At 36.0% G+C, this 72,089-nt stretch overlaps 2 protein-coding genes across 3 annotated transcripts; both read right to left on the bottom strand.

Annotated features, from left to right (window-relative positions):
• Positions 1 to 16,272: 16,272 nt before the first annotated feature.
• On the bottom strand, positions 16,273 to 19,896 carry LOC131047312 (protein neprosin-like). Of its 2 annotated transcripts, none has more exons than XM_057981178.2 (7): positions 19,729 to 19,896; positions 19,563 to 19,649; positions 18,939 to 19,136; positions 17,986 to 18,150; positions 17,787 to 17,840; positions 17,540 to 17,689; positions 16,273 to 16,749 (listed from the first exon to the last, which is right to left on the bottom strand). In XM_057981178.2, the coding sequence occupies exons 1-7, from the start codon at positions 19,870 to 19,872 to the stop codon at positions 16,351 to 16,353; spliced, it is 1,197 nt and encodes a 398-aa protein (XP_057837161.2). In that variant the 5' UTR covers positions 19,873 to 19,896; the 3' UTR covers positions 16,273 to 16,350. The 2 variants fall into 2 exon arrangements, with proteins under 2 accessions (XP_057837161.2, XP_059065176.1); XM_059209193.1 differs by having other exon boundaries at positions 18,939 to 19,133.
• Positions 19,897 to 30,535: 10,639 nt separating this feature from the next.
• Positions 30,536 to 65,464, bottom strand: LOC131047304 (protein neprosin). Its single transcript, XM_059208612.1, has 5 exons — positions 65,374 to 65,464; positions 32,629 to 32,717; positions 32,421 to 32,474; positions 32,174 to 32,323; positions 30,536 to 30,946 (listed from the first exon to the last, which is right to left on the bottom strand). Exons 1-5 carry the CDS (start codon positions 65,462 to 65,464, stop codon positions 30,548 to 30,550), a joined length of 783 nt encoding a protein of 260 aa, XP_059064595.1. The 3' UTR covers positions 30,536 to 30,547.
• Positions 65,465 to 72,089: the final 6,625 nt, after the last annotated feature.

The raw sequence follows: 72,089 nt of genomic DNA, 5'->3' as shown, positions 1-72,089 counted from the left end.
GATAATGCCATTGATGATAATGCACAGAAGGAGAAAAGAAAAGCCATATCAAAAAAGGGTGAAGGACAATCAAAAAAGGATCGGGAGTGGGATATGTCAGTGAGGAATTTTCAAATTAATTGGGCATCAAAGTATCCATTCATTGAACTAGTGGAGAATCCAATTGAAGGCAAGCCTCCAATAGAATGCAGGTGTAAGATTTGCCCTTGGAAACATTACAAGGAAATTAGGTTGTAGCTAAAATTTGACACCATAGAAAAGCATATGGGTAAAGTTTATGAAAAACAAATGATAGACAGGGTTGAAAAATCAGTGATAAGATGGAGAACAAAGGAGGAATGTAAGCATGTGAGGAATGTTGAAGAGTATTATTTTCATAAGAAAATACAGAGGAAGCCTACTAAAGTTAAAGGTTCTATTGAAGTTGTTTTTGGAAAAGCAATGCAAATAGAACAACTAGGAAAAGTTGTTCAGTTAAGCGTTGTTTTTTATATTTTGAGCAGAGGGCATGCTATGACAGATTTCCCATCAATTAGTGGTTTATTACACTTTTTGAAACTTCCTAACTATCCTAATAGACACTGGTCAGTAAATAGTGGATGGGAATGGGCAAGTTGTCTTGTTGAGGTTGAAAAAGAAGATGTAAAGGAAAAAATAAGAGAGTCAAACTTTATTACATTTTCTTTAGAAAAAGTTATGGCAGTAGACAATACTTCATGGGTATGCATGCATGTTTATACTATCGAGAATCATACCCACCAACCTCATCTACTATCTATTGCTAAAATGACGGAGAGTGCGACAACGGAAAACTTACTTCAACTAGTAAAGAGAAGTTTAATTGAATATGGAGGTATGGATGACATGACGGTAGCTAAAAAATTGGTTTGTGTTGGAGCAGATGGAGCTTCAGTAATGCAAGGTCATAGGAACAGTCTTTGTATAAAGATTGAAACTTCATTTGCATCATACATTACTACAATTCATTGCATGGCTCACAGAATGAATCTAGCTTTTGGAATAATGAGCAAGTTTGCTTCGGTTAAAAAAATTGAAATTTTAATCAGAGAGCTCTACTCACACTTTTGTCGAAGTCCCAAGCGATTTATGGAATTTCAAAACTTTGCTGATGGAATAACTGATGGGAACAAGCTTCTCAAGGATAATGATACCAAATGGATCTCTTTGGATGGTCCAGTGCATCAAGTGTTTTTAGAATATCCATCCTTGATTGGACTATTTCACACAACAAGCGACAAATCAGATCAACCAAAATTTCTTGAACTTCTTCGCAGGTTAAGTAATTTAGAGACACTCTTAACTTTAGCAACTCTTCTGCCCATGTTAGAGGAAATGAGGAATATTATGAAAGATGCCCAAAAATGAGCTCTGTATATTGCAGAATATGCTTCATTGTGTAAGATGACATGCATGACCCTCGACAATCTCTATCCAAATCAACCAACACTATCTGATGAAAAAATTGTTAAGTGGCGAACACTCACAGATTTGAACAATCCTGATAACTTTTTACAAATCGGTGCAGATGGGGAGGTATGTGCCAATGTACAGGGAGTTGAGATACCAATGCACTTCTATGCCATGGTCGACCCCGACGAACTAGAAAAGCGCCCCATGAAGCAACTAGCAAGAGTTACAAGGGAAGATTTCAACAAGATTGTTGAAACTGTAACTAATTCTGTGAAGAAAATTGCATATGATCTTTCCTCACAAATTAGAAGCAGATTCCCTCCTGAAAACCTTCTCTAAGCCATGTCTATCATGTTTCCTCATTATTGGAGACTCAACAATGCAGTCGATTTTTGAAGTAAGCTACTAACTTTGATAAAACATTTTTTCATATCTAGAGAATTGAATGCAGTAACTATAAATGGAATATTAGATGAAACTCATCTTCAAGAGAAATCATCTTATTTTGCATACACTATGAGAGAACAATATGCCAAAATGGAGAACCTCCATGAAGAGGGATCAGTAGCAAGGCTTTGGAAAAGTATAGCTGAGAACAAAATGTTGTGTGATTCAATACCAGAATATGTGAAGCTTATTGATTTATGTCTTACCATGATATTGGGTTTGGTGGAAGATGAGAGAGTTTTTAGTGCTTTGGGGTTCCTAAAATCAAAGCTAAGAAACAAACTAGACAAAAATTTGAAAAATTCCTTGAGGCTCTATACATCTAGGTATGATGTCCACACTTTTCCTTACGATAGGGCACTGCAAATCTGGAGGTCCAAATGTGAAAGAAGAGGTTTGGGAAACACTTCAAACCAAAGTGCCAATGGGACTATTGCCCCATGTACTAGACCTACTGGTAGCATTGAGATGCAGTTCGGTGAAGGTATGCAGACTCAGAGTGAAGAAACTCAAACCACAGACAAGAATCAAGAAAGCTCTAAATTTGATGAGGATGAATGGAAACTGTAAGAGATTGGTATTTATTAATCTTATTACTGTATCTCACCATTCATATTACAAAATAATATTACTTTTTTGCAATTAGAATTTTAATATTGATTTGTAATTGTATTTTTCAACTTTCTATTTCCAAACTTAAAATAGCATAACAAAAAAAAACCATAATGTGTTGATTGATACAAAGATGTTTATTGTTTATTTATACATGTTTGAGTCTCAAATATGTGTAATACATTCTAGAACCATATGATACAATTCATCCAATAGTAATACAAATGTCAAGAACTTAGATTTTCATTAATTCTTTCAAAATATAGCCATATGATACAATTCATTCAATAGTAATACACCAATCTATGTGATTCTCTATGCAAATTGCAAAAGTGAATACAAAGTTTTAGAACCCTTTGCAAATGACCCTGAATTTCCTTTTATAGAAACAAGAGAGCAACAACAGCTCCTGTGTAATTCTCCAATGTCCATGTAAAAGTGAATACAAAGTTTCAGAACCCTTTGCAAATGACCCTGAATTCCCTTTTATAAAAACAAGGGAGCAACAACAGCTTCAGGTCGAATTGCAAGTTCGCAACATGTGAAGACTGAACATCAAAATCACAAACTCAGCACAAATTTATATGGCCATCATAGGCCATATTAGTAATTTAACATCTGCTACAAAGTTGATGTCTCTTGTTCAAAAAATGAAGCTCAAAATTAAATATTAATTCACACCATGACAAATGAAACATAGATAATAGCAGTGCCTAAAACCTAATAATCAGAAATAGAGAAATGCATAAATGTTAAAGCAAGGGAGAATTTGAGAATACAAATTTACTAGCTAAAGTTTTGCACTATGCATCATACTTCATAGATTCATAGGCTAGATTAGCAAAATAGCAATAGCGAGTGCTGGTTTTTTCCTATTCATAAAATAGATTCATAGGCTAGATTAGCAAAATAGCAATAGTGAGTTCATCATAGATTCATAGGCTAGATTAGCAAAATAGCAAACAGAAAAAACATAAAACCTTGAAATTAGGAGTAAAAGTAGAAAATTGTGCAATACATACTATGATTCTTAAGATGTTTGTGCCAGTTTTTGTAGGGTGCTCCACTCTTCATCTGATGGAAGGTCAATATTCTATAAACTATGGAAAGTAAACTCCAACTTCATCAACATTCCATATTTAGAAGATTTACTTGACATCACTGTTTCATCCAATACCAAATTTAGAGTTGTAAATGGTTGGATGAGTTCCAGAAAGCTTTGGGGAGTTGTGTCCTTTGGAAGCAAGTCTAAATCAAACTTCTTTTTTATCTCCATTCTTTTTTTGTAAGCTTATTCTCCAATGAATTTATTTGATGGGTCAACGGTCTTAGGCAAACCAAGTTTAATCAAATTATTTTTCTTTTCTTGCAGCTTGAAGATCTTTTTTCCACAATTTTCCATAACTTCTGATGTTTCCCTTAGCTTCTGGCATTTTTGAATGATAGATAATGTCTTAACTATGGCATCAATGTGGCTCTTAATTCCCTTGGATGCCAAGTAGCTGTCACTGGAACTGTAGACTACTTTCAGAATCTTTTTTGCCATATCCTCTTTTGAATAAACATGTGTGCTCTTCTCATAGTGCGCTTTGATTTTCAAAAAAATTCATCTCAGACTTTCAATCAATTGAAACCATTCCCACAACTTGTCACTCCTCTGCATTATTTGTTGCCAAATTTTTTCTTGTATATACTTCGTTGTATTTTTCATATTATCTTTCAATCTATCCTCCAAAGTTTTTATTTTATCATTTGCATTGTGCAGGTCTTCTTTCATTTGTGCACATTTTTTTCTTTCTTCCTCTACTTCCTCTTGCAAATGTTTTTCTTTTTTCTTCCCATGATCCAATAGGTCCTATAATTTTCTCATTTCAGAAGCAACAGACTCGTAACTTTTGTATAATTTTTGAAAACTGGCTCTTTCCTCATTATATTTTTAACTAATTTTAGCTAGTTTTACTATCAAGTCCTTCAATTCTGCATCCATCTTCTCCTGCTCTGCCATTTCTACTGCAGAGCCTGAATTTTTAATCCTTTTCTGTAAATCATTGCACTTGCTATCTGCTGCTTTCCTCCTTTATTTTTTCATTCTGTGAGTCTGCCTGTAACTTTTCTATTTGTTTCTCTAGTTTATTTTTTTCTCTCCACCTTTAGCAGTGAAGTGTAGACCACTTCGTTACTCCTTTTTGAGACACTAATTTTGTCCACATTATGTACTTTGGAAAAATCCATTTGGAGGGTGCTAATTTGAAATTCAGAGGGATCTATCTGACTCTGTGGTGTATTTTTATCTTTAGTTGGGGCCAGGGGTATAACAACCATGAACTCCATCATATTTATTTGTGGGTCATATGTTGGAAATACCCTATTCCTTGTAGGTTGTTCGTTTAGAACTTCAGTCATGGAAACCCTATGAAATGCTTTCTTTTTCTCTTTATTTTCTTTTGTTGTGTGTTCATATTTTTCATAGTAATCACGAAACTGAAAATCTAGGCTTGTTGAAGCAATTGAATGTTTGAAAGGTGACATAGGAATACCATAGGCTCCTGTTCCACTTATTCCTGTGGTTTTAACTAATGCTTGACTAGGACTACCAACAACAATTCCTAATCCTATCCCACTCCCATTGACACTTTCATGTGTAGTTTTCATAATCTTTTGAGGTGTGTGATCTGAAGCTGCAAATGATTGATTTGTAGTGTCAGTGGCACTTGATATAGGATTCTCAATAGTATGAGATTGAGTATCTACCACTAGTTGCCTCTTGCAAGAGATATTTTGTTGTTGCCCTTGTCCAACACCAAGACAACTAGTATTAGTAGTAGTACCAATGCCAACCCCACCAATCATAGCGGCACTTGACTGAACAATAATAGGAATATTATCCCCAGATTCCCCACCAATGCCAATGGCACTTGATTCACCACCAATGGGAATACCATGACGTGGTGGTGGTTGTGGATTTGAACCTGAAACAAATGTAGGTGGATTCTGAGGGTAATGAGTAGTACCTATCAGTGATGAATCTGAAGAATCAAGTCTAATGACTGGTTTATAAGGGCCTTTTTATTTTGACCCTGATGGAATTTGTACTTGAAGTGGATACCAAATGCCCTCTCCTCTGGGACCTAGACCACCACCTTCAAATCCCATTTTTTCCATAATGCTTGCCCCTTTGCTATATTTGTCTTTCATTGCCTCATGGACTGCACCTAATATTTTAGGGATTGTAGTAGTTGTTTGAGTGGGCTCAACCTCAGGCTCATACTGATCAACATCTTCACTCCTGTCATGTGATGTTGTGGGATGCTCCATATTCCACAATTTGCTAAACTCTACATCCTCGTCGATGCTCTCAAATTCTGCACTTGTCTTTGGTTCACCAAGAATCCTCCTCATAGTCCAAAAATCATTTATTTTGGTTTGAGTCCAATAATTCTCTTTACATTCATGTAGAATTGATTTGGGAATAGTTTTCTTAGATGGATTAGTAGATTTTAGGTAGAAATTGTAGGACCTCCTATTTTGGATGCCCTGGCCCTCCTCTATTGTCCTCTATGTGTGCAATGCCATAATTTGTGATGAAATTTCTTCTGTTGAAATGTTATTGTTAGCTGCAATTTTCTCCATCTCTTTTTTAACCTCATCCCAGGAGTCCATGTTTCTAAGCTTTTCTAGCAATGGTTTACTTTCATGTTGACATAACGCTGAAGAGTTCCCATTTTTCTTAAGCCTTGCTTGAACTACACTGATTGGATCATACTGCCAGAGACCCTCATCACCAAAGTTAAAAACTGTCAAAAAATCATCTACCACATTGAATGCTTTTCTCTCAAATGTGAACACTCCACATGACAAAGTCAAGGAAGGAAATATTGTCTTCTTTTGTTGACCATGGAAGTGCCTATCTGTGCTCTCCAATTGTTGTACATACTCTAATGTAAATACCCTCTCTGTCACATGTATTGGAAGTGTGTATGGTTTTACTGTCGATCTGAAAAACCTTAACACAGTGAATTCTTCCATGAAGAACCAGTCAGCCAATTCTATTTGACTTCCGAGTTGAATGCAATCTCTACAAGACATGGGCAACCTAGGCATTGGAGTTCTTGTAATTTCATTATACATTGGTGCCAAAAAGAAGTCTACAAAATGGTTGTAGTCCTTTCTATTATCATGCATCCTTATCTTTGGTGTCCAATCATATATTGGACACTATGTTCTCTTCCCAGTCTTCTCATCAATATTATAGCTCACAATTTGAAGCTTGTTGGTCTCGAATATTGCACGTTACTTGGATAGAAGGAGATAGCACAAGTAGGATGAGAACCTAAATGTCTTACAAGAACCTTTTTTGATCATTAGTAATTGTTTTTGCATGGATTTTACAATGTACTTAATAAAATTATATCTTACTGGCTGACCAGCACAATGGATATTATAAATCATTTCAAGAAGGCTTGCACCCACTTCCTTATCATTTCCCAATCCCAGGCAAAATGATAGCAAGGAAATAGTATCCCCAACCCATGGAACAAAAATGTTAGAATCATAAGGAGGCTTATGGTTCTGATCCAACACAATACCAGTACCACTCTTTATTAGAGCTTTGATAAATGAATCTCTGCGACTTGGATCGAGACTCTCATACTTCCTTGCCAACTTTTCAAGGTCAATTTGGACGTTTGAGTTTTGGGCTTCAAATCCTAGGTTCAACAAACAAGCAAATTCTCCCTCGTTTATGGATAGAATTTCCTCTTTTGTATTTTTATTGACAATTGCTTTTTTATCTTCATCATAATATTTGGCGCAAACCATGACAAAATCAAGGCAAGGGAATACTTCAAGTAACACCATGCTTCCCAATCCAACATCCCACGATGCGATTTTATTTGTTTTTTGTTTTAACATTGGGTTGAAAATAGTAAATTTTTCCCTAGATGCATCTATCACCTTACTAGACAATGTATATCTAATATCTATGATATGTTTTTCACCATGGATAGCAGGGTCATAAATATCATGGTATTCATCAGTGAAACCTGGTATTTTAACTAGTTCGGTTAGGTACATTTTGTTTTTCACTTGGCTTCTTGTTGATCTACTACTTCCCATTTTTCCCATCACTATTATTGTTAATAATTCAAAATAATGCTAGATAAAAACCTAAAAATGCTAACCCTCAAATTGGACCATGAGATTACCTAAAGCAAAAAAGGCGGGATGTAGGTGTTCTAGATTCTGCCCAGAAATTGGAATTTCTATTTCACTAGATTGGCGCAGACAATCTCTATTGAAACTTGCATTCCTCAATCTAGTAGTTGTTTTTGAATCTCCCTCGATTTATAGGTTTGTCCATGAAATGAAAGACGATTGTGATTTACGAGTCTCTTATTTTGAAAACTCTGAAAAGTAGAAAAGTAAAACCTAAAGGGCAAAATATCTAGATTCATGTCGTAATTTTATTAATTACTATTAATATAAATTCAGTATAAATTCCGAGGACATTAAGAATCATGTTGTAATTTTATTAATTATTATTAATAACTATTCGATGCCGAAGGACAAGACATTCACTACTTCAATATAAATTCTGGGGACATTAAATGTAATACATTCAATTCCGAGTGAAGTTCTCCCAAATTTGTTCCCTTCCCACATTCGGGCCGAAATCCACCCTAAGTTGTTGATCTTTGCTCATCCAACACACGAGGGACCAAGGTACCTATTGTGACTTTACGGGTCTGTTTTTTAAGTCTGTTTAATAATTTTAAACTTCTGCCTGAAAAAGTGCTTTATAGACTAAATTATATTTAATTAAATTTAAAACGTTTCAATTCTGGGTGAAGTTCTCCCAAATGTGTTCACTTCCCACATTCAGGCCAAAATCCACCCTACGTCGTTGATCTTTGCTCATCCAATGGATGATGGTACCTATTGTCAATTGTCGTGGGTCCCATGACTTCTGTCATTTTTCGGGCATGTCACCATACTCATGTCACTTTCTGAGCAAAGTTCTTAGAAAGTTGTTCACTTCCCACATTCACCCCGAAATCCACCCTAAGTCATTGATCTTTGTTCATCCAACGGTCGATGGTACCTATTTTTAGATGTAGTGGGTCCCACGACTTCTGCCATTTTTCTAGCATGTCACCATACTCGTGTCACTTTTCGGGTTTAATTTTTAAGTCAATTTAATCATTTTAAACCTCTGCCCGAAAAAAAGCTTTATAGACTTAATTATATTTAATTAAATTTAAAATATCCAATTCCGGACGAAGTTCTCAGAAAGGTGTTCACTTCCCACATTCGGGCTGAAATCCACCCTAAGCCATTGATCTTTGTTCATCCAACGGTAGATGGTACCTATTTTTGGATGAAGTTGGTCCCACAAATTCTACCATTTTTCTGGCACATCACCATACTTGTGTCACTAAATAAAAATATAAATTTTAATATACAATTTGAAAGGTAAAAGTTTAATATAAAAAAGAAAACATTCAATATTAAATCTAAAATATTAATTTAAAGTTTAACAAAATTCTTTGAAAATATGCTTACGATATATAATTTTAAAAAATAGTTTTAAAATATATATAAAAGTTCAACATAAATTTAGTGTATTAATTTAAAAAAATGTGTAGTCCTCAACCTATTAAGGCAAGAAAATTTGGAAAGTATAAATGCCAAGGTGGCAATTAATTGTTGCAGAAGGAGTTGTCTGTGGCATGTCGCACGAATGGAGGAAGGGGAGGATGGCAGGAAATCTTTTTCTTGATCTCATGGCATTAATACCTTATCATGCACATTCATTACCTGGCCTATAAGATGGAGGCAGAATTTATTACCTTTTAATCTGTGTACCAGTTTTTGCTTTGAAGCAGAACAAATCTATAGTTCGTATAATCGTAGCTTCTGTAAGACATTTTTTGTAGGAAGTGTTTTTGAAATTGTAGGTGACCATGGAGGCCAATTCCACACTTCGAATAGACAAGAAGTTGGTGCCCTTTTTGGGCAAAGTATCTCATAAACGAATGCAAGGACTATTCAGATTTAAGGAGGAGAAGTTGTGGGCGACAGCTCCACTGATGCTTGCGGAGGAGGTGGCACATATCAGTCACTGGTATTGAACTAACATGGAGGTTTACTCTTTGATTCTAGCATGGGCCTGTGAATTTGAACTAGAGGTGGAAAAGGTAAAACTCACATTGGTCAAATTGATTGATGGGGATTTTGTGATTAACCTGGATTCAATCTTGGAGTGGGTGGTGCTGGGAGTTGGCATTTGAATTAAGGAAGGGGATGACCAGGATGAATTACTTCCTTTTATTCATGGCCCAGAGGATGAAATCAAATACCATTGTCGTGAACGTGCCCGAGTGGGGTGGGAAGCGATGAAACTCTTTGTGAATTTAACCAAGGTGGATGAAGTCCTGAAGACTTTACATGTGGTGGCAAGGATGGAGGTTGGTAGGGAATTGAGAGATAGGGCTGAAGAAGGAAGGGCCATACAGTTGTTAGCATTTCAATAGAAAGGAGATTGTTGACATTTCAATAAGGATATTGAGAAGGTTGTTGGAGATTATTGATATAACTGAAGAAGGATGATTATTGTCTTAATAATATTATTTTGTCATTGATGTCAAGAAATTGATTTTCTGATTCAGTATGATATTGCCATATCTTAAAGAAGTATGTTTTGATGAGTATTAAGATGTCGATAAGTGACACAGAAAGAATGTGAGAATGAAGGGGAATAATAAGTTATTCAATGGGAAACTATTACCGAATTAGACAATGATGAGATCATGTTGTTTTGATTGATTTGATATCCTATATTTGAGTTAAGGTTTTAACCTGTTCTATGTTACCGAGCAAAGAACCTAGTCGATAAACCCTAAGGTTATTGATATTAGTTAAAGAAGGCAGAATGTCTACCAAGTGAAGTTCAGTATTAACCGAGTTACAGATGAGCAATAATAGATCGCATTGGATGAATAAAAGCATTATTAAATGAAGGATGCCAATGAGCTGAAGATGAATAGATGATTGGTATGTTGTGCAAGAAGTTTGTTGGTGATCTACGGCAATGGAAAATCAAGAGGAAGATCTACAACACAGATTGAACCGTAATAACCTAGCACAAGTACCAAAGAAAGAATACAAGTTCCAAGGCGAGATAAAACATTTTTTAGATCGAAGGATACAATGAACCTAGTCAAGTTTGATGATCTAATGGCTAAGATTAATCATGGGAAATATGATTAAGGAGATTAAGCGGTTAGGAATTGTTTATAAATAAGGAATTATTGATGAACAATGTATGCGAGCAAATGTATTCACAGTGATGCTACAGAGGTGATTACCGAGCACAGAAGCTTGAAGATCTGATTGAAGAATAGATTGAGAAGCCAAGCAAAGAGGATAGATATGTCTTATGACAAGATTATTTTGAGCACATAGAATCTGCTTTAGCATTTCAGATGTGAAGTTGCAGATATATTTTATTACTGTTATTTTATTTTGTAAGTGATAGAAAATCTCTTAACCGAGTGGACCTAATAGTCTTATTTGTAAATCCTCTAGCAAGGTAGCATTCTAGTTGAGTGTTTGAAATCCTTTGACAAGGTCACTTCTAAAAAACTGCAAGATTCTAACAGATCTGAGGGAAATCCCTTAACCGGGTCACATCTAGCAATGTGTTTGTAATCTTTAACAGGATTGGCTTTTAACCGAGCATACTCTAGAAGGGTATATTTCTTAGTGGGTCCAAAATCCCATAGTGGTTTTTCCCTATTTGGGTTTCCACGTTAAATCTGGTGTTATATGTATTGTGATGATTTTAAAGTTATATGTTTATGAGTTTGCATGTTTTACAGTTTTGGTTATATACTGAAGTAAAGGCTACCGAGGTTGACTCTATCCCCTCTCTCATCTTATTAACAATAGCTACTAGCAAGCTTGGAGGTCAACCCCAACTTTGGGTGCCTAAACTGCATTCCAAAAATGAAAGTTGAAGCAGCAAAAGGGAAAGCATCAAATTCTGAGGAGGGAAGGGACTGGGAGGAGGTGACCCAAGGGGATAGTGAGTGAGCAGCCTATCATATCGGCTAGTGTTTTTTAATTTGCTTCCAAATGATTTATTACTGTTGGAACATTTGTTAGGGATATCCAGCAATGAACTAGTTTTTTTGTTTGCTCTCTATAAGTTGTAGGTAGTATGGTTTTCTCTTTGTCTATGTTTATGCATGAATGGCTGCAAATTATGTATCTTGAAACTTTTGAATTAATAGAATGAAAAAACCTTTACCGATAAACTTTTGTATCTTGAAACTTTTGAAATTTTGTATTTTGAATGACTATATATTTATAAAATTATAATTAATAATTAATGGAACGAACTGAATTTTTTTTTTATAGCATTACATAAAAAAGATCACAGTATTAAATTTATTTCCATTGTTTAACAAATAATTGAAATAACGTAGCTCATATACAAAAAGCATTTGAAAAAAATTAATTAATAAAAATTAAATAGAATTATAGAAAGCATTTTTATATCCATAAGACTCTAAGAGGCAAATTGAAACAAACTGGAATTTGAAAAATTATCATTAATATTTATGCTTTGGAAATTTATAATTTTTTCGTCTCAAGTCTGAGACCCTCAAAAACTTAAAAGCCAAACTGAGTGAGCCACTGAGCCTGTTAGGTTTCGAGGACATAGGAAAAAAAAACTACTAGGGGCCCAGGGGGGCGGGGCTAGGGCACAGGTAGTGGATGGTTTACAATTTTGACCTAAAAATATGGCCCTCCTTCCATGTAGGATTCTTCAGACAGCATAAGCTAAGAGAATTCTTCAAGCCACATGTAGTTTGGAAAGTCATCCGGGAGCAACCATTTCCGGAGGAAGTCCCTGCCAATCTGTGCCCATTTCCTGTGACGCATCAACTGCTCCGCATTCAGGTTCAGGAGAAACGGTTGCCTAGCCACTGGCACTGTTTGGTCAGGGAGGAGAAGCTTGGATAATTCACTTGCCCAAGAGATCCCCACCCCTACTTTTTCAAGGATGACAACAATAATGTCATCTCCAAGGAAGTCTTCCTTAAAAACCTTCCTCAATAGCATCAGGATATCCACCTTGTCTCCACCTAGGTCCAGAAGAGATGCTAAGAAATGAGATGTAATGTCTGTGTTAACATGGTACCTATTTTCATTTTATAAAAACTCTTTGCCTAGCACCATCCGCAAATCCTCATTAGTGAATGACCCAACCTCCTTGTAGACTGATTGGAGGGTTGGGTCTCTAACGGAGCCTAGAAAGGCCCTCCGGTCCTCTACAGAAGTGCTTCTCAAGCAGACGGGAGTGTCCATCTTGAGAAAACAGATTGACCTAAACCAGAGGAAGAATTTAAAGACAGCTCTGATGATTTATCTACCAAATGGCAAAGGCTAATTGAAGATGAAAGAAGCAGAGATCTTATATAAATAGTTGAAGATCTCAATTGTAATAATTACTTCTTTAACTGTATTAATTGCTTTAATTTTTTTAAAATCTTTCTTATCTCTGCAAATCTTTCCCATTAATGCACTTTTGTGTGAAAATGGAAACAGCTATAAACCAGTACCAAGTTGGCAAGTATTACATTGGAAGTCATGGGGACATAGTGGATTGCAATTACTGAAAAGATATTTATTAAATAAATGAAATTATCGATCATGATTCATGACATTTGATACGTGTCTATTAAATCCAATTCCATTCCGAGCACTTTCTGGTGAGCTATGTTCTCTTTAGAAAATTGGGCCAAAATAAAACTTCAGCCATTGATCTATGATCATCGAATGGTTTAAAATCATTGATAGATTTTAGGTATGTGTCACCCTTCACGTGTCAAAGAGGCCGCGATTATTGATACATCGTGCAGAGTCCAGACTCAATGTATTAGTGGCAATTTATGTGATCTGATGTACTAATCTGATGTGATGTGCCTTGTCTATTAATAGCAAAGAATTCATGAAATCGCCAATAAATTATATATTTTTCCATAAATAACAAAATATTCACCAAAACAAATTCAATAATTTTCAAGTGGTGGATAAAAATCGCCAATACATTTAAATAATTTTTCCTTCGGAGTAAAAATTTTCTCTCATACAATTATATATTTGTTCCTTTTAACAAAAAATATTTTTCAAATAGAACAAGGTATTATTCACCAAAAATTTCTGGAATTTTCGTACCCTAGAAAAAAATCACCAATACGAAATAATTTTTTTCCCTATTTTAAAAAAAAAATCACCATCAATTATGAAAATTCCCCTCCGAAAATAATGTCCGATTCACTAGGATTTTACATAGTTACCCGGGGGGTGGTTTCTTAAAGTTATCCCTGCCTGCAACTCTTGGTGAGTGATCTTAGTGTTTCGAGCTAAGAAGCTAAGTTTCATTTTTGTGAGACTTGAGAGAAAGTTTGAGTGAAAAAAGAACTGACATGGTAGGAAGATCTCAAGGTTGATATGAAACTTAGACCAGGAAAGACATCAAAGAAACAGTACCTAAACAAGTGACAAAACCTTCAACAATTACCTTTGAGGGAACTTGCAAGCCAAATTGATTGCAAACACACAAATTGAGCCAATTCCTGAGTATCTCCCTATCAATACCCCTTTGTTTACCTATCATAGATTTGTAGTAATACATAAGTTTAAGTTTTCAAAAGAGGTAGAATAGGAAAAATTATAAAGAGTCAAATTTGAAATAACAATTTATTTATGATCACATAGAAATATAACACATTAACAAAGTTAAAAGAGAAGATTTAAAAGATGGAACTTTAATGTTTTCATGTTTCATTTTTTGCAATAACATAGGATGGTCAAAATAAGTTGAAAGAGATTAATTTTGTACAATAGCATTATACCTTGTCTTTTTGTGATAAAATGCATGGCAACTTGCTTGTATTTGTAGCAATCCATATTGAGGCTCATAACAGTCCTCTGAAACATTAGCCCATACAACAGCCCATTAGATTAATAGTTTCTCCTTTATAATGCTTGAAAGAAACAAAAGAGTACGACAGACAAATGCCTTGCATAAGCCATCCTAGCCAGTCTTTCAAAAAATTCATCTACCTCTAATTCACTTCAAATGTTAAAAAATGCAAATTTAAGACCTATTTATCGAGGGCAGCGGCCATCCAACATGCTGCTTATTTGTGGCTAAAATACCTTTGATCCTAGAAACTCAGCCAAGTCTCCTGGACATTATTAAAAGTCTTTATTTTTTAAATTTTATTTCTATTTTGTGGGCTATTAGAACTGGTGTGCAGCCTCAATTATGTCCACTTCGTCAATTCAGTAGCTTCTCTTTGAATTAAAACTATGACTGTCACAAGGTTATCCTGCATAATGGGTTTCATATGTTTAGCTCTTTAAATACAATAAATTTTATTTATGCATAAAAATGCTAATTTCTCTAGAGAAATGGAAAGGAATTAGTATAATAATCCCTTTGACTATATTTAGAATGATTTTTATATGGGAATGTCCTCAGTCTTTATTTTGCTATTTAGAATAATATTTTGTTGGGATTATAATCCAAACTACAGTTATCCATTATTCGTATTTTATTTTATTGAATTGAACTATTCTTTAACCAAATAAGATAAGTCATCAAATATCATCATTCATACAAAATAATTAGATTGTTTGAATTGATTAAATCATCAAATAATATTATCTAAATAAATTAGCAAATTATTCAAAGAGGGATATGTTTAGGACGTAAACTATTAGTTCCAAGTTACTACAAAAGGTGTCATGTTCACAAAATCTCCCCTAACGATAGATTTCTCGTGGTTTCAACCCCATAATTATTTGTTTCCAAAAATCCCATGAACAAACTCTAGATATATTGCATTTCTACAATAGATGATTCAATTAAGTCATTGGGATGATACATCACCCCCAATTTCAACCTATCTTTTCCATCTCCATGCTTCATCTACTTGACATGATCACATTTTAAAAAAATTCTATGAAAAGAAAACTAAAAGAATATGTATATAAAATGATAACCATAGTTTAATGATAGACACATAGGATAATATCTAACATGGTAAGATCTTACCTTAAAAAAAGTCAGTTCTTCTATCAAAAAAATTTAAAAGATGAAAAACATTTCTATAATATTTCGGCCAAAAAAATGTGTTTCTTTATTCTTCTAATAAAAAACAAAAATCACTAAATATTAGAAATTATGCAAAGTAATTAGATTATTTGAATCAATAAAATCATCAAATAATGTAATCAAATAATATTTTAAATAGTTAACAACATAAATTAAAAACATTAAATTGTATTCAAACCTTAAACCAAACCCTTACCTTGATAGAACTATAACCCTAATTGAACACTAGTTAGTGTTAGGAATAATATTACGGTTGGGGTTGAAATACACATGTCAAAGTTCAATTAGGGCTATGGTTCAATTAAGATTACGATTAAATACAAGATTAATATAATTTTGGAACACTATTAAACTTTTATATTATATAAGTTTTTTCAATTTTCTTGATTTTTAACTTTATAATTCATCATTTAGTATTAAATTGGTACATAATTTTACTAATAAATTATAATTTTATTTTCAATTGAACCTCAATAAGTCAAAACAACCAATTCATAAATGAATTGTTGTTTAAAAATATAAGCTACTAGCAAAACACTAAATATTCATATTAATTTAATAATATATTCATAATAAAATATCACATATAATTGAAAATTTATCTCAAATAGTTTACATGATAAAAGCATAGATGCATAAATGATATGTACCTTTCCAATAACTAATAATTAATTGAGACAACTAGGATTATCTCCCCCAGGGCCTCCAAAAAACATGTAGTGACCCCATTCAGAATTGGTATTGTCAATGCCAAGAGTTAGATTATAGCAAAGTGGTTTCCCAACTATAATTATTTCTTGAGGATACACAAGAGCATTATTAGAGTTGTGCATTTGGATGTCCCTAATATAAGCTGCCTTTGGGAAGCCCTCTTGAGAAAAATGACCACTGCCCATATGTGTTTTTGAGAATGGGGTTCCTATATCATTAGTAGAATGCAAAACTTCCCCTCCATATTGCACTACATTGGTTGATTCAGCCAATGAACTAAATAAGGATCCAGGCCAATAACCCACAACATTGTCTTCTATATATAAAGACCATATTGCTTCACCTTGCAAAATTTCCTGCATATTAAATGCATTGTTGTTAGTTTATTGAAAACAATAGTCAATTGTGATAGAAGGAAAAATAAGTCCTACCATGCCACTTAGATCCCTTTAACATACAAGATCTAAACTATCCCTCTAATAATATTCAAAATTATCATTTAAATAAATTAGGATTTTCTATCACTGTAATCTATAAAATTACAATTTTCGATTTAATATATTATTTTTTATAAAAACTAAATTTATCTAGTAATAAATGTATATATTTTATAATATAAATTATAAATTACAAATAACTATGTTATATACATAAATTTTATTTTTATTATATAAGCAAGGAAAAGGTTTTGAAGCCATAAGCTCAATATACAAAGTGCTTACGATAGTAAAATTAAGAAATAGTAAGTAGGCAAATTGAAAATAGCACCAATATGTAAAAATAGCTTAACATGTATATTTATAAGATTCTTATAATAAAGAATATATGTTTAAATCTATGAAAATATTTTTTTTATACAAATTATCTTCACTATTGATAATAATAATTTTGTAAGGAAAATTTAATATTAGATTTTAAATATAAAAAAATACTATATGTACTTTTGGAAAGTATTGTTCATCACTACTTACATATTCTTTTTCTTTATTTCTCACATAGATTTTAAGAAAATTCTAAATAAAAACATGGTATTAGGGTTAGACTAATACTCCACCATAGAATCAATATGTAGGAGATGAGGATAAGTGCTCTCTATTGACAATCAATAATGAAATATATTTTAACACTATTAAAACTATCACTTACTCTTTTTATGCTTATCAATTTGTCAATTTGATCTTTTCCATCCTCAGATACTTGATCTATGGGTTGGCCAAGATAGTTTTGTGCACCATTGGACAACACAAATCCTGGACAGTCCACATTCCTACAACCTGTGGACTTGTAATCATCATTCTGCATCAAGATGACAACATATGTTTATGAACAAACTTTATATATCTTAAACTTGGATACAAAGACAAATATCATTATAGTCAAATTGCATTGTTACCGTCCAATATACAAACAATCTTGGTCGAGAATCACCATAATGAGCTGGGTAGACCTGAAATTACATTATAACATCATATATCTCAATATAAGATTTTTGTGTTGTGATTTTTTTTGCTTTTAGCAATTTACATTATATTTAAATTTAGAATAGAGTAGAATTTTATAAATGACCTACGCATACATTATATAATACTTACTTCCCAACCAGCCTCGATTGTTTGTGTTGTTGGAAGTCCTTGATCTTGGACAAGCCAAATTTGGCCAAGGCTGAAATCATCATTGGGTGCCACGTATGGTTCCCATATATTAAACCTTCCTTGTGCGCTATAGATTCCATCAGAAGAATATTGTAGAACAGCATACTTCAAAATAACAAGAAACGTCATGCTTTAAAAGCAAATTGCATTTTAGTGAGAAATTTATATTAAACAACTTCTTGGTAAGTAGGAAGTATTGTTTTATATACAATTGTATAATTTTTTAATAAATTTGTTGACTCATATTTCATAAGTAGTAGTTCGCCTAAACTCATCTTTTATGTTAATGAATGGTTCGTATAGCATGCATTGCTCTTAGGTGGTGTTTCATATGGGTGAAACAATGAGATTCTCGAGAGGTCACCCATCCTAGTACCACTTCAACTTAAGTAGGCTTGGCCTAGATAAAACAAGTGCTAAGTAGACCATTTAGTCTAAAAGAAATGGGTTTGCATGAACTATTGTTTATGAAATCTGGGTAAATGAGGTTGATTCCAAAACTATGCAATTTAATGCTAAAAGTCATGTCATAATTTGAGACACTCTAAACAATACCTCCAAAGTGGACCATTCATTCTCATGAAAGATAGGTTCATGTGAATTACTATATATGAAATATGGATCAATAAATTTGACTAAAATATTAAACAATTTAATCTTTCTAGTAATATAATAGTTTGATACACTGAAAACATATATTCAAAATGTACCATTATATACACAACTAAATCCTAATAACAATAACAATAAAAACTATTTGGAAAAACTTAAAGTCTATAATTTATTTTTTTTAATGTTTTTTTACCAAAATCATCTTGTTTGGCTTGACCTGACATTCACTACTTCCTCTTAGAAAAGGGAAAAATAAAAATAAAAATTCTCATTGAACGTACGTCGTGAACCTGATTCGAAGATTCTACCATTTTTCTCCTCAAAAACATATTTACAGATCCTGCCCTTTTTACGTGTTCGTGCTTTATCTCCCTGACAGAGACTGTTCCTTCAGGACACCTTTTTTCAAGTCCACTGCCTGAGATATTTGGGGGGGATTCCCCTGCTTGAGTATCCCTCCAGCCTATATTTGAATTCTTCTACAGTTACAGAGTCTAAATCAATAATATACCGACAATTGAATGAAAATATATAGAGCCGATAGAAACTTGTGCTATTAAAAAAAAACACTAATAAATTATTATATTCGACTACCCATAAAATGCAAGGATCTTCAAAAGAAAATTTCAAGGCAGATTATAAAACTGAACCATCTTATTCGGGACTGCAACCTTTATCCCCGGTCTATATGATGAAATTAAAAAATGAAATCGTAAGTATTAAATGAGGTAGAATTTCTAATATATAGAGTCTAATTTATCACCTATATTTTCAATCCTATACATTAATATTTTATCTGAACAGAGTTTAATTGATCGAACAGTTTATCTTGAAAGACACTAGAAAGCGCTATCCTCACCACAATCTGAAAGAAACTTCTTTCTAAAAAGACTATAAAATCTTACCTTATCATACCCGTATTGTTGTTTTTCAGGCCGAAGGGAGATTTGATCAGTAAATTTGACACAGAGTATGCTGTCTCCATTGGCATGCTGCGTAAAAAAATAAATGGTTTTATGCCTAGTTATAACTGGAAAAAAAATAATTGAAATAAAAAAGAGATTGGCTTACTTTGTACTTGTGAACAGCCGGTGGATTAACATAATTGATATAGTCATGGATGCTCATTTTGCCCAGTTCAGCTGGGGATACTAAGATCACAAATGGCATACAGAGCACATAAGTTAAAACCAGATGGAGCATACGAAAAGCCATTTGTGAAACCGAATACTAGTCTCTAAGCTATCACCAATGCCAATAAAATAGATCTAGAGATGTATATTTATAACCAAGTCTATCTTGTTTAAGAAGACTTACAAACATCATCAGATTGAATAATCAATAACAATTTTGTTAATGAATCAATTTACAACATAAAGCATACAAAATTAATAATAGCATTAGGTCTTGTGGTTCTCCGCAATTACCGTGCCGCATTAGGAAGTCTAGGTCAATGGCCCTACGCGTAATTTTTTTTCTCCCTTCCAAACAAATAGTTGAAGTGTCGTGCACGACAAAGGAATGCCTTTGCCAATGTGAAAAGAGTTTGAATAAGTCGACTGTCTTTAAAATTGAAATGCCTTGATGACGCCCTTTTCCGTCTCCGTAGAAACACAGCTTTCAATTCGACCGGCTGTTGGGTCCTGTGATTTTCATTTTACATAACACTACAATTGTCCATTCCATCGTCATTTCATATTAGGGAACTCCTTAAATAATAGTCTCAAAGCTCGACTCACATTATGTCACACCTTGTTTGGTTTCACGGAGTACCTTAATTTTATTTATTTGTTGTTGGTAGTTAAAATTTGTGTTTCTAATGTGTTTTTAGTCTTTTGGTGAAGTTGAATGGTTTTGAATGATTCTATCACAGATCAACACTTGTTAAGTGCAAGACCTTGACATCATAACAGATGAGGCGATGACTGTGACATGGACAACTTTGGTGCAATGAGTATCTCTCAATCCTTAACTCTTAACTGAAAAGGTTTAAGATTATGGCTTGTGCCCCTGTATCAAGTAGCTAAATAAAATTGGGCTAGATATAAACCTTCCATCAAAAGAAAAATTATATCTTCAAGTAATCAAGGATGTGAACAATTTAGATATTTCATTTCAACATTGTTATGATTCATTAAACGTTGTCTTATCAATATATTTCTTTTCACCAGGGCCTTCCTCCAGGCCAAATCTCATTTCCTTTCCATCTCAAATCCCGTGCCCTCTCCATCTCAGGCCACGTATGTCTCTCTCCCTTATGTTGAAGGCATTTCTCACAAAATCTCAAAAATCCTTGGGAAAAAAGGTCTCCGTTGTGCCTTCAAACCTGTTTCCACCATCAAGAGGCATGCCCCACCGCTTAAGGACACTAGGGATGCCTTTTCAGAGTCAGGTGTATACAAGATTGTATGCTCCTGTGGAACTCCATACATTGGAGAAACAGGTCGTTCGTTCATGACTCGAATTAAAGAGCATAGTGTCGACATTAAGCATGAACGTGCCCTCAAATCAGCCTTAGCTGAGCATTCATCAACTACCAAACATCATATCTGTTTGGAGGACACTCAGGTATTGTGTAGGGAGAACAACTTTTTCAAGAGGAAAGTTAAAGAGGCCATTGCCATCATTCAGCACCCATCCAATCTTAATCGAGACGATGGGTTAAACCTTAGCATTTCGTGGCACCCTCTTCTTCTTGCCCTCCAGCGTCATCCCCGCCCCCCTCCTTGACTTCTCCCCCTCTTTCTTCTTCATTTGTGTGTCTCCCTCTCCCCCTTTGGTCTATTTACCTATTTGTTTATTTTCTAGTTTATATTTGCTTTTAGACCTCAGCTTGTGTTTATTTTTATATGCTCATATCTTTTGGAATTGTAAATATCTCTTTTCTTATTTGTTTCTGGGTTTTTGTCTTTTGGTTTATGCCTTTGCGTATATTCCGTTTTGTATTTATAGTCTTTTATTTATTCTTTTAGTTTTTAATTTTTGTCCCATATTCTTTTTTTCTTCTTTATTTTTTAGTGGTTATGAAGGTGGTGCTTGGCTTTCCTTTTTTCTTTTCTGTGGGTGGTTTATCCCTTGGAGTTTTTTAGGTCTCCCATCCTTCCAGTGGTCTTTTCCTTTTCTCTTTCCTCTCTCCTTGTTTTGCGTGCCTTCCCCCACCCCTCTCCTCTTTATATTTTGCCTCAAATCTGCAACTCAACATCTTTCATGTCTTGGGAATTCTTTTCATCCTGATGATGAATCACGGAGTGTGATTCGAAACATTGATGGAAAAATATACACACAATCGAATCCAGAAAAAAATAAACTAGAAATGCAAAATGGATTGTGGAAATCTCATAGCTTTAATTAATATATTTCTTGTTTAGGTGTTTATAATCTACCTCTAAAAATGTTCATCCAATAGTTGCATGTTATAAATCAATAGCTATGCATCAACTCATGTTTAATTGGTGTTTCAATAAGACATTACATGATTAATTCAATTATAATTAATGGGTTCAACCATTGTGTTCTCCTTCAACACTAATAGTACTATATTATTCAAGGTATTAGGAGTTAAATATACAAGTACTGTCACTAGTTCTAGTACCCTCTGCCCCATCTATAAAAGAATTTTTCATTTATGTTTCTTAATTAAGATCAAATGATTGGTGGAATTCATTTAAGTGAATGCTAAAAAAATTCAATAAATTGTATGGAATTAAAGATTTTTTCCATCAAGAATTTGTGATAATTTCAAAAGATGACCAAGTTTATTGTGGGTAGAACCTGCTTAGTGACTAAAGATTTAATCTATATGATGAATGCTTGTTGCAATTTTTATGGCTAGCATAAAAAATGTTACACTTGTTTCCTTTCCTAATGTTAATCCTTTACTAGGTTTCTCTATGTGAAACAATTGATTTGTAGAGCTTCAAATGCATAAGCCTTATGCTATCATTATTAAATAAAATAAAAGCTATCTATGACAATTTGTTGTGTGTAGCATAAAACATGGATAGGAGATCTGTGTTGAAAGTGTAGATAAAACTAGGATGCAATTTCCTACACTGTTTGGTCACACAACATAATGTACTCTAAAGTAGAATTTTATATCAAGATATACCTCCATTCTCCTATAGCCTATTGATGATTTCCAATCTAAGGTGTCTTAGCATAGCTATTTCACATGCACTACTAGTAGCCTTAGTTGTTATTCTTTTAAAGCATTATTTGTTATGTTTCTGTGTGCCTTGAAGATTTAAAAACTATAAGATTTAAAAACTATAATATTTAAAAATTATAATACATATTATAATTATTGACAATGTAATATACTAATGTCTACATACTTACAAAATTAAATTTTTAAATAGCTTTATTTTATCTCCCAAAATTTGAAGAAAATCTAATTTTTGTTGTTAGCATTTTAATAGCTATAAAGGAATTTTTTTTGAAGGTATAAGGAGAGGGGTTCTATCAAAGATGGTTTGATCTAATTCCTTGAATCAAACCCCTTTAGATTGAACTCCTCTAGGCTTAGATCATTAATTTTATAAAACAATATGTGATTTTCTAGAAAAAAAAAAAAAAAAAGATGTATCACAAGTGGGAGACAATATTGTAAGATTAACCACCAATGATTTTCAACATCAAGTAGTAAATAAATAATAATAAGTGTCTAGGTTAAAGAAATTCCAAAATGTTGGAATGATTCCAAACATAATTTTCAACAAGAATAAGAATTCTACACTTCAACCTAAATAGGTGCTCCGAATCTGGTAGTTGCCACCACTAGCAAGGAAACCCATGTTGGTAATATTGAAGTCGTTACAAAACTTTTATTCACCAATAAATGATATTAGGAAAAAAACTTCTATGAAGAAGCAATTAATCCTAAAGTATATAAAATCAAAGAATTTTTTAAAAATTTTGTCAAATAATACTTTTATTTTTGTAAGATCATATTTGAGATAGAATTTCCTTGCACTAAATGAAAATTAAGTTAAAAATTTCATGAGATTAATTCTATTGAATACTTCTTGAACCTTAAAATTAGTTTTGATTTAGAATATCTTTTTTCATGATTTTTTTTATCTGGAGTGTATTTTTCTTCTCTCTCTCCCCCTCTCTCTCACTTACACACACACACACACAAACACAAATTATCCATTTGAATTATTACCCCATTGAGAATATATCATATGTTCTACCTCATCCCACTCAATATCTTCATTCATTTCCATTTTTTTTCCCTTGTATTAAAAGCACTAATCATTCATTTATGTACTTGTTTTCTCCTTATAGTAAAACAACAAAACTACCTTATTGAGTAGTGCCAAGGCATCTGCCCCTTTAGGGATTTTTAGCTCACAATAATTTATTATGATATTCCTTAAGACCTCACATGGTACCAAAATTTTCTTCCCCTTATTTTCATGAACTTTATGATTCCAATTAAAACCTCATTTGATCTATTAGGTTGATCTTTTCTTGTGTCCATTAGTTTCCTCCTTTTAAAGACATCTATATAAAAAAATTCTTCATATTCTTTGCAATTTCCTTCAGCTTAATCATTTTTTCCATCTCTTTTGACTTTGGATAGAAATATTTTTACAAATTTTAAATATAATATAGCACTGCAATCTATCTATCCACTTTATACTAGTAGACTCAATTTATAGTTCTTTAAACTCTTCACAATGGTATAAGTTCATTTTTTTGCATAATACATAACCTCGATGTCAAACCACAAGGCCTCCTTATAAATATATAATATGAATCCATGAGCGTGATATCATATATTAAATCCTTTGAATGAGAAATAAGGAGAAAATAAGAGAACCCTTCGAATGAGATATTAGGAGAAGATTATTTTGACATAAAGTTAGCAAGAGACAAAAGCAGAGGTTCAAATCCCCGAAATAATATCAAGAAGGAGAAGAAACTCATAATACAAAAAAAAACAAAAAAAATAGGTGTCATAACCTAAATTAATGTCTAATCCTAGACCAAGATTACCATTAATGGTAACAATTATTAAGATCTCAGTATTTGGCATAGACACAATTGAAGCCGTGAAACAATACTTTTATTAGAATCAACATGGGAAAAATTGCACAAATTAATCAACAAAGATAGCTTAGTAGACTTTGTGGGTCCTTAAGGAAAGATGAATTATAAATGGTACATCAATAATTATCCTACCAATGTAGCCACATGGAATATGGTGAAAGGAGAGTTCTTAACAAATTCTAAGACACCAGTTGTTCCTATAAAATGTGTCAAAAAATGACAAATCTAACACAAGGAGATAGTGAATCTGCAAAGAGCTATGACAAGAAATTCAAATAAGTGTGCAAGAAGTTAGAGGAGCACCTTACAAAAAAAAAAAAAGATTGAATGGTTCATATCCAGATTGAATAAAGAGATCCACACCAGATTGGGTGGAAGAGAATTTAAAGAAATATGTTGACCTAATTGCTACAGCCTACTGGATAGAGGCTTAACCATGGAGAAGATCACAAAAAGACCAAAATGTTGAGATATTAGAAAATCTTCAAGAAAAGGCATAAAGGCTAGTAATCTAGTAGGAAATTGGGACTATTGATTCTAGACAACTAAAGAAAATATAATGTACTTATTGCAACCAAGAATGGTGCATTTGGAATGAATAACTAAAGGATAGAGAAAAAAAAAACCCTAGAAGTAGTAAAATAGTAAATTTAAATCAATGTACTATGTTATCTATCAAAAATGGGACTTATTTTTTATTGAGGATTCTGTGAGGAAAAAACATGAGTCCATAATGGAGGAACAAATTGTTTTCAAAGTCATAGTTGTGATAATGAAGGACAAGATGCTTATTGCTATCGCATCCCACCCTAGTTGGACAACTAAAATTCTCGCACAATGTAGAAGAATCAAGGCTATTAGGATGAGAACTAGTAGTCTAATAATAGAGGAGATTGAGGAAGAACTTGAGGCAACTGAAGGAGACAAAATGCCTCCAATTGCAATTATGGAGAAATATGCATCAAAGTGTTGGGCTGAAAAGAAGCAAAACTACTAATTTTGTGGTCAAGATAATCATATCATGTTTATGTGTGAGATGAATAGAAATTTATATAAGAATATATTTAATGATTAGGCATCATAGATTGATGAGTTGCAAATAACAAAGCAATGGTGATCTGGAGGATGCCACAATAAGAAGTAAGGGGTTGACACATAATGGATGTATAAGCCTCAAATACATCACAAGAAGGTAATTTCAAAGAAGTGATAGTAGAGAAGAATAAAAATAAAATTACACAAAACAAGAAAGAAAATGTTGTAACCAAACAAGGAACACATGTAGGAAGAAGTAAGAAGAAATCATTAGAAGAAGAAGGCTTTGACGACTATTACATTCTAGCAATGGAAGAAGAACTGATACAATTCTAACCTAATATAAGACAACATGAGATAATAGTTGAGCAAGAAAAAAAAATATAATGAAACAAAAGTAGAAACAAGTAAGCTATTTTACAAAACAGGGAGTGAAAACATCAAAAGATTTATCTACTATGATTAGACAAAAAGATTTGGTAGTAAAATTTAACAAATGGGATAAATGATGCAATAAGAAGAAACAAGTAAATCAACTATGTATAGATTGGAACTAGATGAATGGTCCCTTACTCATTAATTTATGGTTAAATTACCATAGGGTAAAGTATGATATGGCAGACTTAGGTACAGATTTGAATATCATTCCATCTACCCCATGGGAGAAACTAGGAAGACCAAAACTTGTAAAAACACCTAGGAACATAAGCTTGGTTGATGTTTCTGACATGCAGACCCTAGGAACTTGGAAAAATATAGAGGTAAATATCAAAGTATTTGAACAATATGTCGATTTTGAGGTAGTAGAGATGAAATAATCCTTTAACACATTTTGGGCTCTATTGAGACTACAATGGTTCATCAGTTCTAATGGAATTATAGACTCCAAGGTTGATGAAATGTGTTCTTCAAATAGTAGGTACACCTAAATTTGATTATAAACATTAGACCAAATTATTCCTAACATTTCTTATATTCACATTATAATATTAATTAAATAATTTATGATTATTTAACTAGTGTTTATTCCTCTATATTCCTAGGTTAATTAATTTATTTAATTTACCTACAATCTTTCTTCTTATTTAATTAAATGCATCTCCATATTTATTTAAATCAATTACTTTCCCTCATTATCCCACTTCATCTATTAAATTAAATAAATGATCTTGTTTATTTAATTTAATCCATTTTAGCCCCTTTTCCTCCACTTGGAATTAAAAGGAATTTTTTAATTCCTCCACTTATTATCTCTCCAAACATCACATCCTACATATTTTCCCACTTTCTATCTAATCCTCTTTCATTAACCTAATCTCTCTTACTAATCATGTGCACTCTCCTAATCATAAAGATTAGGGAGAAGGTCAACTCATGTCATAAATGGAATTCCTACCAAAGCCCCCTCAACTTTAAATGCCAACCACTTTTTGAAAGATCTACATGGGTGCCCTTTTCTCTTGTCATTTATAAGGAATTTTCAATTCTTTTCTTCCTCTTCCCCGTGTACTTGGTGTGAGAGGACGAGAAGTGCATTTATGGCAATTCTTCCTTGACCCTATACCTCTTCCCAACATATTTCTCGTCTCATTCTCTCCTAGGTTGACAAGTGCCAACCCCTCATGGAAGGTGAGAACCCTAACCATTCTCCACCCTTAATATTCATCTCTTTATCCTAGCCCTCCATTCCATTTTCTCCAACACTTAGACACAAAATCTCCTAATTCTTTCATTCGTTCAACTTTGAGATCATGTAACTTTGAAATTATGTCTCCTTAGAATTAATGGATACCTTACTCTCATCTAATTAGAATGGAAAGAAACCATCGCATCTTTAGTCTTCAAAATAATAGAAGTGATGTCAATAACCATAACAAAATAATCCAATGAGTTAGACAAATAACAGAGAAAGATCTAACCTTTTCTCCTCCTCATCTATCTTGACTCCAACAAATTCCAATTGGGCCACCAACATATTGAATGCTTCTAGGTGGTTTTTAATTCAACCAACCTCTTCCATTATCAAGGAATACAATTTCTTCCTCAAGAAAATATTATTTACTAAATATTTGGCTTGATACATCTCACCAAATTTCTCAAATTCCTTCTTTCTAGAGGACTCCTCATGGAAATTTATTATAATAGAGTATGCTAAGAATAGTTTAATTAGATCCTTGGATTTACAATACATAACATCATTCAAAGCAATCTTAGTAGGATATGTATGTTTAAATATTTTCTCATCAACTTCTTCCTATAGATCTCGATGTACTAATAGATCCTCCATCTTTAGTTTCCACATCCCAAAATTATTTCCAAAATAATTCTCCACCTCTATTCTTCCTAAAAAACTTATCATTTAAAAAATATTACAACAAGATCACAAATCATATTTTGCACAAACTCCTACTCAGATCAAGATTAGTTCAAAAAATATAACAACTCATTGTTAGGGGTCCCACAGATACTAAGAGGGGGGGGTGAATCAGTATCTAACCGGTAATAAGAATCTCTTAAGTTAAAACATGTAGAACATGATATAACAGTGTACCGGTATGCAAGAAACAATGCAATAAATAGAATCGAGAACATCCACATGAAAAGTACACCATAACACAAGATGTTAATGAGGAAACCCAGTGTGGGAAAAACCTTGGTGGGATTTGTGACCCACAATATTCACTCACTGACCAATAAGAGAATATTACTTACAATAGGGGCCTGCACATGTAGGAAGGCCAACTGCCTAGAGCTCACTGCTCAATGGGAAGTCACACTAACTTACAAATAAGGATTATACTAATCCAATAACTTGTACTGCTTTACAATAGCGTCTTCAATGCCAGATTCAATACCGGTTCCTGCTTTATTCTTTACATATACCCTTTGACCTATATTTTGCACATTAGGTCTACCTAATATTTTCGTTAATGCTTCTCCTACTCTTATTTAAATTTCTACAATGATCTCCTTTATATATAAGAGTCATTTTACACTTTTCCAAGTCGTCTTACAATAATAAACAAAATATTGCATAACAAAAATCCTATCGGCCTCTATGTCGGTATACTTGTTTTCTTCTATGCCAATGCCGGTGTAGAGTGTGATCTGCTAATGCCAATGCACTATCTTGCTGGTGTAATGCTTTGTCGGTATAATGTCTTGTCAGTGCCATAGGATTGCAAGGTTGCCATCAATGACAAAACCTTCAATCACATACAATGTCTCATTGGAGTGTGCATATGCCAATACTGACAACAAAAACCAAAAGTGTTCAAGCTCTAATACCAATTGAAAGGAAGTTAAGGTAGAAAAACAAATTCATGTACTAATCTTGAGAGGAGAGTATTGAAAAACTTTTAAAATATTTACAAAATTTATAGAAACTTAACTAAAATAAACATAAATAGCATGCATATAACAAAACAATAATTTACATGGGGAAATCTCTTTCAAAATAAAAAATATACACTTCAAAAGCCATCAAAATATAATTTAGAAATCAACAATAGATTATGATATAATTGAAAAGTGAGATTCTACTAGGAGTATCACCAATGGATATTTAAAGATAGCTCAACAACTATTAGACTCTTAGAATACATCACAATACATAGTCATAATACAATACCCTCATAAAATATGGTTTCCTTCTAGGGAAATCAAAGGTCACAAAATATCCATTGTTAGATCAATGACCTAATGATAAACGGTCAATATTTAAAATGGTAAATTATATTTAAAATGTGGCTATATCATCTATTGAGAAATCTAGATGCACTTCCATAGAATACCAAATGCACAAGTAGGAAAAAGGCACAAGTGTCTTTCCAACATTCAAAATTTACCTTTGCTAGCACTCAAAATGCACCAATAGAAAAAAAAACAAGTGATTATCTAGAATTTAGAATGCACCTTATACAACATTTAAAATGCACTATATTTAGTGTCTAATTGTCTTCTATGCTATTTTAGGGACCATAATTAAATTTTTAGTATCACATAAGCCCTTTTATATTGTATGTCACCCTCTTCCCCATCTCTATGATGTACTATACATTTCTTTTTAGTATAGATTGGTATTATCTTTTATCACATTTCTTGGTAGCAATAGTAATATCTTATTTATATTTTTTTGTAATATATAATTTACATAATTCACCCACTAGTGTAGTGAATGATTGTAATAATTTTCTCTTTAGGAAATATAATTTTTTTGTCTAATCACCTCACTACAAAATAATATTTATAAGTATAATTACATCTTATTTAAGTAGAAGTAATAAAAAATTATTTGAAGAGTAAATAGCTGAAGGGGTCATCCTAACATTGTCTTTTATAACATCAATTCTTACATTTAGCAAGAATTATCCCTTTGACTCTAATTGTGAGTTACCATAAGATTCACTAACAGTAAAATGTTTGCTTGATGATTCAACCATACAACAAACATCTATCTTGTAAGAGTTGATCATATTCAATAAGTTAATGTAAGTTTTCATAATGGTAGCCATGAGAATGAAGGCTTGTCTTTCCATTCCTTCTATTGACAAGACCACATTAATGTGCATTATTAACCATACTTTATTATCGCATTATCAAATACATTATCAACTAATTCATAAGAGTCATTGAAATTAAAAATATAAGCTACTAGCCAAAAAACTAAAAGTTTATATTAATTTTAAAATATTTTTAAAAATATATATATCTAATATAATTGAAAATTAATATCAAATAGTTTACATAGTAAAAGCATAAATGCATTAATTATATGTATCCTTACAATAACTAATAATCAATTGAGACAACTAGGATTATCTCCCCCGGGACCTCCGAAAAACATGTAGTGACCCCATTCGAGATTGGTATTGTCAATTGCAACAGTTAAATTATAGCAAAGTGGTTTCTTTGCTAGAATGGTTTCTTGAGGGTACACAAGAACATTATTAGAGTTGTGCATTTGGATGTCCCTAATATAAGCTGCCTTTGAGAAGCCCTCATGAGGAAAATGACCACTACCCATGTGTGTTTTTGAGAATGGGGTTCCTACATCATTATCAGAATGTGCAACTTCCCCTCCATATTCCACTATCGTGGTTGATTCAGCCAATGAACTAAATAAGGATCCAGGCCAATAACCCACAATTTTATCTTCTATATATAAGGACCATATTGCTCCACCTTGTAAATTTTCCTGCATATTAAAAGCATTATTATTAGTTTATTGAAATAAGTAGTCAACTATAATAGAGAAAAACTAAGTCCTACATTGCCACTTGGGTTCCTTTAACATTCAATATCTAAACTATCCTTTATTAACATTCAAAATTATACTTTAAAGAGTTAGCATTTTCTAACATATGAAATTAGAATTTTATATTTAATATATTAATATTTATATAAATTATATTTATCTAATAATAAATTTTTATATCTTTTATAATATAAAATTTAAGATAAAATTTATAGTAAATAATTATTCTATATACACAACTTTATTTTTTATTGTATAAACAAAGAAAGGACTCAATAGCATAAGCTCAATATATAGAGAGCTTATAACATAATAGTAAAATTAAGAAATAATAAGCGGGCAACTTGAGCTGCATAATAAAAATATATGTTGGAATTTATAGAAACAATCTTTTTATTGGCATAATTCTCTTGATTGCTAATAATAATAATTCTTGTAAAGAACATTTAATATGTTAGATTTAAATGTAAAAAAAGACTCTATTTACTATCAAAAGAGTGTTGTTCCTCACTACTTATATAATCCCCTCCATTATTTTTCACATACATTTTAAGAAAATTCTAAATAAAAACATGTGATTAGGATTAGACTGGTACTCCTACATGATAGCCATAGGTAGGAGAAGTGGATAAGTGTTCTATATTGACAATCAGTAAATAAATACATTTTTTACTCAATTTAAGCTATCACTTACTCTTTTTATGCTTATCAATTTGTCAATCTGATCTTATAACAGAAAGGGCCCAATAGCATAAACTCAATATATAGAGAGCTTATAACAGAATAGTAAAATTAAGAAATAATAAGAAGGCAACTTGAACTACATAATATAGAGTATATATGTTAGAATTTATAGAAACAATCTTTTTATTGACATAATTCTCTTGATTGTTAATAATAATAATTCTTGTAAAGAACATTTAATATGTTAGATTTAAATTTTAAAAAACTATGTTTACTATCAAAAGAATGTTGTTCCTCACTACTTATATAATCCCCTCCATTATTTTTCATATACATTTTAAGAAAATTCTAAATAAAAACATGTGATTAGGGTTAGACTAGTACTCCTACATGATACCCATAGGTAGGAGAAGTGGGATAAGTGCTCTTTATTGACAATCAATAAAGAAATACATTTTTTACTCAATTTAAGCTATCACTTACTCTTTTTATGCTTATCAATTTGTCAATCTGATCTTTTCCATACTCAGAAACTTGTTCTATGGGTTGGCCCGGATAGTATTGTGCACCAGTGGATAGCACAAATCCTGGACAATCCGAATTCCTACAACCTGTGGATTGGTAATTATCGTTCTGCATCAAGACGATGGCACATGGTTATGACTAGACTATATATGTCTTAAACTTGGTTGCAAAGACAAATATCATGATAGCCAAATTGCATAGTTACCGTCCAGTACACAAATAGTCTAGGTCGAGAATCATTGTAAAAAGATGGAAACACCTGAAATGACATTATAACATCATATATCTCAATATTAGATTATTGTGTTGTAATTTTTTTGCTTCTAGCAATTTAGATTATATTGAACAAAATTGAATTGTACAATAGAACAGAAGTTTACGAGTGACCTACGCATACATTATATAATAGTCACTTCCCAGCCAGCCTCAATTGTTTGTGTTATTGGCTGATCTTGGACAAGCCAAATTTGGCCAAGACTAAAAGCATCATCAGGTGCCACGTCTGTGAAGTACCTTGGGGATAATATGGTGTGGAGAAACGATGGGAGATATGGAAGCGCTCACAGAGTTCACGAACATCCTGATTTTTGAAAGGACGCCCGTTATCAGTAATAATGGAAGTAGGAATCCCGTATCGGCAAATGATGTAGTTCAGGATGAAAGTAGCGATTTGTTTCCCAGTAACTTGTGTGAGAGGCACGGCTTCAATCCACTTTGTGAAATACTCTGTGGCTGTGATAATGAATTTATGTCCATTGGAAGAAGGAGGGTGAATCTTGCCTATGAGATCGAGTCCCCACTGACAAAAGGGCCAAGGAGACGCAAGTGGTTGTAGTTCCTGTGCTGGTGCATGTATAAGGTCTCCATGAATTTGACACTACTTACACTTCTTGACAAACTGATATGCATCTTTTTCCATAGTAGGCCAGTAGTATCCAGTCCTGATGAGTTTCTTGGCCAAGGTAGGACCACTAGTATGCGGACCACATATCCCTTCTTGCACTTCTCGTAATGCAATCTGAGCTTCGTCATTCTCTAAACATCTAAGAAGGGTGCCATCTAGACCTCGTCGGTATAGGATATCAGCTAGGATAACGTATCGGGAGGATTGGCGAATGAAAGTGCGGCGTTGGTTATTCGATAGATCGGGAGATAAGATATTGTCACGAAGGTATGTGAATATGGAACCATATAACTGGGATTCAGGACCAACAACACATATCATTTCAGTAGGAGTGATCTCGTATGAAGGAATCAGCAGGTTGTCTACCAGGAACTCATAGCAAGTCTCATTTTGCGGTAGATCAATGAGCGAAGCAATTGTAGCCATGGCATCAGCAGCGCGATTCTGTTCTCTTGGTATCTGCTCAAACTCTATCTTTGCAAAGTGTTGTTTCAGCTTATCTACCAGTTGTTTGTAAGGCATTAGCTTTTCATCTTTTGTTTGATAATCATTAGTTGCTTGATGGATGACCAGTTGAGAATCCCCAAAAACACGAAGTTCTTGGATCTTCCATTGAACTGCAATTCTTAGCCCAGTTGTTAATGCCTCGTATTCCGCTATATTGTTAGTGCAAGGAAATGATAAGCGGTATGACTTTGGTATAGAATCACCTTGGGGAGTTATAAAGAGTATACCCGCTCCTGCCCCATGCTGTGTGTATGAGCCGTCAAAATATAATTGCCAGGGCTTTGCCAGTGATATTGTTAGAATGGACTCATCTGGAAATTCTGACTGTAGAGGAGCATCATCTATCATGGGAGCATCTGCCAGTTGATCTGCAATTGCTTGTCCTTTTATAGCTTTTCTATCCACGTATTCAATGTCGAATTCACTCAAAATCATTACCCACTTGGCCAGCCGCCCAGTAAGTGTAGCTTTGTTGAGAAGATATTTTAGTGGATCAATTCTGGCAATCAACTTAGTCTTGTGAGTGAGCATATAATGTCATAATTTTTGTGAAGCAAAGACCACAGCGAGACACGCATGCTCGATTGGTGTGTAGTTCAGCTCATATCCCACCAATGTGCGACTGATATAGTAGACTGCTTTTTCCTTGCCGTCAGGTATTTGCTGTGCTAGGAGTGCCCCCAGTGCTGTCGGAGTAGCTGATATGTAAAGTAGCAATGGTTGATCTGGAATTGGTGGCATCAAAACTGGCCGGTTCAACAGATAATCTTTGAGCGCCTGAAAAGCCTGTTGACAGTTCTCATCCCATTTGAACTTGATGTTTTTGTGTAGCAGGTGCTGGAAAGGGTTACACTTATCTGCAAGTTGTGCTATGAATCTTCGTATGGACTGGAGTCTCCCTTGTAAAGATCAAAGTTGACTGATATTCTTGGGTGGCGGCATGTCCAAGATAGCCTTGACTTTTGCTGGATCAGCTTCTATTCCTCTTTTAGACACAATGAATCCTAGGAGCTTCCCGGAGGTTACTCCAAAGACACATTTCTTTGGGTTTAATCTTACCTTGTACTTTTCCAACCGATCAAAAGCAACTGAAAGTATGTCCAAGTGTGTATTTCTGTCTATTGATTTAACCAAAAGGTCATCAACATAATCTTCCACCGTTACATGCATGAGATCATGAAAGATAGTGGTCATCGCTCTTTGATAAGTGGCGCCTGCATTTTTCAGCCCAAAGGGCATGACATTCCAAGAGAAGGTTCCCCATGTTGATCTTCAGGTGCAATCTTGATCTGATTATATCCAGAAAATCCATCCATTAAAGATAACATTTCATGGCCTGCTGTGAGATCAACGATCAAGTCAATGTTTGGTAATGGGAAATCGTCCTTTGGACAAGCCTTGTTGATATCTCTGAAGTCTGTACATATTCGGATGCTGCGATCCAGTTTGCTGACAGGTACTAAGTTGGAAATCCATTCAGGATAATAAATTGGGCGTATGAATCCGACATCCAGTAATTTCTCTAGCTCTGCCTTGACTAGCAATGCCACTTGTGGGTGCATTTTCCTCAATTTCTGTTTTACTGGTTTTGCCCCCGGTTTGACTGTCAAATGATGCATTACCAAATCCGGATCCAGTCCAGGCATATCAGCATAAGACCATGCAAAGTTGATTTGTCGTCCCTTAAAGAAGCTTATGAATTTTGCTCTCTCGGCCTCTGTCAATGATTGAGCCAAAAATATGTTGTGTGGAACCTCTGCTGTACCAATGTTTGTCTTTATAGTCTCCTCTACCAACATGGATGATTTTTCCTCATATGATACTGGGAGAATGTCGAGCCTTCCATCTTCGGGCGCCTCAGAGAGGTTTTCACCCTCAGATACGTCCTTTCTTTTTACTTTTTTGGAGTCGGATAGCGCCACAGTGTGGTTTTCGCCATAAGACCCTTGTTTTGTTTTTATTTTCACATTTTTGCGACTAGAAGGTCCGACACCCTCACCAAAGTATGCCACGTTGTTGAGCTCTATGGCATATCCTGCTTTGTGGTCTCCAAGGGGAAGATCATCTCGAATGCCAAGGTAGTCGATAATAGCTTCGTCATTTTGAAATGTATCAAATTGTGCTGGTCCTTCACGATCCCAGTCAATGAGTTGGGGGTGAACAAGGGGAAGGTCTTTAGTGTTTTCAGAGTTTGCTGGACTAATAGTGAAGATGTGGTTATATTCAGGTATGTCAAGGCAATCATCGAAGTCATCGATGGCACTCTCCTCATCAGTTTCAATCGTGAACGAATCCAAATTGTCATCACTAGTAGAGCCTTCTGGGACAGGTGTCCTCATCCTATGTGATTTTGACCTAGGACCTTGAAACGAAACTTGTGCGGGATCCTTATGGGTTGGTTCTTGACCCACTCTGAACTTTTTGTAAAATTCCTCCTCCTCTGTGGGTTCATCTGGCTCTCTGAATATTTCAGTGAGCTCATAGTCACTGGAGGATTTGTCTGAACCCCATTCCCACTCATTGGAGTCTGTGGAAGGATAATCCTCTTGTTGAACTTCGGCAACTTTAATTCGCCATACCTCTTTTGTTCTTTTATTATGTAGTCTGGGATTCAGAAAACCAAGCCCCTTGGAGCATTCCCTTCTTGTAGTTAGCTCAGGTTGTAAGGGCTCCATGACACCTTCTTTGCGTAGTCCGAGAGGGCTTTTTCCATCATACCCGAATCTTTGCAAAATTTTGAAGCCTTTGCCGTAGTTCTCATAGGGTATAATAATCTGATCATGTGTGTCCTCTTCAACGTCCTTATAGAGCATTTTATATAAATTTTCTTCTTCTAGTTCACCCCATTTTTGAAAGATGGTAGGATCCCATTTGAGCATCATGATGGAGATTTGCTTATTAGGATGTGGCCTCCCATATTCCTTGGGAGAGGTCATGACTTGTCGTAAAAACATTGTTTGATTCAAAGTGTATTCTCCCATGCCTTTGTCTTGAAACTTGCCTCTAAGTTCACCTTGTTTGGATGTCGAGGGCTTTAATGACTCAGGATCAATATATGCTAAAGAAGGAGTAGCCTCACGATTGTTGGGGATGATAGTCTCAGTATGTGATCTCAAGTTATTACAATATATGAATGGATTTGGATCACTATTGACCGTTACCTCGACTCCATTGTGAGGGAACTTTATGCACTGATGGTATGTTGATGGGACTGCCCTCATTTCATGAATCCAAGGACGTCCTAGCAATATGTTGTATGTGAGATCAAGATCTAGGACTTGACAAACCACATCTTTTGTGATTGGCCCTATTCTTAGCGGTAAGGTGACTGTGCCCTTGGACGAGTGCTCTTCATCATCATAAGCCTTGATGGTGATTTGGTTTGTAGCATTCACAGCCTTGTCAGAATATCCCAATTGTCTTATGGTACTCAAGGTACAAATATTAAGACCTGCTCCTCCATCTATCAGGACTCGCTTTATTCGGTGTTTATGTATGAAAGCTTCAACGTGTAGAGGTGCATTATGTGGCTGACTTATGGAGGCGTCATCGGCTTCTGTAAATGTGAGGGAGTGTGGAACGGATAGGTATCCCACCATGGCTTGAAACTGGTCCACGTTCAGATCAGTAGGGATGGCAGTATCTCTCAAGATTTTGTCAAGGATAGCTTTATGTGCAGGGGATATACGTAGAAGTTCCAGAATGGAGATGAGCGTGGGTGTTTTCCCTAATTGTTCTACAAGGTCATACTCAGGCTTAATTGATAAAGGATTGGTATTCTTAGTGGAGGTATCTGGAAATGTAATCTTACCTCGACGGGTTGTAACATGACATTCAGAGGTAGATTCGGAGGAAGATCCCACACCTTTTAGGACAATTTTGGGTCTCTGAGAAGGATTCTCAGGATTTTTGTTTTTGATAGTAATGGTAGAGATATGATTGTCCATTGAGATGTGATTGATAGTAGAATCATAATTGTAAGATGCTCTAGTGTAATTGGCTTGATCATCTGTGACTTTACCTTTTCCTTTGTCATGTTTTGGGAATGGTTCCTTAAACATCTCATGCTCTTGATTAGATGAATGTCCCTCAATCTCAATATCTCCTCTGTCAATGAGATCTTGTACAATGTTTTTCAATCGATGGCAATTACTTGTCTTATGACCCTTGCTCTTATGAAACTCACAAAATTCATCATCATTCCACCAATTCGGTTTGACCTTTGGTTCATAAGGAGGAAAATCTGGAACTGTAATTACTTTGTTTGCTACAAGATTTTTGAATACTGATTCAAGTGGTTCTCCCAATGGAGTGTACTTCCTTCGTGGTCTAGAAGTTGTTTGAGAGTTCACCTGATTGTTGGTAGAACTTGATCCAGAAAAGATGAACTTGGGTCTCACTGTATTGGCATCAACAACGCCATCGTTGACTGTGTTCTTGTTCTTGTTCCAAAATTTTGGTTTGTCCTTTCCCTTAAAGTCCTCTTTGTTTTCTTTGAATAGTTTGATAACTCCTTGTTCAATTAAGACCTTTTTTGTTGCTAGGCCCTTTTCAATGACATCCTTGAATGTAGACAAACAAGCTTTTCTGAGATCATAGCCAATAGCCTTATTAACAATTTGTGTGAACATCTCCACCATTTTTTTCTGCGGTATTTCACAAGAGCATCTGCTAGCTAAGTTTCTCCATCTCTGTAAAAATGTTGCGAAAGATTCTCCTTCCTTTTGTTTAGTATTGTACAAGGTAGTAACTGAGACATCTGTTTCAATGTTGTAGGAGAAATGCTGAATGAATGCCTCTGCTAAGTCACCCCATGACTTAATACCAGGAGGTAATTGAGAAAACCATTCCATAGCTTGATCGCCTAAGCTCTGTGGGAATAACCTCATCAAGTATGTTTCTTCTGCCACTACCTCAATGCAAGCTGTGAAGAATTGTCTTATGTGTGCCTTGGGGTCTCCTCTCCCTCTATATTTGTCAAATTTTGGCGTTACAAAGTGTGGAGGAAATGGAGGCATTGGAATGCTCTTATCAAAGGGATAAGGACATATATCTCTCATAGTGTATGTAGATTTTGGTGTACTCATGTCCTCCATTTTCTTTTGTAGATCTCTAATTTGTTGCTCCAAATTATTCTTGGGAGGAGATGGATTTCTTGTAGCATACCCCATGTTTGAAACACCCATTTGAGGAGGAGCTTGTTGCATATATGGATGGTACTGATCGTAGACATGTCCATATGGAGGTCTATATTGTTGCGACATGTATGGAGCACTTGGCATAACTTCTTGTTGAGGAACCCCATATCTATTTTGTGTGTATAAACCATATTCAATAGGCCTTTCATTTTCCATTATGTTGCCCCCAATTTTGACATGAGGTCTCCTTGTGTCAAAATTTTGAGGATGTCCTTGAGTATCCACTTGTTTTGATTGATTCATACCTTGAGCATGTGATTGAGCATAAGGCCTCCATGATGGTCCTTGAGTGTAAGTATCATATGTTTGAGCTTGTGTATGTGGGATTGCTGGTTTTTGAAGCAAAACTGATGGTGACTCCGACATCATATTATTTTGTCCTCTATTTCCTCCACTATTTGGTCTCCTTTGATCCATGTTAGGTTGAGCTTGTTGTGAAGGTCGACTTTCCATAAGTTGAGATAAGTCAAAATCACGTGGTATTTTAGCTCCACTTTGTGCCATCATGTTTAAAAAGTATTGACGATCTCTCCTCATTATCTCTTCAACCAATCTATTGAATTGAGGATCCATTATGGATTCTTGTATGTCTGCTGATAGTATTGAAGAATTGTCCACTGTGTCATTGTGTGTAGCATTGTTGTTTATAGTGTTTGCGCTTTCCACATTTGGATTGTGTCTATAAACATTCATGTCTGGTAATGTAGTGTGCTCAGGATTGTAGAATAGATCATTGTCATACTCATAAGAACTCATGTTTACGGACTCTTGAGCTTCTTTAGCTATTCTCTTAGATTTTTGAAGGCGGGTTTCAACCATGAACTAGGTGTTAGACCAAGATGTGAGAAGCTAGATGAAAATGACAAGAGTATGGAAGACCAAGAGTTGTATGAAGTGTAAATGAATCTTTGTGGTGTACTTGCAATGTCCAAAGTGTAAGACCAAGTATGTAAGTAGTAGAGTAGGTGTGACTTCCAAAGAGATGATCGTTTCTCTTGATGAGGTAAGCTGACCTTGACTCTAAGTAAGACCAAATGAGACCCAAAGGTAAGAAACCTTGATGAGGGACCACTTAGCAAAGTGTTGTTGTATGTAGTGTGTTGACAAAGTATGATGAGGACAAGCAAGTGACCTTTTGACTCAAGTTTAGACAATTGTGAATGTAAAATGAGGTATGAAGCAATGATGGACTATGTGAGACCTTAGAACAGGCTGAATGCTAGATGAAACCTGAAGAGACAACCTAAGAAGCTCAAGTATGCCGAAACTGATTTTCTTTGTTTGCTTAACTGTTAAAGTTTTCAAATCCTGACACAGACGCCTCTGTATACTTCACAGACGCGGTTCCAAGACACAGACGCTACTCTGTTTTACGCAGACGCGGACAAAGACACAGACGCTATTCTGTACTTCACAGACGCGGTTCCAAGACACAGACACGGTTTGAACAGACACAGACGCGTTTCTGTAACTTTAGTGCAATTTTTCCTATCTGTGAAGTTGTTTTGTTGTGACCAAATCTGATTTTTCGACTGTTTTTCATGACAAGAGGACACAATGTTGATGACTCAATGTTTGCAAACTGTTTAGACTCCAAAAGTGTGTTGTTTGATGTAAAAAAATTTTTGCATACACTTGAAGACACAAAAGACACAATGTTTTGCTGTTTTGCCTTGAATGTTTGAGTGTTTAGCATAAGACAAGCACAAATCTTAGGGCTGGCCAAGACAATAGTTGTTGATCCCACATAGGGTTTTACCCCCGAGGCTACACTATTTAGAGCGGATACTTAGATGCTTGACCTCACTGGCTCCACCCTCGGCACTCACTTCTCGGGTCAGCCAAGCATCAGTCCCCATGAAAACTCCCCATGGCGAACTTTGTATCTCTACTAAGAACCGTATGTGTGTGGGCCGCTACCAGAGGTCCGACCTCCTGCCTCAACAACTAGAAGGATTTGGGCATCTAAAACAAAGAGGTGCTAGTAAGGGCATCCGCTCGTGTGGCCATACATGCGGCACTTTCAGCTCTGTAAATACAGAAGGCTCCTAGCCGGTAGGGGTTACGCCCTACAAATGATCAAATAAATTTGATCAAACGGGTTTATGGGGAGACATAGTGTCGGTATGAACTAATCAGCACGCGTTATTCATAGTTTTCACCATGAATACATTTGATTATAGTGGTTTGGATGAGGTGGGTTTTCCTTGCTACCACTTGGGTCGTTCTCTTCTCACTAGTAGTCCTAATGACCACACGGGAAGACAGGCCCTCTAAAGAATAAACAAAAAGAGCCTATTGCTCAAGACACAAAAGACAATGATTCAATTTTAGTGCACCAATGTAAGTGTTTGCTAATCTATGAAAACAAGGCACACAACAAAATTACAAAACCCTAGCAAAGGCCCTGCAACAAAATTGTTAATAGTTTGGGTTGTTTCAAATGATAACCCCTTCCTGCAAGAACACAAGTTAGGTAAATTTTAGAAAACCCAAAAGACTTTGTGAAAAGGGGCCTTCAACAAAAATGTTTTTTTGCCTTCAAAGCAAGCTGCACAAACCAGGTTAGCTAGATCTGCAAGGGTTAGCCAAAAATAAACCAGATCTGAAACCCTAAGTACAAAATCCGAAAACCCGAATTTAAGAAAATTGACAAACTTGCAAAACAGAAAACACAGACGCAGCTATACCAGACACAGACGTGTCTGTATGACACAGACGCGGTTCTGTGATGCACAGACGCGCTCAGAGATCACAGACGCTTCTCCCGAACGCAGACGCGATAAGATCCAGCACAGACGCGGTTAAAATTCTCAGACGCAATTCCAGAAACCTGCAAAAATAGAAATTGGCAGAAACACAGACGCGATTATAGATATCACAGACGCTTCTGAAACACAAAAACGCGATCCGAACACTCGCAGACGCGGAAAAACCTAAAATGTTGTCGAAAACTGTCTGATCTGCAACTTCAAAAATGCGAAATCTGCAACAAAAATGTTAAATGCAAAGGGACAACAGTCCCACCGGGCGTGCCAAAATGTTTATGGTGAAAATGGATAACAATAATATAATAATATTGAAAGGCTAAAATGAATCCAACCACTAAACCCTAGCCTAACAATGAACAGAGCGAGAAAATAGCAACAGCAGTCAGCAACGATGGCTTTCATTCATAGATTCGATCGCGTTTGCCGATTCCAGCGACCAGCAGATGCAGGAGAGCCGGTAAGTACCCGAAAACCTCCTCATACTTTCATGCATTTCGAGTTTTGTCATAAATGCATGTTTAGTAGCAATAAATGCGCTAGGAATAGGGTAGATAAAATATGCAAAAACGCGCAACCGCGTCTGTGTCAGTTCCAGGCGCGTCTGTGTCGAGTCCAGGCGCGTCTGTGCCTGGAACCGCGTTTGTGCTGAATACGGATGCGTTTGTGAAATGTAGAAGCGTCTGTGCCCTGTAGGGGCGTTTGTGTCATGTAGGGACGTCTGTGTTCCCTGGTCGCGTTTGTGCATGGTATAGGCACGTTTGTGTTCAGAAAACGCGTCTGTGTTGCAGAAGCGCGTTTATGCAGTCTATAAGCGCGTTTATGAGTTTAAAGCACGTTTGCGTGTCAAAATGCATAGGTTGTGTCTTTTATTTCAAATCGGCAGTTCTGTGATGAACATACGCTGTCGATTGGATAAGCTGCTGAGAGGAGACACTCAAGCAGGTCCTCTAGGAAGACTAGGATAGATCAAGGCACTTTGTGATGAATAGGGAGCACTAGGATAGGCAGCACTTTGTGATGAATAGGGAGTGCGAATGTGAGTGACACTTTGTGATAAACAGGGAATGTCACACACATAGTACTTTGTGATGAACAGGGAGCACTACTAGGGTAGATAGCAACACTTTGTGATGAACAGTGAGTGTCACTAGGATAGGTAAACATATGCATTTAGGTAACAAGTAGCATTTTGTGATAAACAGTGAATGCCACGATAACTGATATGATTGATTGGTTGACTACAGGAGTATTTGCCTATGCTGGAGTCATGGGAGAGATTCCCGTCGACTCAGAGGTTGCAACCAGAGTTGTCGATCCAGGATAGGATTTCCATTGAGGAGATGGGTCTTACACATGTGCTATTTGTGCCTGAGTTTCGGGCAAACATGGGGTTGCTGACTGCGTTGGCTAAGAGATGGCACTCTGAGACATGCACGTTTCACCTGTCGATGGGTGAGATGACAGTGACATTGGAGGATGTGTACAGGATACTGCATATCCCGATCGATGGAGAGTTGATTCCATACGATCGTGACGGTGACAGGGAGGCATTGAGACGGGTGTTTCAGGATCCCGGTTTGGAGATGCGAGCAGGTCACGTGGCCTGGGATACCATGACCGCCACAGGTTTAGCATTGCCGGCTGTTATTGGGGGAGCTATCAGTGGGTATTTATGTCTGGACAGAGCCACACGAGGATTGGCAGTTGGCTGGGGAGGGGCATTGGAGACACTGATGATAGAGCACACCAGGTATGCATGGGGGCCATGTGTCCTGGCACATTTATACTATGAGCTGCATCAGTTTGTTTACCATGGATCCGTGGGCTTGGGCTGCGGAGTGACTCTCCTTCAGGTGTGGGCATATGAGCACCTTCCCATCACACGGCCGATCCACTTCAGAGGCAGAGGGCAGAGACGGAGCTTCATGCATTTGTACGACATGATCACATCCCAGCCTCGGATTGGTAGATTAGAGCATTGGAGGCGCGTCATAGATGACATAGACATGGTTATCTGGAGGCCATACCTGGGGTGCGAGGAGTGGGATGACGACGCATTGGAGCTACCCTATGCATTCAGGAGCAGGTATCTGATTGGGCGGACGCCCTATATTCTGGAGAGGCAGCTTGTTGACAGGGTATGCAGGCAATTTGGCAGGATTCAGCGGATGCCACGAGGCTCGGGCATGTATGCCCGTATAGTTAGAGATCAAGTACAGTTCGGGCCACTGCTATCATATGATCAGGCCATGACACAGCTGGCGGAGATGATGCCATTACCATGGGACATGTGGCTGGAGGTAGAGGATGCAGGGATGGACGCAGAGTACTCTGCGTATTGGGCAGAGCATCCCTTTCCGAGATTGACAGATCCGGGAGAGCTGCTGGAGGGAGAGGTGGGAGGGGATGATGATGATGATGGTGGAGGAGATGGAGGCAGGGGCCGACGGAGGCGGAGGGGAGTGGTGGGAGAGAGGCGAGTAGCACCTCGGAGGGAGGGAGGACAGGAGAGACTAGCCCAGGTGGTGGTGAGGGGTCGGGGTGGAGTACCCCTACAGGTACCAACAGCACAGGGTCCTAGACAGGAACCTAGACAGGTGCAACGACAGGTACAGGCACAGGCACAGGTACCTATTCAGGCATCGAGACAGGTGCAGGCAGAGGCACAGGAACAGGTACCTGTAGAGGAGGAGCCATAGGCAGAGGCTGAGGGCAGAGATCCTGAGGAGGATGAGCTGTTGAGGCTGCGAGAGATCTGCCAGGGCCAGGCAGATGAGATTGAGGATTTGGTGCGGGAGAGGGATCACCTCAGGATCAGGCTTAGGGACACAGAGCGAGAGAGGGACCAGGCCATCTAGAGATATACTAAAGCCGAGACAGCTCTGAGGGCGGGGAGGTGGGCAGCAGAGGATGCAGGGGCAGGCTACGCATATGTGCTGCGAGCCGGAGAGGAGATCGCCTATTGGAGGGATCTGTACTATGCTGTCGTGCCAGCAGATCAGCGGGCGAGGAGCTTCCATAGATCGTCGCGCACAGCGATGACTACGGGAGGGAGTCGCAGGAGGCAGGCATCCAGCGGTGGGGTTATGGGTCCTCCACCACCACTAGAGAGACAGGGGGATCCCGGAGTGGGTCCATCTATAGCTCAGACTCCGTCGAGGCCAGGTGGCTCCGAGGGAGGGAGTTCATCATAGCCATCGAGGGCTCCCCTTTGTATCAGTATATGTACCATTTTTGTATTGTAGACACCTGCGGGTGATTTTGTAGCCATATGATTCTTTTGACATCATTGTATCATGACACTTTTGATTATATATGAGAGATGATCCATTTTTGCGGCAGCTATATGCATGTGTACCTTATGTGATGATATGTTCTTATGTGATGCTTATGATATGGATGCAAATATGTATATGATGCCATATATTTTTGTTCTTTTATGTTGTATATATGATGCATGATGCAAATGTGAATGTATGTAATGCAAATGAATATGATAATGCAAATGATTAGTTACATAATGAAAATGTGAGATGTGCTAACATGTGTTGTATGCAGGATGTGATGCAATTGTGCTATCTATATGTATGTATGAAATGCTTATATGTGGTGATGCAGGTGTAACTATATGAAATGCAAATGTTTTTGGTGTGTTATTATACTCAGTCATGTGATAGCGGGCTACGCGGACTCAAGAAGGATGATGGAAGTCAATCAAGAAAAGGGGATGGAAGACAGAAGATATGAAAGTGAAAGAGCTTCTTGTGCATTATCATCATTGAGCTTATTATGGCAAGTAGGTTATGACAATCGAGGCATATGTTCGACCCAGAAAGTCATTGTACCTGTTTACATGGAGATAAGACAGTCACAAACAAGGAATGCCCCAGTTCACACTAGACTCACAGTGTCCTCATATCCTTGGACAAGTCATAGCATTACTAAAAGACAATCCACAGGCAGCAAATGCAAATAGGTGACGATACCCCATCCTCGCCTTTCTAGTCAAAGACATCCTAGAGATAGAATCTCTAGTCAGAGACATCCTGGAAAAGCTAAAAGACATGTCACCAAAAGATAAAATCAAAAGAAAACCAAGACTCGACACCAACATCCACTGTAGTCCTCAAGTTTAGTGTCTCTTGTCACTTGTTTAAGTCTTATTCGATTGTGGTCACAATGTTCACTTTCACAAAAAGGATAGATAGCACTGAACCATATGTTGTCTGAGTCTGTTGAAAAATTTTATTTGTTGAAGCCCATTGTTGCTGCTGTGTCTCATCTAAAACTGACTGAATCCATGAAACTAATACTTTATTGCGGAGAAGATGAAACTTTATTGTGGATCTGGCGATGCAGATGTTGCTTTATTGTAGATTGTGCACAGATGGACTGAAGGAAGCTGGCAGAAACTGTACTCCTCGAAACATGTGATGTTCTCAGTTCCACACCCATTACTAGACGTAGGATTGGTCGTAGTCACAGATAGGATTTGATTTATTATGGATGGAAAGGGAGTGAAAAGGGAGGTTTATTATGAATGGCTAACCAATCTTAGGTAGATCAATAACAAGCCATGATGGGAATGGGTAAGTTTATTATGGCTGAATTGGTTGTGAGTGTGTGCAAAGTGAAAGGATGAAAGAGAATCCTGAAGGATGGAGGAGCAAAGTCTCTACGCATGGCGCTGGTGACCCAGTTTTCACCATGGTACTTGCCCAGGGTGCCACCGAAGTGGTTTTCACCGTTGGACAAAATTATTTCTCTTTACTTTTTTCGATTTTTTCAATTTTTTTTGTTGTCACAAGGCGCCTGTTTGCTAGGTTTTCACCAAGTAACGATTTTTTTGTTTTATAATTTTTTTGTATTTTTGAATTTTTTTATTTTTTTTTTAATTTTTGCATTAGGATATTCCGAAGAGCTATGTGTAGAACCTGCAAAGGTGCATGCTGTTGATAGGATCCTCCAAGGGTTCACCTTCTGTAGTTGAGAGCTGATATGCCCCAGATCCATATACTGTTGTGATGATGTAAGGACCAAGCCAGTTTGGTTCGAACTTGCCCTTCTTATCTCTGTCTTGCTGATTCTTGGGGTTCTCTCTGAGGACTAAGTCACCTACCTCAAATGTGCGAGGCTTGACTTTGTGATTGTAACTACGACTCATTCATTGTTGGTAAGCCTTGAGATGATTAAAAGTAGTGTGTCTTCGTTCCTCCAGCAGTTCTAGTTCTTGTAAGCGAGAGACCCTATAGTCTTCATCGTTGATTATGTTTCTCAGGGAGACCCGTAAAGAAGGTAGCTTGACCTCAATAGGCAAGATGGCTTCAGAGCCGTAGACAAGTGAGTAGGGTGTAGCTCCTGTAGGTGTGCCGACACTTGTGCGATAGGCCCAAAGTGCAGGATTGAGTTGGATATGCCAGTTACGGCCAGCGTCGTCGACTGTCTTCTTAAGGATTTTGAGAATTGTTTTATTAGATGCCTCAGCTTGGCCATTACCTTGGGGATAATATGGTGTGGAGAAATGATGGGAGATATGGAAGCGCTCACAGAGTTCACGAACATCCTGATTTTTGAAAGGACGCCCGTTATCAGTAATAATGGAAGTACGAATCCCGTATCGGCAAATGATGTAGTTCAGGATGAAAGTAGCGATTTGTTTCCCAGTAACTTGTGTGAGAGGCACGGCTTCAATCCACTTTGTGAAATACTCTGTGGCTGTGATAATGAATTTATGTCCATTGGAAGAAAGAGGGTGAATCTTGCCTATGAGATCGAGTCCCCACTGACAAAAGGGCCAAGGAGATGCAAGTGGTTGTAGTTCCTGTGCTGGTGCATGTATAAGGTCTCCATGAATTTGACACTACTTACACTTCTTGACAAACTGATATGCATCTTTTTCTATAGTAGGCCAGTAGTATCCAGTCCTGATGAGTTTCTTGGCCAAGGTAGGACCACTAGTATGCGGACCACATATCCCTTCGTGCACTTCTCGTAATGCAATCTGAGCTTCGTCATTCTCTAAACATCTAAGAAGGGTGCCATCTAGACCTCGTCGGTATAGGATATCAGCTAGGATAACGTATCGGGAGGCTTGGCGAATGAAAGTGTGGCGTTGGTTGTTCGATAGATCGGGAGGTAAGATATTGTCACGAAGGTATGTGAATATGGAACCATATAATTGGGATTCAGGACCAACAACACATATCATTTCAGTAGGAGTGATCTCGTATGAAGGAATCAACAGGTTGTCTACCAGGAACTCATAGCAAGTCTCATTTTGCGGTAGATCAATGAGCGAAGCAATTGTAGCCATGGCATCAGCAACGCGATTCTGTTCTCTTGGTATCTGCTCAAACTCTATCTTTGCAAAGTGCTGTTTCAGCTTATCTACCAGTTGTTTGTAAGGCATTAGCTTTTCATCTTTTGTTTGATAATCATTAGTTGCTTGATGGATGACCAGTTGAGAATCCCCAAAAACACAAAGTTCTTGGATCTTCCATTGAACTGCAATTCTTAGCCCAGTTGTTAATACCTCGTATTCCGCTATATTGTTAGTGCAAGGAAATGATAAGCGGTATGACTTTGGTATAGAATCACCTTGGGGAGTTATAAAGAGTATACCCGCTCCTGCCCCATGCTGTGTGTATGAGCCGTCAAAATATAATTGCCAGGGCTTTGCCGGTGATATTGTTAGAATGGACTCATCTGGAAATTCTGACTGTAGAGGAGCATCATCTATCATGGGAGCATCTGCCAGTTGATCTGCAATTGCTTGTCCTTTTATAGCTTTTCTATCCACGTATTCAATGTCGAATTCACTCAAAATCATTACCCACTTGGCCAGCCGCCCAGTAAGTGTAGCTTTGTTGAGAAGATATTTTAGTGGATCAATTCTGGCAATCAACTTAGTCTTGTGAGTGAGCATATAATGTCATAATTTTTGTGAAGCAAAGACCACAGCGAGACACGCACGCTCGATTGGTGTGTAGTTCAGCTCATATCCCACCAATGTGCGACTGATATAGTAGACTGCTTTTTCCTTGCCGTCAGGTATTTGCTGTGCTAGGAGTGCCCCCAGTGCTGTCGGAGTAGCTGATATGTAAAGTAGCAATGGTTGATCTGGAATTGGTGGCATCAAAACTGGCGGGTTCAACAGATAATCTTTGAGCGCCTGAAAAGCCTGTTGACAGTTCTCATCCCATTTGAACTTGATGTTTTTGTGTAGTAGGTGCTGGAAAGGGTTACACTTATCTGCAAGTTGTGCTATGAATCTTCATATGGACTGGAGTCTCCCTTGTAAAGATCGAAGTTGACTGATATTCTTGGGTGGCGGCATGTCCAAGATAGCCTTGACTTTTGCTGGATCAGCTTCTATTCCTCTTTTAGACACAATGAATCCTAGGAGCTTCCCGGAGGTTACTCCAAAGACACATTTCTTCTGGTTTAATCTTACCTTATACTTTTCCAACCGATCAAAAGCAACTGAAAGTATGTCCAAGTGTGTATTTCTGTCTATTGATTTAACCAAAAGGTCGTCAACATAATCTTCCACCGTTACATGCATGAGATCATGAAAGATAGTGGTCATCGCTCTTTGATAAGTGGCGCCTGCATTTTTCAGCCCAAAGGGCATGACATTCCAACAGAAGGTTCCCCATGGACAAGTGAATGATGTTTTATGTTGATCTTCAGGTGCAATCTTGATCTGATTATATCCAGAAAATCCGTCCATTAAAGATAACATTTCATGGCCTGCTGTGAGATCAACGATCAAATCAATGTTTGGTAATGGGAAATCATCCTTCGGACAAGCCTTGTTGATATCTCTGAAGTCTGTACATATTCGGATGCTGCGATCCGGTTTGCTGACAGGTACTAAGTTGGAAATCCATTCAGGATAATCAATTGGGCGTATGAATCCGACATCCAGTAATTTCTCCAGCTCTGCCTTGACTAGCAATGCCACTTGTGGGTGCATTTTCCTCAATTTCTGTTTTACTGGTTTTGCCCCCGGTTTGACTGTCAAATGATGCATTACCAAATCCGGATCCAGTCCAGGCATATCAGTATAAGACCATGCGAAGTTGATTTGTCGTCCCTTAAAGAAGCTTATGAATTTTGCTCTCTCGGCCTCTGTCAATGATTGAGCCAAAAATATGTTGTGTGGAACTTCTGCTGTACCAATGTTTGTCTTTATAGTCTCCTCTACCAACATGGATGATTTTTCCTCATATGATGCTGGGAGAATGTCGAGCCTTCCATCTTCGGGCGCCTCAGAGAGGTTTTCACCCTTAGATACGTCCTTTCTTTTTACTTTTTTGGAGTCAGATAGCGCCACAGTGTGGTTTTCGCCATAAGACCCTTGTTTTGTTTTTATTAATTGTCCTACTTCTTCTATTAATTAAATAAATCTTTATTTATTTAATTAATTCATTATCTTTTTCTACACATGACACATGTCATTCATCTCTTAATTCATACTCTGTGATAATGAATTTATGTCCATTGGAAGAAGGAGGGTGAATCTTGCCTATGAGATCGAGTCCTACTTCTTCTATTAATTAATAGAAGAAGTAGGCATTTGAGAAGTCTTCATCCTCCAGGTATTGTAGACACCTAAAATTGTCATGTCTAATTAAATAAATATTTTATTTATTTAATTATCTAAGCTTAATTCTTCTATTAATTAAATAAATCTTTATTTATTTAATTAATTCATTTATCCTCTTCTAGCCTTATTTCTCATTTAAATAAATACATTTATTTATTTAAATTATCCCTTTCCTAAATTAAATAAATACTTTTATTTATTTAATTGTCCTACTTCTTCTATTAATTAAATAAATCTTTATTTATTTAATTAATTCATTATCTTTTTCTACACATGACACATGTCATTCATCTCTTAATTCATACACTACCTACCTCTTTCATTATTTTGGTATTTCTTATACCTACCCTCTAATCCTAGCCGACCTCTCTTTTTACACCTCTCAATCTTTTCCCTCCATTTCATATTGTGTCTTCTATTTAAGAAGATGCTTTCTTCATTGTCAAACCCTAATGACATATGCTAATGACTGATTTTGGAGTACTTGGCTACACTACGATCCTACTTGCAACCACATTCCGTTCTTTGTTGAGCTCTTGTGCATATTAAAATTTGAGAGCAAATATATCAAGCAAGATCAATGAAGATAGGAAGAATGGAGATCAAAACCCTATTGGACATGTGATGGTATAATCTTTGTGATTTTGAGTTATTTTGCATTGTCTTAGGTTATCTTCATATGTTATGGTGGATCTTTGTTCATTGTTAGGCTAGGGTTTAGTGGTTGGATTCATTTTAGCCTTTCAATATTGTTATTATTGTTATCCATTTTCACCATAAACAGGTATAAGTCTCTAAAATTGTCAACACCTATGCTCCTCAATTGGATTTTTTGGATTGTCAAAAGTCTCCTACTTAATGCATTAGCTACCCAGTTTAACTGCCCTTTCTTGTGCTTAACGGTGAATGTGTAGGCTTTCATGTACTCCACCCATTTCATGTGTTTATGACTAAGTTTGTCTTGTGAGTTTAGAAAGCTCAATGCTTGGTTGTCCGTATAGACTTCAGATTCCTTAGGAAGGAGATAGTGTCTCCACTTCCTCAAAGCCTGCACTAAATAATATAACTCAAGATCATAAGAGAAGTATTTCCTCTTTGCATCACTTATCTTCTCACTATAGAAAGCTACTGGTCTTTCTTCTTGTCTTAGGATAGCACCTACTGCAACATTTCTTGCATCACATTCCACTATGAAAAGTTTCTCAAAATTAGGCAACACTAGCACCAGTTGAGTAGCTATCTTCTCCTTCAAGGTTTCAAAACCTTTGTTTGCTTGTTCACCCCACTAAAACTTTGCCTTTTTTCCACCTCTAATGGTGTCTAACATTGGTGCACATATTTCATTGAATTTCCTAATGAACTTCTTGTAGTATTGAGCTAGTCCATAGAAGCTTCTCACCTCTGTTGCTAACTCAGGAGTAGGCCAATTTACTATGGCTTCAACCTTGTTGGGATCCATCTTGAGGTTTCCTTGAGACAACACAAACCCAAGGTAAACCAACTCCTTCTTAACAAATTCACACTTATCCAAGTTCATGGTTAGCTTTTCATCATACAATATTTGTAATGCATTTTGCAAATGATTAATATGATATGCCCTATCCTTACTGAAAAATGAGAATATCATCTAGGTATACCACCACAAATTTACCTATGAATTCCTTCATCACCTCATTCATGAATCTCATGAATCTTCTTGGAGGATTAGATAAGCCAAATGGCATTACAAGCCACTCATAAAGACCCTCTGTAGTCTTAAATGCAATTTTCCATTCATCACCTTCCTTAATCCTAATTTGGTGATATCCACTTTTAAGGTCAATCTTGGTAAAGTACTTGGCTTCCCCTAAACAATCCATTAGGTCTTCTATTCTAGGAATTGGGAACCTATATCTAATGGTGATCCTATTTATGGCTCTAGAATCAGTACACAATCTCCAAGTACCACCTTTCTTTGGGGCTAACACAGTAGGGACAGCACAAGGGCTAATGTTTTTCCTAATTAGGCCTTGGTCTAAGAGCTCTTGGATTTTCTTGGCAATCTCAACATTTTGTTGGGGAGTCATCTTATAAGCTACCTTGTTAGGTAAGGATGCTTCGGGAATGAAGTCTATTTTATGGCTTATGGTTCTTTTAGGAGGTAAGGTGGCTGGTTGTCCATCACTCACTATGCCTTTGAATTTCTTCAACAAATCTTGAACCTCTATTGGCAAATCTGGCTACTCTTTCTTTTCTTCCTCTTTAGGCTTCATTACTAGTGGAAACCCTATTCCTTCACCTTCCTCAAGTGTCTTCAACAACTATTTCTCACTCACCAAAAGAACATTAGGACCTGTTGCCCCTCTTTTCACCTTCCTCAAGGATAGACTGAATCTTGAATGTGACTCCATCTTTCTTGAATGAGTATGCATTCTTGGCTCCATCATGAATAGCTTGTCTATCAAATTGCCATGGTTTTCCTAATAGAATATGGCATGCATCCATGGGTAGGACATCACATAACACCTTGTCCTTATACCTCCCAATGATAAAATCCACCCATGCTTGCTCATTAACTAGGACATGTTGGCCTTTGTTCAACCAAGTGACTCTATAAGGGTTGTTGTGAGGTATCCTTTACAATTTGAGCTTACTCACTGCCTCTTCTGACACAATGTTGTCTGTAGACCCTGAATCAATTATCACTTTGCAAACTTTATCCATTATCTTGCATTTGATCCTAAATAAGGACCTTCTTTGGCTTGGCTCTTCTCTGACCGGTTCTTTGATCAAATTTATCCTTATCATCAAGTTGTCACCTACTTCTGATTCTAAGGCAACCTCTAAAGTCTTGTTGCTTGAAGGCTCTTCTTGAAGATAGTTCACTCTCCTTTCACCACCTTGTGATGATGACCCCTTCTCTGGACACCTATATGCTGGATGACCAAGTTGGTTGCAATTGTAACACTTCATTGTTACAAAATATGAGGAACCTCTACTTTGTCCACTAGATCTTCCTCTAAATCCATTGTTTGATCCCCTTCCTTTATTGAATCCTCCTTTACTAGTGCCACTCTCTTGTTTCTCAGTGAGTTTAGACTCTCCTTATGTTCTTTGTTCAGAACTTCTTCCTCCAAAGCCTCCCCTATGGCCTCTATTATCTTTTCCTCTACCCCTGCCCCTATTGCTACTTGAGTCATGTCTTCTTTTTAGTTTTTCCTCCACTTTAAGGGCAAGTTGATAGGTTTGATGGACTATTTTTGGGCTCATTAAACTGATTTCTTCTTGGATGTTCCACCGTAGACCATTTAGGTACCTAGCAACCTTGAGACTCTCTTCTTCGATTGCATGAGATCTAAGGCTAAGTTTGTGAAACTCCTCTATATAGCTACTGACATTAGGGTCTTTTTGTCTTAAGTTTTGCCTCTTCCTATGAATTTTCACTTCATAGTCATCAGGGAGATAGACTTCTTTGATTTTGACTAACATCCCTTTCTAAGAAGAGATGGGTGCTTTGCCTATTTTCTTCCTTTCATCTTGCACAAATTTCCACCATGTAAGAGCAGATCCTCTCATCCCTAACTTGGTTGCTTTGACTCTTTGGGCTTCAGTTATGCCTTCACATTCAAAATTATTCTCCATGCCTTCACATTCTAACATTCAAAATTATTATCCATGCCTTCTATCCATTCTAGGACCACTTCTACCTCCATCTTACTAGTGAATAATGGCAATCCTTCTACTGATTTACCACTTAAGACCTTCAATGCCTTTAGAAAAGGTTCTTTCTCTAGGACAGGATCACATTCAGGCACTTTGTTTATCTCTGACACTTCTTTACCCTTCTCTTTTGCTCATTCAACCTTTACCAACACTTCATCTACCTTGGTTTCAACCTCACAAAGCTTACTCTCCAATTCTAGCAGCTTCTCCTTCAGGAGTCTATTCTCTTCCTTCTGATCATCCACTTTCTTTGCCAACTCTGCATTGGTCACCATGTTGTTATCTCTTATAGATTCCACTGAGGACATCTACTCACCTATCCCAAATCTTATAGGCTCTGATACCAATTTGATGGGGCTTACCTAGTTTGCTAACACTTCACCTAGTTGGTGTTGCTAAATTCCACCAAATCGCCAGGCCTAGTTGCACTCTATACCTCCAAGTCCTTCTCAGTCTATTCTAGGGCTTGCTTCTTAACCATTCCAAGGTTTTTTTCTTCAAGTGTTTTCGCTAGGGACCCTACCAATTCACAATTCTTCCCATGTGCTCATTATGGTTGTCTTGGCTTCAATTTGTCAAATTGGCCTCCTACTATTGTGAGTTGATGCAGAGGTGTGGATGTGGATACTAACATTTTTTTAATTCATTTAGGGTCCATTTGAGTTTTTCAATCTTTTCCCTCTCTATTGATTTCACCATTTTGCCTAGGAAAGGCCTACAAGGAATTAGCCCTATTAGGCCTCCAAAATCCGATTTTCTAGGGCTTGAGAGAAAACGGTCCAAAAGACCCCCTAGAAAGTTTGGATTTTCTTCAATTATTCATCTAACCTCAAGTGATTTTTGTGGTTTTGGCTCTTTACTCCACCGTACAATGCCCTAACCCAAAAATGAGGGTTTTCAAGGGTTTTAAGGCCTTCTAACCGGCAGTGACTGGTCAAGTTGGTGTTTGGGCAACAAATGACTTTGTCAAGGATTCCCCTTGCATTGGTAACTTTTTACCAACTTCATGGACCCCTCCAAAATCTTAGATGGTGGTTTGGCATTCACCCCTGCACTTGGCACATCAATTTCACCTTGTCTCCTCTAGTCGAGTTGCTCCTAAACTTGCCTAGAACAAGGTGACAGTCATATTGAAAATCATCTCTGGCACTTCTCTTTGCATATGTACACTGTAAAAGTGGTTTCTCTTCATGTCCCAATAGGTTGTGATGGTAGCATGTTTGGAATTCATGGGACAACCATTTTACATAAAACTACTATATACAAGCCAAAACTGGTTGTTTGCAAACTAAAACAAGAAATCACTAATACAAACTATCTAAAAATCTTGAAATGGAACTAACTCTGTAACACACCAAAGAAACTCAATCCATTTCTGGATCAATGGATTCAATCCATTTGCATTTACAAAAATGAACAAAACAAGCCAAAATACTGCCAACTAGTCTGAAAATGAGTAAGTTTAGATTGTTGAACTTACAAAATGAAGTCTCCAACCTAGTGTTGGCATTTCAAAAAGTCTATTGGTATGAGGATATTGAGAAGGTTGTTGGAGATTGTTGATATAATTGATAAAGGATGATTACTGTCTTAATAATATTATTTTCTCATTGATGTCAAGCAATTGTTTTTCTGATTCAGTATGATGTTGTCATATCTTAAAGAGTATGTTTTGATGAGTATAAAGATGTCAGTAAGTGACACAGAAAGAATGTGAAAATGAAGGGGAGTAATAAGATATTCAATGGGCAACTATTACCGAGTTAGACATTGATGAGATTATGTTATTTTGATTGTTTTGATATCCTATATATGTGTATTTGAAGACTGAATATGAAGGAGAAAAGATTTCATGCATCAGAATGAGTAAAGGTTTGATATTGTTCTATTTTACCGAGTAAGGAGCTAGTCGGTAAACACCAAGGTTATCGATATCGGTTAAAGTAGAAAGAATGTCTACTGAGTAAAGTTCAGTATTTACTGAGTATTAACCGAGCAGTATCAGAATGCATTGGATGAATAAATACATTATTAAATGAAGGATGCCAATGAGCTGGAGATTTATAGATGATTGGTATGTCGTGCAAGAAGTTTATTGAGGATCTATGACAATGAAAATATAAGAGTTAGATCTACGGCGTAGATTGAACGGTCATATCTAAGCACAAGTACCAAGGAAGGAATACAAGTTTCAAGGCGAGATAAAATGTTTTCCAGATCGAAAGATTTAATGAACCTAGTCAGGTTGATGATCTGATGGCTAAGATTAATCATGGGAAACGTGATTAAGGAGATTAAGTAGTTAGGAATTATTTATAAATAAGGAAAAAATGATGAACAAAGCATGTAGGCAAATAGAAGAGCAGTGATACTACAGAGGTGATTACCGAGTATAGAAGATTGGAGATCTGATTGAAAAACAGATTGAGAAGCCCAGCAAGGATGAAGATAAGTCTTATGACAAGATTATTTTGAGCACATAGAGTCTACTTTAACATTTTAGATGTGAAGTTGCAGATATATTTTATAAATATTATTTATTACTGTTATGAAACCTACACCTATTGTCCTTCAGTTAGCTGACAACTCTATTTTCAAACCAAATGGCATTATGGAAGATATTGTTGTTACTTTGGAATCTTAGGAGTACCCTGCTAGCTTCATGATTTTACTCTAGGTGGATACCCCATAATTTTAGGAAGGCCATGGTTAGCCACAACTAATGTGTATATGAGTTCCAAGTCTGGAGATATGACTATTTCCAATGAGGATAGTACTAAGAAACTCATTTTATATACTTCATCTTAACCACATGAGGAAACATATAATCTTGTTTGGCCAGACTTAGGTGAAAATCAGGAAGGTACATCATCACAAGTACAAGTACAAAATTCACCACCTACACCGCATGTTGAAGATGGCAGTGAACCTGATATCTCAGATCAGGCTGATCTTCAGGAAGATTATCTGGTAGATACCCAAGTTAGCCGGAATGATATAATCAACTTGGGTGATAATGCCATTGACGATAATGCAGGGAAGGGTAAAAGAAAAGCCATATCAAAAAAGGGTGAACCACAATCAAAAAAGGATCGGGAGTGGGATATGTCAGTGAGGAATTTTCAAATTAATTGGGCATCAAATTATCCATTCATTGAACTAGTGGAGAATCCAATTGAAGGTGAGCCTCCAATAGAATGCAGGTGTAAGATTTGCACTTGGAAACATAACAAGGAAATTAGGTTGCAGCTAAAATTTGATACCATAGAAAAGCATATGGGTAAAGTTTATGAAAAACAAATGATAGACGGGGTTGAAAAATCAGTGATAAGATGGAGAACAAAGGAGGAATGTAAGCATGTGAGGAATGCCGAAGAGTATTATTTTCATGAGAAAATACAGACGAATCCTACTGAAGTTAAAGGTTCTATTGAAGCTGTTTTTGGAAAAGCAATGCAAATAGAACAACTAGGAAAAGTTGTTCAGTTAAGCGTTGTTTTTTATATTTTGATTAGAGGGTGTGCTATGATAGATTTCCCATCAATTAGTGGTTTATTACACTTTTTGAAACTTCCTAACTATCCTAATAGACATTGGTCAGTAAATAGTGGATGGGAATGGGCAAGTTGTCTTGCTAAGGTTGAAAAAGAAGATGTAAAGGAAAAAATAAGAGAGTCAAACTTTATTGCATTTTCTTTAGATGAAGTTATGGCAGTAGACAATACTTCATGGGTATGCATGCATGTTTATACTATAGAGAATCATGCCAGCCAACCTCATCTACTATCTGTTGCTAAATTGATGGAGAGTGTGACAGCAGAAAATTTATTTCAACTAGTAAAGAGAAGTTTAATTGAATATGGAGGTATGGATGACATGAAGGTATCCAAAAATTGGTTTGTGTTGGAGCAGATGGAGCTTTAGTAATGCAAGGTCATAGGAACGGTCTTTGTACAAAGATTGAAACTTCATTTGCACTGTACATTACTGCAATTCACTGCATGGCTCATAGAATGAATCTAGCTTTTGGAATTGTGAGCACATTTGCTTCGGTTAAAAAAATTGAAATTTTAATCAGAGAGCTCTACTCACATTTTTGTCGAAGTCCCAAGCGATTTATGGAATTTCAACACTTTGCTGATGGAATTACTGATGGGAACAAGCTTCTCAAGGATAATGATACCTGATGGATCTCTTTGGATGGTCTAGCACATCGAGTGTTTTCAGAATATCCATCCTTGATTGGACTATATCACACAACAAGTGACGAATCAGATCAACCAAAATTTCCTGAACTTCTTCGTAGGTTAAGTAATTTAGAGACACTCTTAACTTTAGCAACTCTTCTACCCATGTTAGAGGAAATGAGCTTTGTATATTGCAGAATATGCTTCATTGCGTAAGATGACATGCATGACCCTTGACAATCTCTATCCAAATCAACCAACACTATCTAATGAAAAAATTGTTAAGTGGCGAACACTCACAGATTTGAACAATCCTGATAACATTTTACAAATCAGTGTAGATGGGGAGGTATGTGCCAATGTACAGGGAGTTGAGATATCAATGCACTTCTATGCCACGGTCGACCCCGAGGAACAAAGAAAGTGCCTCAAGAAGCAACTAGCAAGAGTTACAAGGGAAGATTTCGACACGATTGTTGAAATTGTAACTAATTCTGTGAAGAAAATTGCATATGATCTTTCCTCACAAATTAGAAGTAGATTCCCTCCTGACAACTTTCTCTAAGCCATGTCTATCGTGTTTCCTCATTATTGGAGCCTCAACAGTGCAGCCGATTTTCAAAGTAAGCTACTGACTTTGATAAAACATTTTTGCATATCCAGAGAATTGAATGGAGTAACTATAAATGAAATATTAGACGAAACTCATCTTCAAGAGAAAACATCTCCTTTTGCATACACTATGAGAGAACAATATGCCAAAATGGAGAACCTCCACAAAGAGGGATCAATAGCAAGGCTTTGGAAAAGTATAGCTGAGAACAAAATGTTGCGTGATTCAATACTAGAATATGTGAAGCTTGTTGATTTATGTCTTACCATGATATTGGGTTCGGTGGAAAATGAGAGAGTTTTCAGTGCTTTGGGGTTCCTAAAATCAAAGCTAAGAAACAAACTAGACAAAAATTTGGAAAATTCCTTGAGGCTCTATACATCTAGGTATGATGTCCACACTTTTCCTTATGATAGGGCACTGCAAATCTGGAGGTCTAAATGTGAAAGAAGAGGTTTGGGAAACACTTCAAACCAAAGTGCCAGTGGGACTATTGCCCCATGTACTAGACCTACTAGTAGCATTGAGATGCAGTTCGGCGAAGGTATGCAGACTCAGAGTGAAGAAACTCAAACCATAGACAAGAATCAAGAAAGCTCTGAATTTGATGAGGATGAATGGCAACTATAAGAGATTGGTATTTATTAATCTTATTACTATATCTCATCATTCATATTAAAAAAGGATATTACTTTTTGCAATTAGAATTTAATATTGATTTGTAATTGTATTTTTCAACTTTCTATTTCCAGACTTAAAATAGCATAACAAAAAAAAAACCATAATGTGTTGATTGTTACAAAGATGTTTATTTTTTATTTATACATGTTTGAGTCTCAAAACTATGTGATACATTCTAGAACCATATGATACAATTCATCCAATAGTAATACACATGTCGAGAACTTAGATTTTCATTAATTCTTTCAAAATATAGCCATATGATACAATTCATTCAATAGTAATACACCAATCTGTGTGATTCTCCATGCAAATTGCAAAAGTGAATACAAAGTTTCAAAACCCTTTGCAAATGACCCTGAATTTCCTTTTATAGAAACAAGAGAGCAACAACAGCTCTTGTGTGATTCTCCAATGTCTATGCAAAAGTGAATACAAAGTTTCAGAACCCTTTGCAAATGACCCTGAATTCCCTTTTATAAAAACAAGGGAGCAACAACAGCTTCAGGTCAAATTGCAAGTTCGCAACATGTGAAGACTGAACATCAAAATCACAAACTCAGCACAAATTTATATTGCTATCATAGGCCATATTAGTAATTTAACATCTACTACATATTTGATGTCTCTTGTTCAAAAAAAAGAGCTCAAAACTAAATATTAATTCACACCATGACAAATTAAACATAGATAATAGCAATGCCTAAAACCTACTAATAAGAAATAGAGAAATGCATAAATGTTAAAGCAAGGGAGAATTTGAGAATACAAATTTACTGGCTAAAGTTTTGCACTGTGCATCATACTTCATAGATTCATAGGCTGGATTAGCAAAATAGCAATAGCGAATGCTGGTTTTTTCCTATTCATAAAATAGATTCATAGGCTGGATTAGCAAAATAGCAATAGCGAGTGCATCATAGATTCATAGGCTGGATTAGCAAAATAGAAAATAGAAAAAACATAAAACCTTGAAATTAAGAGTAAAAGAAGAAAATTGTGCAATACATACTATGATTCTTAAGATGTTTGTGCCAGTTTTTGTAGGGTGCTCCACTCTTCGTCTGATGGAAGGTCAATATTCTATAAAATATGGAAAGTCAACTCCAACTTTGTCAATATTCCATATTTAGAAGATTTACTTGACATCACTGTTTCATCCAATATCGACTTTAGATTTGTAAATGGTTGGATGAATTCCAGAAAGCTTTGGGGAGTTGTGTCCTTTGGAAGCAAGTCTAAATCAGACTTCATTTTTATCTCCATTCTTTTTTTGTAAGCTTCTTCTCCAATGAATTTATTTGATGGGTCAATGGTCCTAGACAACCCAAGTTTAATCAAATTATTTTTCTTTTCTTGCAGCTTGAAGATCTTTTTTCCACAATTTTCCATAACTTCTGATGTTTCCCTTAGCTTTTGGCATTTTTGAATGATAGATGATGTCTTAACTGTGGCATCAATGCGGCTCTTAATTCCCTTGGATGCCAAGTAGCTGTCACTGGAACTATAGACTACTTTCAGAATCTTTTTTTGCCATATCCTCTTTTTAATAAACATGTGTGCTCTTCTCATAGTGCACTTTGATTTTCAAAAAAATTAGTCTCAGACTTTCAGTCAATTGAAACCATTCACACAACTTGTCACTCCTCTGTATTATTTGTTGCCAAATGTTTTCTTGTATATACTTTGTTTTATTTTTCATATTATCTTTCAATCTATCCTCCAAATTTTTTATTTTATCATTTGCATTGTGTAGGTCTTCTTTCATTTGTGCATATTTTTTTCTCTCTTCCTCTACTTCCTCTTGCAAATGTTTTTCTTTTTTCTTCCCATGATCCAATAGGTCCTGTAATTTTCTCATTTCGGAAGCAGCAGACTCATAACTTTTGTATAATTTTTGAAAACTGGCTCTTTCCTCATTATATTTTTAAATGCTTTTAGCTAGCTTTTCTATCAAGTCCTTCAATTCTGCATCCATCTTCTCCTACTCTACAATTTCTACTACAGAGCCCAAATTTTTAATCCTCTTCTGTAAATCATTGCACTTGTTATCTGCTGCTTTCCTCCTTTATTTTTTTGTTTTGCAAGTCTACCTGTAACTTTTCTATTTGTTTCTCGAATTTATTTTTTTCTCTCCACCTTTAGCAATGAAGTGTAGACCACTTCGTTAGTCCTTTTTGACACACTAATTTTGTCCACATTATGTACTTTGGAAAAATCCATTTGGAGGGTGCTAACTTGAAATTCAAAGGGATCTATCTAACTGTGTGGTGTATTTTATCTTTAGTTGGGGCCAGGGGCATAACAACCATGAACTCCATCATATCTATTTGTGGGTCATATGTTGTAAATACCCTATTCCTTGTAGGTTGTTCGTTTATAACTTCAGTCACGGAAACCCTATGAAATGCTTTCTTTTTTTCTTTATTTGCTTTTGTTGTGTGTTCATATTTTTCATAGTAATCACGAAACTAATAATCTGGGCTTGTTGAAGCAATTGAATGTTTCAAAGGTGACATAGGAATACCATAGGCTCCAGTTCCACTTATTCCTGTGGTTTTAACTAATGCTTGACTAGGATTACCAACAACAGTTCCTAATCCTGTCCCACTCCCATTGACACTTTCATGTGTAGTTTTCATATTCTTTTGAGGTGTGTGATCTGAAGCTGCAAATGATTGATTTGTAGTGTCAGTGGCACTTGATATAGGATTCTCAATAGTATCAGATTGAGTATCTACCACTAGTGGCCTCTTGCAAGAGATATTTTGTTGTTGCCCTTGTCCAACACCAAGACAACTAGTATCAATAGTAGTACCCATGCCAACCCCACCAATCATAGTGACACTTGACTAAACAATAATAGGAATACTATACCCATATTCCCAACCAGTGTCAGTGGCACTTGATTCACCACCAATGGGAATACCATGACGTGGTGGTGGTTGTGGATTTGAACCTGAAACAAATGTAGGTGGATTATGAGGGTAATGAGTAGTACCTATCAGTGATGAATCTAAAGAATCAAGTCCAATGACTGGTTTATAAGGGCCTTTTGATTTTGACCCTGATGGAATTTGTACCTGAAGTGGATACCAAATGCCCTCTCCTCTGGGACCTAGACCACCACCTTCAAATCCCATTTTTTCCACAATACTTGCCCCTTTGCTATATTTGTCTTTCATTGCCTCATGGACTGCACCTAATATTTTAGGGACTGTAGTAGTTGTTTGAGTGGGCTCAACCTCAGGCTCATATTGATCAACATCTTCACTCCTATCATGTGATGTTGTGGGATGCTCCATATTCCACAATTTGCTAAACTCTGCATCCTCATCGATGCTCTCAAATTCTGCGCTTGTCTTTGGTTCACCGAGATTCCTCCTCATAGTCCAAAAATCATTTATTTTGGTTTGAGTCCAATAATTCTCTTTGCATTCATGCAGAATTGATTTGGGAATAGTTTTCTTAGATGGATTAGTAGATTTTAGGTAGAAATTGTAGGACCTCCTATTTTGGATGCCCTGGCCCTCCTCTATTGTCCTCTATGTGTGCAATGCCATAATTTGTGATGAAATTTCTTCTGTTGAAATGTTATTGTTAGGTACAATTTTCTCCATCTCTTTTTTAACTTCATCCTAGGAGTCCAAGTTTTTAAGCTTTTCTAGCAATGGTTTACTTTCATGTTGACATAATGCTGAAGAGTTCCCATTTTTCTTAAGCCTTGCTTGAACTACACCAATTAGATCATATTGCCAAAGACCCTTATCACCAAAGTTAAAAACTGTCAAAAAATCATGTACCACATTGAATGCTTTTCTCTCAAATGTGAACCCTCAACATGACAAAGTCAAGGAAGGAAATATGCTCTTCTTTTGCTGACCATGGAAGTGCCTATCTGTTCTCTCCAATTGTTGTACATACTCTAATGCAAATACCCTCTCTGTCACATGTATTGGAAGTCTGTATGGTTTTACTACCGATCTGTAAAACCTTAACACAGTGAATTCTTCCATGAAGAACCAGTCAGCCAATTCTATTTGACTTCCGAGTTGAATGCAATCTCTACAAGACACAGGCAACCTAGGCATTGGAGTTCTTGTAATTTTATTATACATTGGTGCCAAAAAGAAGTCTACAAAATGGTTGTAGTCCTTTCTGTTATCATGCATCCTTATCTTTGGTGTCCAATCATATATTGGACACTATGTTCTCTTCCCAGTCTTCTCATCAATCTTATAGCTCACAATTTGAAGCTTGTTGGTCTCGAATATTGCACGATACTTGGATAGAAGGAGATAGCACAAGTAGGATGAGAACCTAAATGTCTTACAAGAACCTTTTTTGATCATTAGTAATTGTTTTTTCATGGATTTTACAATGTGCTCAATAAAATTATATCTTACTGGCTGACCAGCACAATGGATATTATAAATCATTTCAAGAAGGCTTGCACCCACTTCCCTATCATTTCCCAATCCTAGGCAAAATGACAGCAAGGAAATAGTATCCCCAACCCATTGAACAAAAATGTTAGAATCATAAGGAGGCTTATGGTTTTGATCCAACACAATACCAGTACCACTCTTTATTAGAGCTTTGATAAATGAATCTCTATGACTTGGATCGAGACTCTTATAATTCCTTGCCAGCTTTTCAAGGTCAATTTGGACGTTTGAGTTTTGGGATTCAAATCCTAGGTTCAACAAACGAGAAAATTCTCCCTCGTTTATGGATAGAATTTCCTCTTTTGTATTTTTATTGACAATTGCTTTTTTATCTTCATCATAATTTTTGGCGCAGACCATGACAAAATCAGGGCAAGGAAATACTTCAGGTAACACCATGCTTCCCAATCCAACATCCCACAATGTGATTTTTATTTGTTTTTTGTTTTAACAATTGGTTGAAAATAGTAAATTTTGCCCCGGATGCATCTGCCGCCTTACTAGACAATGTATATCTAATATCTATGATACGCTTTTCACCATGGATAGCAGGGTCATAAATACCATGGTATTCATCAGTGAAACCTAGTATTTTGACTAGTTCGATTAGGTACATTTTGTTTTTCACTTGGCTTCTTGTTGAACTACTGCTTCCCATTTTCCCCATCACTAGTATTGTTAATAATTCAAAATAATGCTAGATAAAAACCTGAAAATGCTAACCCTCAAATTGGACCATGAGATTACCTAAAGCAAAAAAGGCAGGATGTAGGTGTTCTAGATTTTACCCAGAAATTGGAATTTCTATTTCACTAGATTAGAGCAGACAATCTCTGTTGCAACTTGCATTCCTCAATCTAGTAGTTGTTTTTGAATCTCCCTCAATTTACAATTTTTGCCATGAAATGAAAGACGATTGTGATTTACGAGTCTCTTATTTTGAAAACTCTGAAAAGTAGAAAAGTAAAACCTAAAGGGCAAAATATCTAAATTCATGTTGTAATTTTATTAATTACTATTAATATAAATTCAGTATAAATTCCAAGGACATTAAGAATCATGTTGTAATTTTATTAATTATTATTAATAACTATTCGATGCCGAATTACAAAACATTCACTACTTTAGTATAAATTTTGAGGACATTAAATATAATACATTCAATTCCGAGCGAAGTTCTCCCAAATTTGTTCACTTCCCACATTCGGGCCGAAATCCACCCTAAGTTGTTGATCTTTGCTCATCCAATAGATGAGGGACCAAGGTACCTATTGTGACTTTACAGGTCTATTTTTTAAGTCAGTTTAATAATTTTAAACTTCCGCCCAAAAAAGTTCTTTATAGACTTAATTATATTTAATTAAATTTAAAACATTTCAATTCTGGGTGAAGTTATCCCAAATGTGTTCACTTCCCACATTCGGGCTGAAATCCACCCTACGTCGTTGATCTTTGCTCATCCAATGGACAATGGTACCTGTTGTCAATTGTCATGGGTCCCATGACTTCTGCCAGTTTTTGGGCATGTCACCATACTCGTGTCACTTTTCTGAGAAAAGTTCTCAGAAAGCTGTTCACTTACCACATTCGCCCTGAAATCTGCCCTAAGTTGTTGATCTTTGTTCATCCAATGGTCGATGGTACTTATTTTCAGATGTAGTGGGTCCCACAACTTCTGCCATTTTTTAGCACGTCACCATACTCGTGTCACTTTCTGGGTTTAATTTTTAAGTCAATTTAATAATTTTAAACTTCCGCTTGAAAAAAAGATTTATAGACTTAATTATATTTAATTAAATTTAAAATATCCAATTCTGGGCAAAGTTTTCAGAAAGGTGTTCACTTCCCACATTTGGGCTGAAATCCACCCCAAGCCATTAATCTTTGTTCATCCAATGGTCGATGGTACCTATTTTCAGATGAAGTTGGTCCCACAACTTCTATCATTTTTCTGGCACATCACCATACTCATGTCACTAAATAAAAATATAAATTATGATATACAATTTGAAAGGTAAAAGTTTAATATAAAAAGAAAACATTCAATATTAAATCTAAAATATTAATTTAAAGTTTAACAAAATTCTTTGAAAATATGTTTACGATATATAATTTTAAAAAATAGTTTTAAAATATATATAAAAGTTCGACATAAATTTAGTGTATTAATTTAAAAAAATGTCTAATCCTCAACCTATTAAGGCAAGCAAATTTGGAAAGTACAAATGCCAAGGTGGCAATTAATTGTTGCAGAAGGAGTTGTCTGTGGCATGTCACATGAACGGAGGAAGGGGAGGATGGCAGGAAATATTTTTCTTGATCTCATGGCATTAATACCTTATCGTGCACATTCATTACCCAACCTATGAGATGGAGGCAGAATTTATTACCTTTTAATCTATGTACCAGTTTTTGCTTTGAAGCAGAACAAATCTATAGTTCGTAGAATCGTAGCTTCTGTAAGACATTTTTTGCAGGAAGTGTTTTTGAAATTGCAGGCAACCATGGAGGCCAATTTTACACTTCAAATAGACAAGAATTTGGTGCCCTTTTTGGGAAAAGTATCTCATAAATGAATGCAAGGACTATTCAGGTTTAAGGAGGAGAAGTTGTGGGCGACAGCTCAACTGATGCTTGCGGAGGAGGTGGCACATATCAGTCACTGGTATCAAACTAACATGGAGGTTTACTCTCTGATTCTGGCATGGGCCTGTGAATTCAAACCAGAGGTGGAAAAGGTAAAACTCACATTGGTCAAATTGATTGATGGGGATTTCCTGATTAACCTAGATTCAATCTTGGAGTGGGTGATGTCGAGAGTTGGCATTCGAATTAAGGAAGGGGATGACCAGGATGAATTACTTCCTTTTATTCATGGCCCAGAGGATGAAATCAAATACCGGTGTTGTGAACATGCCCGAGTGGGGTGGGAAGTGATGAAACTCTTTGTGAAATTAACCAGGGTGGATGAAGTCCTGATGGCTTTACATGTGGTGGCAAGGATAGAGGTTGGTAGGGAATTGAGAGATAGGGCTGAAGAAGGAAGGGCCATACAGCTATTAGCATTTCAATAAAAAGGAGATTGTTGACATTTCAATAAGGATATTGACAAGGTTGTTGGAGATTATTGATATAACTGAAGAAGGATGATTACTGTCTTAATAATATTATTTTGTCATTGATGTCAAGAAATTGATTTTCTGATTCAGTATGATGTTGCCATATCTTAAAGAAGTATGTTTTGATGAGTATTAAGATGTCGGTAAGTGACACAGAAAGAATGTGAGAATGAAGGGGAATAATAAGTTATTCAATGGGCAACTATTACCGAATTAGACAATGATGAGATCATGTTGTTTTGATTGATTTGATATCCTATATTTGAGTTAAGGTTTTAACCTGTTCTATGTTACTGAGCAAAGAACCTTGTCAATAAACCCTAAGGTTATCGATACCAGTTAAAGAAGGCTTAATGTCTATCGAGTGAAGTTTAGTATTAACCGAGTTACAGCCGAGCAATAACAGATCGCATTGGATGAATAAAAGCATTACTAAATGAAGGATGCCAATGAGCTGGAGATGAATAGATGATTGGTATGTCATGCAAGAAGTTTGTTGACGATCTACAGCAATGGAAAATCAAGAGGAAGATCTACAGCACAGATTGAACTGCAATAACCTAGCACAAGTACCAAAGAAGGAATACAAGTTCCAAGGCGAGATAAAACATTTTTTAGATCGAAGGATACAATGAACCTAGTCAAGTTTGATGATCTAATGGCTAAGATTAATCATGGGAAATATGATTAAGGAGATTAAGCGGTTAGGAATTGTTATAAATAAAGAATTGTTGATGAACAATGTATGCGGGCAAATGTATGCACAGTGATGCTACATAGGTGATTACCGAGCACAGAAGCTTGAAGATCTGATTGAAGAACAGATTGAGAAGCCAAGCAAAGAGGATAGATAAGTCTTATGACAAGATTATTTTGAGCACATAGAATCTGCTTTAGCATTTCAGATGTGAAGTTGCAGATATATTTTTCTACTGTTATTTTATTTTGTAAGTGACAAAAAATCTCTTAATCGAGTGGACCTAACAGTCTTATTTGTAAATCCTCTAGCAAGGTAACATTCTAGTTGAGTGTTTGAAATCCTTTGACAAGGTCACTTCTAACAAAGTGCAAGATTCTAACAGATCTGAGGGAAATCCCTTAACCGGGTCATATCTAGCAATGTGTTTGTAATCTTTAACAGGATTGGCTTTTAACCGAGCATACTCTAGAAGGGTATATTTTTAAGTGGGTCTGAAATCCCACAGTGGTTTTTCCCTATTTGGGTTTCCACGTTAAATTTGGTGTTATATGTGTTGTGATGATTTTAAAGTTATATGTTTATGAGTTTGCATGTTTTACAGTTTTGGTTATATATTGAAGTAAAGGCTACCGAGGTTGAATCTATTGAATATATTGAAGATTAAGTTTGTATGATTCACCCCACCCCCACCCCCTCTCATCTTATTAACAACAGCTACTAGTAAGCTTGGAGGTCAACCCCAACTTTGGGTGCCTAAACTGCATTCCAAAAATGAAAGCTCAAGCTGCAAAAGGGAAAGCATTGACTTCTAAGGAGGGAAGGGACTGGGAGGAGGCGACCTAGGGGGATAGTGAGTGAGCGGCCTTTCGTATCAGCCAGTGTTTTTTAATTTGCTTCCAAATGATTTATTACTGCTGGAACATTTGTTAGGGATATCCAGCAATGAACTAGTTTTTTTGTTTGCTCTTTATAAGCTGTAGGTAGTATGGTTTTCTCTTTGTCTGTGTTTATGCATGAATGGCTACAAATTTTGTATCTTGAAACTTTTGAATTAATAGAATGAAAAAACCTTTACCGATAAACTTTTGTTTCTTGAAACTTTTGAAATTTTGTATTTTGAATGACTATATATTTATAAAATTATAATTAATAATTAATGGAACGAACTGAATTTTTTTTAATAGCATTACATAAAAAAGATCACAATATTAAATTTAATTCCATTGTTTAACAAATAATTGAAATAACGTAGCTCATATACAAAAAGCATTTGAAAAAAATTAATTAATAAAAATTAAATAGAAATATAGAAACCATTTTTATATCCATAAGACTCTAAGAGGCAAATTGAAACAAACTGGAATTTGAAAAATTATCATTAATATTTATGCTTTGGAAATTTATAATTTTTCCGTCTCAAGTCTTAGACCCTCAAAAACTTAAAAGCCAAACTGAGTGAACCACTGAGCATGTTAGGTTTCGAGGACATAGGAAAAAAAAACTACTAGGGGACCAAGGGGCGGGGCTAGGGCACAGGTAGTGGATGGTTTATAATTTTTCCCTAAAAATATGGCCCTCCTTCCATGTAGAATTCTTCAGACAGCATAAGCTGAGAGAATTCTTCAAGCCACATGTAGTTTGGAAAGTCGTCAAGGAGCAACCATTTCTGGAGGAAGTCCCTACCAATTTGTGCCCATTTCTTGTGATGTGTCAACTGCTCCACATTCAAGTTTAGGAGAAACGGTTGCCTAGCCACTGGCACTATTTGGTCAGGGAGGAGAAGCTTGGATAATTCACTTGCCCAAGGGATCCCCACCCCTACTTCTGCAAGGATGACAACAGTAATGTCATCTCCAAGGAAGTCTTCCTTAAAAACCTTCCTCAACAGCATCAAGATATCCACCTTATCTCCAACTAGGTCCAGAAGAGACACTAAGAAATGGGATGTAATGTCTATGTTAACACGGTACCTATTTTTCATTTCCCAGAAACTCTTTGCCCCAACACCATCCGCAAATCCTCATTGGTGAACGACCCAACCTCCTTGCAGATTGATTGGAGGGTTGGGTCTCGAATGGAGCCTAGAAAGGCCATCTGGTCCTCTACAGAAGTGCTTCTCAAGTGGATGGGAGTGTCCATCTTGAGAAAACAGATTGACCTAAACTAGAGGAAGAATTTAAATATAGCTCTGACGATTTATCTACCAAATGGAAAAGGCTAATTGAAGATGAAAGAAGCAAAGATCGTATATAAATAGTTGAAGCTCTCGATTGTAATAATTACTTCTTTAACTGTATTAATTGCTTTAAATTTTTTTAAATCTTTCTTATCTCTGCAAATTTTTCCCATAAATGCACTTTTGTGTGAAAATGGAAATAGCTATAAACCAGTACCAAGTTGGCAAGTATCACATTGGAAGTCATGGGGATAGAGTGGATTGTAATTACTGAAAAGATATTTATTAAATGAATGAAATTATCGATTGTGATTCGTGACATTTGATACGTGTCTATTAAATCCAATTTCATTACGGGCACTTTCTAGTGAGCTATGTTCTCTTCAAAAAAATGGGCTGAAATAAAACTTCATCCATTGATCTACGATCATCGAATGGGTTAAAATCATTGATAGATTTTAGGTATGTGTCACCCTTCACGTGTCAAAGAGGTCATGGTTATTGATACATCGTGCAGAGTCCGGACTCAATGTATTAATTGCAATTTATGTGATTTACTGATCTGATGTGATGTGCCTTGTCTATTAATGGCAATGAATTCATGAAATTGCTAATAAATTATATATTTTTCCATAAATAACAAAATATTCACCAAAACAAATTCAATAATTTTCAAGTGGTGGATAAAAACCGTCAATACATTTAAATAATTTTCAAGCAGTGGATAAAAATTGCCAATACATTTAAATAATTTTTCCTTTGGAGTAAAAATTTTCACTCATACAATTATATATTTGTTCCTTTTAACAAAAAATATTCGCCTCCCACAATAAATATTTTTCCCATAGAACAAGGTATTATTTGCCAGAAATTTATGGAATTTTCGTATCTTAGAAAACAATCGCCAATACGAAATAATTTTTTTCCCTATTTAAAAAAAAAAATCGCCATCAATTATGAAAATTCCCCCCCGAAAATAATGTCCGATTCACTAGGATTTTACACAGTTGCCCAGGGGGTGGTTTCTTAAAGATATCCCTACCTGCAACTCTTGGTGAGTGATCTTAGTGTTCCGAGCTAAGAAGCTAAGTTTCATTTTTGTGAGACTTGAGAGCAAGTTTGAGTGAAAAAAGAATTGACATGGTAGGAAGATCTCAGGGTTGATATGAAGCTTAGAGCAGGAAAGACATCAAAGAAACAGTACCTAAACAAGTGACAAAACCTTCAACAATTACCTTTGAGAGAACTTACAAGCCAAATTGATTGCAAACACACAAATTGAGCCAATTCCTGAGTATCTCTCTATCAATACCCCTTTGTTTACCTACCATAGATTTGTAGTAATACATAAGTTTAAGTTTTCAAAAGAGGTAGAATGGGACAAATTATAAAGAGTCAAATTTGAAATAACAATTTATTTACGATCACATAGAAATGTAACACATTAACAAAGTTAAAACAGAAGATTTAAAAGATGGAACTTTAATGTTTTCATGTTCCATTTTTAGTAATAACATAGGATGGTCAAAACAAGTTGAAAGAGATTAATTTTGTACAATAGCATTATACCTTCTCTTTTTGTGGTAAAATGCATGGCAACTTGCTTGCATTTGTAGCAATCCATATTGAGGCTCATAATAGTCCTTTGAAATGTTAGCCCATACAACAGCCCATTAGATTAATAGTTTCTCCTTTATAATGCTTGAAAGAAACAAAAGAGTACAATAGACAAATACCTTGCATAAGCCATCCTAGCCAGTCTTTCACAAAACTCATCTACCTCTAATTCACTTCAAATGTAAAAAAAATGCAAATTTAAGACCTATTTATCAAGGGCAGTGGCCATCCAACATTCTGCTTATTTGTGGCTAAAATACCTTTGATCCCAGAAACTAAGCCAAGTCTCCTGGACATTATTAAAAGTCTTTATTTTTTAAATTTTATTTCTATTTTGTGGGCTAGTAGAACTAGTGTGCAGCCTCAATTATGTCCACTTCGTCAATTCAGAGCTTTGCTTTGAATTAAAACTATGACTGTCACAAGGTTATCCTGCATAATGGGTTTCGCATGTTTAACTCTTGACTACATTAAATTTTAGTTATGCATAAAAATGCTAATTTCTTTAGAGAAATGGAAAGGAATTAGTATAGTAATCCCTTTGACTATATTTAGAATGATTTTTATATGGGAATGTCCTCAGTCTTTATTTTGCTATTTAGAATAATATTTTGTTGGGATTATAATCCAAACTACAGTT

This window comes from Cryptomeria japonica, chromosome 7, assembly GCF_030272615.1.
Source record: "Cryptomeria japonica chromosome 7, Sugi_1.0, whole genome shotgun sequence".
Classification (NCBI taxonomy): domain Eukaryota; kingdom Viridiplantae; phylum Streptophyta; class Pinopsida; order Cupressales; family Cupressaceae; genus Cryptomeria; species Cryptomeria japonica.
The sequence above is the reverse complement of the archived record's forward strand: the minus strand, read 5'-3'. Positions and strand labels throughout refer to the sequence as shown.

What these genes read in the sequence shown, in the direction of transcription:
- LOC131047304 (XM_059208612.1), bottom strand. Translation starts at nt 65,464, where the DNA reads ATGAACAAAGATCAACAACTTAGGGCAGATTTCAGGGCGAATGTGGTA. An exon ending in TTCTCAGAAAAGTGACACGA is followed by an intron (nt 32,718 to 65,373) that starts GTATGGTGACAT and finishes GGTACTTCACAG; the next exon opens with ACGTGGCACCTGATGATGCT. An exon ending in GACTATTTGTGTACTGGACG is followed by an intron (nt 32,324 to 32,420) that starts GTAACTATGCAA and finishes GTCTTGATGCAG; the next exon opens with AACGATAATTACCAATCCAC.
- LOC131047312 (XM_057981178.2), bottom strand. Translation starts at nt 19,872, where the DNA reads ATGGCTTTTCGTATGCTCCATCTGGTTTTAACTTATGTGCTCTGTATG. An exon ending in CGGCTGTTCACAAGTACAAA is followed by an intron (nt 19,650 to 19,728) that starts GTAAGCCAATCT and finishes TTTTTTACGCAG; the next exon opens with CATGCCAATGGAGACAGCAT. An exon ending in GATTGTTTGTATATTGGACG is followed by an intron (nt 17,690 to 17,786) that starts GTAACAATGCAA and finishes ATCTTGATGCAG; the next exon opens with AATGATGATTACAAGTCCAC.